Source organism: Chenopodium album, chromosome 21 (assembly GCF_948465745.1).
Source record: "Chenopodium album chromosome 21, dcCheAlbu1.1, whole genome shotgun sequence".
Lineage (NCBI taxonomy): Eukaryota > Viridiplantae > Streptophyta > Magnoliopsida > Caryophyllales > Amaranthaceae > Chenopodium > Chenopodium album.
In genome coordinates, this window is record NC_137854.1 from 3,971,866 (window position 1) to 4,043,954 (window position 72,089).

Genomic DNA, 72,089 nt, shown 5'->3' on the forward strand with positions numbered 1-72,089 from the left:
TTGTGGCTCTCTAAACACCAAATTTTTTTTTTAAAAAAAAAAAAGTAATAACCTAGCTATAGCCCGCTATAAGGGATAAGTGATTTGACAATAATAGGAAAAGGGGAACAAGGCATGACCTACACGTATTATGATGCATGTAAGGATAGATTATGGATATTCCAGTGGTGGTTGGAATATAAACTTTGAATTGAGTATACTGTATGATAGTTTTTTGGAATCATAAATGAATGCATTGTATCGAAACTGTTTTAATCATAATCTATCATGCCAATTGCCAAACCCTAATAGGTACTATTATAAGATATTGGATTTAGTCCTAAAATATTTGGAATACTTCTATATATACAGGGTACATAAATTTTAGACTATATGATCATGACGATCAAAGAGGAATAACTTCATTCCCTCAACTTCCTCCTTCTAGTGAACGAATAGGTGATATTCGAGCTCATAAATCCACAACCTAGCAAACACGACTGAGATAGTAAGTCCTATCAACCGAATTATATATCGAATAGGTTATAATTAAATAAATATCATATGACGACATGATAATTCCACATGAGAAATCAACAAAATGAAATACATCTATTTATACAAAGTATAGTGTAAATGTATAAGATCAATATGTTTAAAGTATTACGTTTGTATGTGTAGTGTACTTCATCAGTTGAACATACGTACATATTGCTGTGTATTGTTGTACACTAGAATGCAAATACATACAGTTAAACATCATAGAGTACATAAAATGTCTAGTGCTTGATTATTGGTCAGACATATTACGATAATGAGCTAAAAATTTGGTTTGTTACTAGGCTAGATATAGATATGTTACTCGTACTATGCTTGAATTTTCTTTACTTGTACAGATGCATTGACAGTGCCTTTTTTTAATTTTCTTTCAAGCTAAGTGATAAACCATTATGTACTACAAGTACAATAATTTAATGTAAAGGATACATGAATGCGTTCTTAAAAAAAAAAAAAAAAAAAAAAAAAAAAAAAAAAAAAAAAAAAAAAAAAAAAGGTATATGATGAATTGAATTTTAGAGTTCCCGCACCTAACGCACATTGAACATAATTGATCGAACCTTTATCCTTTTACATTCTTAGTCTCTTGTTTTATCCCTTCATATATCCTTAATTAGCTAATGAGCAATATAGTGATCTTTGGTTAGTTACTTATGTTCTTATTCTTTCTAGGTTTTCCATGTTAGTTATTGGAGTTGTTAGTTTAGCTTAACTATTTATACTTTAAGTTGTTTATCATATACAAGTACGTAACTTGAATGCCTTAGTTGATGACAAAGTGCATGTTACAAATAACTGCAAAGTAGTCAAGTAAATTGAATCACATTTTAGTAATTCTAATTACTTGTACTTATATTTGAAGAAATAATAGTATCTATGGAATATATGTGTACATAATGTTTGTGATCTTCTTACAACAATGGTGTAATAATTGTAACTATCATGTGATGTCATGATTGTACTCATCCATGACATCATTCGTTTTCCCAACCATCGTTCTTTTCCGAAGCCAAATATGCTTGAAAATTCTTAAACTCGGCATTTTGAAAACACAATTTGTAAAAAAAAAAAAAAAAAAAAAAACTTACATCTATCTCATCATGCAATTAAATACGATAATAATACTTCTTATATAAATGTTAATGAAATAATAATTTGAATCAAATCGAGATTTTTGGTACGGAATACTAATTTACCAGGACTCAATAATTTACCCCACAACATATTGTATAGGTGTAATAAGATAAAATTTACCCAAAGTTAAAGATCCAAAAGCAAATGAACCAATGGGAAACAAAAGAATGATGCCCTTCCTTGCTAAAGATGGTGTGCTAATATGGTACTTGTACAATATAAAGGGTTTTTGCAGATACCACTGTCTTTGGATCGACGACAATTCATTTGCTAATAGAAGACTCTAGCAGAAGTCTATGACTCATTTTTAGATATTCTTCTTTTAACAAACAAAACAAATAAAAATAAAATACCAAGTAAATATTAATTATTTACATATTTCACAAAAATTAAACTATAAGAAAGCAACACGTATTAGTCGCCATCAACCTACCACGTGTGAAGTAAAACAAAATAGGGAAGCTCCCAAGTCCAAAGAATGAGATGGTGGTGCCCATCATGTGCGTTGAGCTAAAGTAAAAGTTTATTGGCTTTTTAAAAATTAAAGTTACTTCCCTAAATTCCACCATTCTTTAGCTTATTTTTGTCAAAACATAAATTGCATGAGAATACATGCATTGTTATATTCCCAAATTCAATATGATTAATTATATACTTCGAGTATGAATGTATGTATCGCATTTTCAAGTATGATCATATAATTTGTACGGTTTAGTTTAGAATTATTGGTAAGAATTTCACCTTTCAACTCTATAAACTATATGGTCCTATAAGATGAGTTGTATCCAATATTATTCCATAATCCAAAGCAAAGAAATTTATACATAAATTCATCATTTTCGATAAGACTTAAGTGCAAAGATATGTCTAAAGGTCATAAGATTATATGCAAACAAATTTTGCTGATAATAGTGTTAATGTATACATAGAAGAAGTTAGTAACTTGAAACCAAAAAAAAAAAAAGTGAATCAATTTTAGCTCAAGTATATATTTAAGTGAAAAAAAGGGCCTAAAGAAACGTTTTTAATTAAAATAAAAACCCTAATATCGTTATTTGGAAAAGAAAGATTCTTATTGTAAATCGGGACAATTTGGAGAAAAGAAACATTGATTACACTGTAGGACACATCTAATCTAGCTTGTTAATTAATCACAATTAGTAAGAATTGCCCACGTCTTAAGGGTATAAAATATTTAATAATCATGATTTGTGGATTTGTCATAGATTTGGCCTACTCATAGAATCTTTGGATTGTAAAGTATGGCAGCTAGAAGATCCTTCTTAGCTGGTAATATTAATTAAAATTGCTAATTTAATTATTAAAGGAATAATTTTAGCTTTTTGGTGGTTGACGTGGATAATTAACTTTATTGAAAACATTATTTTAAGAGGCTTTTATACCAATGGTGAGAGATCAAATTAACTTTCACTTTGTGTGTTGTTTTCAAGCATTTGACAAATTGTTCTAGCTGTTAATTAATGGAGTAAGATATTATTACAACATAACTTAATTAGGAACCCTTATTCCTAAAGGATAGTATGATATATTGGTATGACTATTGATAGATAAGTTCTTAATATATTAGCTAGTTATAAACAATTTAATCAAGGTGAGTTTCATGCATTTTTAGAAAGTATAATGGATATCCATATTGAGAGCTTGGCATATTTGATATATAATATATATGCGTTTGTTGTTTATATTTGACTAGAAGTATCTAGTGGATCCGGTTATTAGTTTAATTGGTAAGGTGTGTGTACGAGAGGCCATTCTAAAAAAAAAGTTTTGGGATTTAAACTCCATCTAATCAATCATCTATATCATTACCGTTATTGTCTTTGAGGTGTAAATCAAAACAAAAAGAATCAAAGTTGTACCTAAGCTACTATATGCATGGTGTAATGTGACTCTTTTCGTTATTAATGAAAATATACCTTATATAGAAATCAAAATTTATTTATGCAATTTTTAATAGGAAAATTGTGTAAAATATATCAAAATTACATACGAAGCACTAAATAAATAAATATTAATTGTAAACCCCTCAAAACTATTTTATACAAAATAAATATTAGCGAAATGATTTTATATTGTCATTAAATTTTATCCTGAACATCAAAACTACAGTTTGGTATGAATATAAGTGTAACGTCTTTTTTTATAAGATGAAGAGAACAATGCTTAATGATGTGAACGTTGAATGAATTATATTAAGGTTTGAATACAAAAATCCTCAATTTGTTGGTAAAGTTTAAAACTAAGGCGACTTTAATTTGTACATATTGGCGGAGCTAAGCATTGTGTTAATTGCTCCTGAGGGAAGATTAGTTCATTATTTAAAGGACACCCTTATGTAGTAGTTAATCTTGAAATCGGAGCAAATTGCCTTAAAGTCATTAGCACACAAAATTAGGACCTAAATTAAGGCATAATTTGGGGGTTAAGTTAAAATATAGTTCAAATCCTAGAATTTATCTTACTTACTCATAGTAGCATATTTTGTTTAGCACTAGAAAAATAACTTTACTTTTCTATAGTAGACGTTTTGTTTTACTCTTATAAAGCATGCATGCGTGATTAATTTTTAATTAATTAATGTAATAATTTAATCTAGGCACGTACTTAAAGGTGGTAGGGATAAGCTTGAAAAGAGATTAGTATGTAATGAGGGAAACAAGGAGGTTAACTGTATGCGGATTATACTACATGATTACTCCGCTAAGATTGGTTTATTAGTAAAGTTTAGTTATATTATGTCATTTTCATCAGTTAATTAGGGCCATAATTATGGAGAAATGCACATTTACCAATTAATTAGATAATGCTAGCATAGCTTAGCTAGGTATCTAGGATTGTTCATTTTTATGGTGTGTATGATTCTATGTTTTTATTTAGAGAAATGTATAGTCCGTACTTGGATATTTTTTTGGGTTAGGCAATGCTCGAATTTCATCAATGGTGGCCTATTCAAGTGCACCTAGCTATGTGTGCTATCTAGCCATATTTCCTAGCCCAGCCATGTTTGAAAATGTCATGCATGTATTAAGAGAATATCTTGTTGAGTGGTCCAACATACTTGTACTGAGTTTTTAGTGGCCGGAATTTAATTTTACTAGCTAATAGGACTATAAGTTACTGGCTAGTAGTATTATTTGAGTCGATGTAGAAGGTCTGTCCCTATGAAATATCACATATGAGCTAAGCTGAGCTAAACTGAACTGAACTGATGGAAGCTGAATCGAACTAAACTAAATTAAATTGAACTGATTGGAACTGAGCTAAAATGAATATTTTATGAGAGAGGGAAATTAAGAGTTAAACTGATTGAAGCTGAACTAAACTAAACTAAACTGAACTGATTGGAGCTGAACAGGACTGAAATTAAGCTGAAGTGAACAGAACGAATGCATTCTAAGTAGTTTTATGGTGCTTTATAAAAATTTTCAATCCTTCTCAAAGGAAAATGAAAATACATCATTAATGTTAAAAAAAAAAATAGAAGTGAGTTGCAATTACTACATATTCACAAAGAATGAAAGAATTGGTTTCATACTAATATTTGAGTTGGGCTTTATGATTTTCTATTTGTATATCATTGTAAAATTAACCCCAGATCATATTCTTTTGTAGGCGCAACTAAATGATTAATGTGACTATTATTGTTAAACCAATAACTATATTATAATTAGTCAAAAAATTCATCACACCAAATAGTTGATAAATTAAACTCTAACACTTCACTAATACATATCACTGATATATATAATCTATATAATCTTCACATACTAATTAATTGTCAAACTTTAATCAAATTCATTCTCACATGCATATTTCACATGATCAAAACCCAAATATTGCATGGTGTTCCTATAAAGCAAGAGCAATCAAATTCTTAACTTGCGAACAACAAACACCTAATTAGATTTAGTTTGATGTATGCAAAATTTTTGGTATTCATGCACATGGCTGGCATTTGTGACCCAACTTCCAACGTTAGCAACTCTAGATGCTTATCCATCCATGTTAATTATATACTTATAGCTAAGCTAAAACAAGTAAAATTTCATTGATTAACCTACATTAACTTAGAATAATTATCACCTAATTAGCTGTTTAAAACCAAAATTAGAAAGTTTGAAGATGGGAAACAACAATGGCCATTGTCGGAATCAACGTGCACATCATTTAATTTAATCATTTAACTTTAATTTAAATATCATTAACATTAAAAATAAAGTTGATTATTAGTACTTCTTTTAATTATTTATCTAATTAAAAGGTTGGATGAAGGGTCTGGAATACAAATTTAAAAAAATAAAACAAAAGCATAATTAGGGAATCTCAGCACAACATGTGCATCTTATTCCAAATCTTTTCTGATTACCCTATAAACAAATATTAATCAAGGTACTACTTAGCTAATTAAGTTTGCCAACTTGGAAAGGTATCTCTTAGGAAATTACCAAGTAATTAATCTCATTAAAAACCTTCAACTTTTATTTTTATTTTTATTTTTATTTAGTTTTAAATGTTAATTTTTTTTTCTATTTTTATAATTTTTTAGTTTGCATTGGTTCGTCCTTATCTTCTTTAAAGTTTACCCTAAGTAAAAGTTTACCCATTTGGAGTACCACTTAATGAAATTATCATCTTGTGTAATAATTAGGGACGAGTAAGTTATAATGGCACTAACTTGACCTAAAATATTTTAACAGTTTTTTTTTTTGTTATTTATTTATTTTTACTATAGGATACATAGGGAATTGATGAAGATTATATTGAGTGAAAAAGGAAATTTTAGAACAATAAAAAGGGAATTAATGGTTGTCATTTAAAGAAAGCTATCACCCATCAATCTCAATCAATACCATTTTAGGCATTTTAAAAAACCTAATGATCATGTTCTTCCACAATTTCACCAACAGCTTTTACAAAGCAATGCATATATGTATGTAATTATGTACTTGTTTGTCAAAGGTCCTATTTCATTGAGGGATTGTAATCAGTTTTGTTATCTCTTATCATCTTGAAATTAATTAGTTTAATAAAAATGTGCAATGTCTAAGGGCATCATAGTTTTCATCTTACACGGACATATATACATATATAGCTAGCTAGTTAACTTTACACGTTTATAAATCATTATCCCCACAAGATTAGCTGTGACTGTCTAGGAAGCTTCCTCCCATAAGATGTATTTATTCTCTAGTAGGGTTGCTTAATACTGTAAGATGCATTGTGCCGTTTAGAGCTTATTACCATCTTCCCCTTTCAACTTCAATCTCTTGACAGATATATGAATCCATTTCCAAACTTCCTAGCTTCACATTCAAACCCAAACACCAACCAAAACTCTGCTGTCTTTGATGATCTATCTGATGATACACATGAAGACACCTCTAATCCTCACAATACAGATTCCTCTGAAGACACTGACACACATTCTGCTACTATCCCATCACCACAAATAACTCACTCTCCCTCAAATGATCCTACCAATACCCAGCCAAACACAAACCTGAATCCAGAACCTCAGCCAAGACAAAGTTCCAGAGTGTCTAAAGCACTTAGCTGGTGGAAAAACTATGTAATGCCAGGCAATTTAGCTGATAAAGAAATTGCAAATCTGGCTGTTCAAGAGATACAACCAGAGTTTCACTGTTTCCTGACCACACTTGCAAGAACTGCAGACCCAGTCCACTTTAAGCATGCTGTAACTGAAGAATGTTGGGTAGAGGCTATGAATCAAGAGTTGGATCAGTGTGAAAAGAACAACACCTGGATTGTTACTTCTCTTCCACCAGGAAAAAAGGTGATAGGCAGTAAATGGGTCTACAAGACAAAATTCAAGACAAATGGAGAAATTGAAAGGCACAAAGCCAGGATTGTGATTTTAGGCTGCAGACAACAGTATGGAATTGATTATGTAGAAACTTTTGCACCAGTTGTAAAAATGACAACTGTTAGAGCCATTCTTGCTGTTGTAGCAATGAATAACTGGATAACAGTGCAAATGGATGTGACAAATGCTTTCTTGCATGGTGATCTTAATGAGGATGTGTATATGTCTTTGCCTCAAGGATATACAACATTTGGTAGCAGAATTTCAGTGAATGATGTGAGTTCTCTACCAAAAGGTTCTACTCTGGTCTTAAAATTGGAGAAATCTCTCTATGGCATCAAACAGGCTCCTAGGCAATGGTTCTCTAAGCTCTCTTCTACTCTCCTGTCCTTTGGTTACAAACAGTAAAAAGCAGATTATAGTCTATTCACCAAGAGCACTGCAAATTCAATTACAGCAATCTTAGTGTATGTTGATGATCTTTTGATCACAGGAAATGACTCTGCAGAAATCACTCATCTCAAGAGTTTGCTGTCAGAGCACTTTCATATGAAGGATTTGGGAAAACTTCGATATTTTCTTGGTCTTGAAATTGACCAGTCAGAAAGAGGAATATTTGTCTCACAAAGGAAGTATGTCACTGATCTTTTGAAAGATCGGGGAATGCTTGATGCCAAGCCTCTCAAATTCCCTATGGATTCTCATCTCAAGCTCTCAGCCACCAAAGGGCCATTTCTTTCTAATCCTGTGCTATATCAGCAACTCATTGGCAAACTAATTTATCTTACTGTGACAAGACCTGACATTGCATTCTCAGTACAGATCTTGAGTCAATTCATGCATTCACCCACTTCAGTTCATATGCAAGCTGCCAAAAGGTTACTTAGATACCTAGCTGGTACTAAGAATCAAGGAGTTTTATTAGCTTCTTCCTCTGCTAGCCATTCTCACAGCTTACTCAGATAGTGATTGGGCTAGTTGTCCCAACACTAGGAGGTCTACTACTGGATACTGTATTCTGCTTGGTGACTCACTTATCTCTTGGAAGGCTAAGAAACAGTCTCTAGTTGCTCGTTCTTCTGCTGAAGCTGAGTATAGAGTTATGGCTCTCACAGCATGTGAAGTGACTTGGCTAAAATCTTTGCTCAAAGATCTTGGACTATCTCAGCTAAGTCCAGTTCTTTTGAAGAGTGACAGTCAAGCTGCTATTGCAATTGCTGCAAATCCAGTCCTACATGAGCGCACTAAGCATGTTGAACTAGACTGTCACTATGTAAGGGACATGGTTCAAAATGGATCTCTCATCACTGAACATGTTAGTTCCAAGGATCAGCTAGCTGATATTCTAACCAAAATTCTGCCTGTTAAGCAACATAATGATCTGCTACTCAAGCTAGGTGTTGTCTCTTCATCCACCACTTAGCTTGAGGGGGGGTAATAAGGGTATGAATCTTCCCTAATCAGCCTCTAATCATGCCTGCTAAGGTGCCAGCTCCTGAGGTGTTTTCTGTCCTGTAATTCTCTGACAGCTGGAGGGAATATTGTGTATTGTTACTGTTATTTTGTTTTCAGTGCCAATGATTAGCTGTGACTGTCTAGGAAGCTTCCTCCCATAAGATGTATTTATTCTCTAGTAGGGTTGCTTAATACTGTAAGATGCATTGTGCCGTTTAGAGCTTAATATCATCTTCCTCTCTTTTCTCTATTCTCTCTGTTTCTCTCTATCCTCTGTTTATATTAATCCCATTGCATCAGGTTCATTTAGTCTTCAAAGAAAAAAAAATACTCGCAGTTAATTTCAAAGATTCTTGATCATGAGTTTAAACATGATATGTAGCAATTATATATTCAATGTAATTTTAATAAGTATTGTGACATCATAATTACAATTCTTTCCAAATTTAATTAATTAGTCATAAATTCATAATCCTTACATTTCAAACATTGTTTCAACGTTAAATCATCAACCAGTAGAAGTAATTATAACATTTAGAGATAAAAGGAATAATTCGTAAACACATAGTGACAAATATACTTAGTTAATAAGTGAGTGAGTTTAGTTTCTATCTAATCCTCGTTAAAAACTTGCCATAATTAATTAGAAAGAGACATGAGTACGGGTTGTTGAAATGCATGCAAAAAAAAAAAAAAAAAAAAAAAAAAAAAAAAAAAGGTGAAAAGAAATTCACACTATTAAGCTAAAAGGCTGGAATTTTGTACCCAATTTTAAGGTACTCAATTTATCCACTCAATTTGACCAAACAAATAGCAACACGGCTGTTATAACTTATAAGCCAACTCTAAACCAATAAAATTCCAGAGCTTTTTACTATTTACCCCACCATTCCGAAGATTAGGCTGCTGCAGTCTTATCTATTATCCTATTTTTTTATATTTTGGACCACATTATATTTTCATGCATGCAAATATAACTTTTTTTATTTTTTATATTACTTGTATTTTATCTCTCTTTTCCTACTCATTGTTTCTACTTTCACAGTTGGTTGTAATATGATGAATGCATAAATGATGATAATAAAAACAAAGGCTTTTGCCTGACAATGTAGAAAAAAAAATTCAAAAATATCCTTCTTGTGTTGCCCAATCAAATTGGCTTGGTAAAAGGTAAGAGTAGGCGGCTAAGTTAGACAGTCTTGTAAGCTTTTAATTCAAATGTGTGATGTCGAACTAACTCTTTAAGTAGAAATAACAGTGAATGCAGATGTTTTGTGAGATGTTTTAATATATATAGTTCGCATTTTTGTATAAAATAAGATAAAAGGATTTTTTTAATATATAGGTGATGTGTTGATATGTTGTGATCAGATTATGTATTCTCTGTAGAAGCTAAGCAATAGCTTAGTAAGAGTAAATATTCTCTAGAGATATTCAGCTATATTTGTCATTTTTATACAAGAGAAAAGATTAATTAAAGTTTTTCAATACAACATGAGTGATGTGTCGATATGATCTGATTCGGTTGTTCTCTGTGAAAATATTATAGTGACCACATATATCTACGGGATGCTAAAATAAAGTTTTCATTCTTTAAACTCAATGTAATTAAAGTTAAAATAATTCTAAACACACTTCACTCAAACAAATTAAGTGGATGATAGAAGAAGATAATGGGAAAACCATCAAATAAATAGAGTTAATTTAGAAGATTCTTGATTATGAGGAGTTTAAACATGATGTGATAATACTTAACTCACGTCCTTTTTTTTTAGGAAATACTTAAACTCACATCTAAGTAGCAGCTAGTCATAATTACAATTAAATTATTAGTAATATTATTCCACAACTTCGTTCCTGTTGATTTTAAGCACTTTCACTTTTTTACTCTTATTAATCACCCATTTGGAGTAGGTTTTATCTAGAACGATAACTAACATACAATTATAATTAACATAGCAGAGAAAGAAGACCTATAGCATAGGTAGTTTGTCGACTCTTTTAATGTAAAACATAGCTCATGTAACTTAAACTAATTTGAGCGTAATTTAATTATTTTGGAAACTCAATCAGAATCCAATAAAAGATCAAATTAAACTTGGATATTATTTCTTGCTCTATTTCACATAAACTTCTTAATAATTCGCAATCTCTAAATAACAATACGAAGTATGCTTTAAACTACATACACACAAAAGGGTCTGTTTATATTTACTAAACTGAACTAAACTGAAGTAAATTGATTGGAGCTGAACTGTATTGAACTGAACTAAACTGAAATTAAATAAATATGAACATACCCTAAGGTATTCGGAGTCCTCAAATTAAGTCACGTTTAATTTGGGGTTCGGTGTTTATACATAAATAAGAATTTTAGATTAAGGAAGCACATCCAATTTACAACAAAATCATGTATGAAAACCCCAGTTGCTTAATTTAAAGTATAGGAAAAACTCAATGTGCATACTGCCATTACATTAACACGTTACGGGGCCGGTAATTGAATATTTGCATACATGTGGCTAGAGTAGCTAGGTGGCTGGGATATGAATTTTCAATTTTCAAGTTAAAACTCACAAGTTTAAGTATTGTAAAGTAAGTTTAAATTATACAGCTTTTTCATACTTAACAAACAAAGCATCATCATTTTCACATTCAACATTAATACTGTAATATATATTCATTTAGCATATTTTTTATTAAAAGCTATATTACACATGTACGCTTAAAAATACTTCTAGATTCTCCATGTTAATAGTTTAACATCAGGTTCAAAGTATTAATGTATACCATGTCTAATACAATATTTAAAGTCGTTAATTTAATTTAAAAGATTAATTTGCACATGATTATAACCTATTTATAATTTCATACTGATCACTCGTATAATTTTAAATTTTCTAACTTTTATATTTAAATTAACTTATGAAAACTAATGAAATTAACACCAATTAAAATGATGCACCCGAGTGTATAATTTGTTAAACGCTTACTTTGACGAATGAGATGGAGGCGGCGTGGAGCACGGCCTAGGCAACACGAATACCTACCGTAGGACTGACGGAGAGTGGTAGTGGTACCACTATTGGCGGCACATATCGTTAAAAGCCTGTAACCAACAAACGTACAATATGACTATCTGTCTATGTGTGAAATTAGTCTACTCGTACAAGAGAATTGGAGACTGGACAAACTTTATTGGTGGGGAACGATCAGGGTTCGAATCCCAATGCAGAAGAAAATTTAACAATTAAAAAAGACAGATTCCATGGTATTGGTAGAAAATACCAAGTACAATTAGTTTACATAGAACACGTATTTTAGTGGTCCAAACTACTGAAAATAAAATATTCAAAGGGGTATTGACGCGTGTCATATGTCTTAGTTGCTACCCATGTGAGTTTTACTTGGCTTTGAGTCCTCTACTTTAATTTTTATTCAGTCAAATCTATCTTTCTTCTTCTTCTCCTTTCCTTCTATTTTATCTTTGTGCCCTAATTTTTAGCTTCTACTCTTCTAGATTTTTACTTCTTGTGTATTTTAATTGAGTTAGATGTTAGATATTCTTTTTATATGTTTGTTTGTCTTTATTGGTATATGTTTGCTATGCCTGCATTCTTTTGATTTAAGATAACTATGCATTCTTTGAAAGTAAGATAGGTATGAGTGGTTTCGTGTTATCTCAATAATTTATGATGATTTTATCAACAAAGTATTAATTGATTGTTGTCATTGGTGTACTTTTTTGGTTTTTAACTTCTCAAGTACGTACAACACATATCACTAACTAGTTTTTTGGTGCAATTATAATAATATTTGAGAGTGGAGCATATTTATATCTTTAATCTATGTCTTTTTTGTCTTCTAGCTTCTCTTAATTTAATAATAATAGTGCCTACAAGAAAACACACCATAAGTGAGGATTTGTGTTGCAACTTGCAAGGGATATATGAGGATTTTGGTAATATTCTACTCAATATGTTTTGGTTTATTTGGAGCTGGCTCTTTTGATAATGGAAAATGAGAAATTTTTATTATTGTTAAAAAATTATGTTGGTATTAAATTCTCAACAGTTTCTAATTATTTAAGTTATTTATGCGCAATCCTTAGGGCTACATATATATGATTAATTAAGATTTTCCTATATTTGATTAATTACGCATAGTTATATAATTACCAGTAGTAATAGTTATTTTGATGAATTAAATATTTTATGACACGTGATACCAAAGTGTACTTATATTATTAATTAATCATCTTATTATTTTGGACAAATCTACATGAATAAAATGATATAATGTTTTTTTTTTTTTTTACAAAATAAATTATTCAAATGTAATATTATGATTTTTTAAAAACTATGAGCAACCTGTATATTTGATCAATAAAGTTCACATATTAATATTGATTAAAAATTGAAATATCAATGACGACTTATATAAATCAAGATTTCAAGTCCACACAAAAGTATCTTAATCATTCTACATGTACCATACTACTCCATCCGTCAATAAAAGTAAATATTGTATTTGACTTTTTTTGTGAATCATCATCATCATCTAAGTACAAGAATGTCAATTGGTTAAATAATGTATGTATATTTTGTTGGAGGTTATTGAAATAGACATAATCCCTTCCTCTGTCTATAGTAATTACTTGTATTAAACTCTTCATACTTATACACACTAAGGGTCTGTTCACATTTACTTAATTTCAGTTCAGTTCCAATCACTTCAGTTCAGTTCAGTTCAGTTCCAATCAGTTCAGTTTAGCTCTTAATTTCCCTATCACATAAAATATTCATTTCAGCTCAATCCAGTTCAGTTCAGTTCCAATCAGTTCAGTTCAGCTCCAATCAGTTCAGTTCAGTTCAGTTCAGCTCAATTCAGTAAATATGAACAGGCCCTAAATTAAGCGGTTATTAAATATATAGTAAGAAGAGGAAGAATATTTTATTCCTTTCCAAAAATGCGCTAGTTGGTCAAATACATACTTAAACTAGCTAGTCAATGACCACAACATCATCATAATTTACTGCCCTTCACATTAACAAACTTGATAATTTTGTTTATTATACTCAAGCTATATTGACGATTCCAAAATTCCACCAGCCTGTTCTACATACAAATGTACCATGCATATGATGGTGCATGAATTTACTCCCTCAAATTCATAGTATTATCATTGGCTCGTATTTGGCAACAACAACATTGACTTGCATTGAATAGGTACTTAGGTTTCTCTACAAAATTCCATAGACAATTCAATTTGACAAGCAAAAGCAACAAATCACAAAATCAATTGTAAAATTCGAGGTTAAATTGATCATTTAACTAAATTAATCAAATTCATCAATTGACCACCTCAAATTCAAACATGTAAATAATAAAATTGACCAACTAATTAAGCTTGATTGGACAAAGAAGGTTGTTCTTGAAGCTAGTTTAATTTATGAAATCTTTTGGTAGGTGAAATTTTACGCCAATTGTTACTCTTAATTCATATTTGTCAAATCCTATTTGCTCCTCTAATTTTGTGAAGAATTAATTAATAAAAATTTACCAATAAATAACGTTTTTCTTAATTAAATTGTAAGAATCTAGGCCCACGTTGTCCAATCACAAGGTTGCCAAGTATAGAAGCACCAAATTTAATGTTAAATTTTGTGGAAATCGATGAAAACAAATGTTAATAGTAGAAAGTTACTTTGCTAATACCCATGCTCATGCTTGGTTGTGCCCCCATTTGAGGAAATTAATCTCTTTAATAATACTCCGTAATATATTAAAATGATCAGATAAACATTAGTTGTATATGATACTCGTATATGATATATTCTCAAATTAGTGCACAAGTTTTTAAGTGAACACATCATCATCCTCTCAACATACGCATAATATAATCAATAACATTAAAATGTACGGATTATGTCATTACATTAGCGTTTTTAATATTTTTTTTTGAATGAATCATCACATTAGTGTTTTTATTACTCCGTAGCTCATTTTTGCAAAAAAAATATGAAGTACATATAATTAGAGTTTTTCCTAAGATAACACTATTATATACTTTGTGTCTTCAAAAAAATAGTACTTATTTATGGTTCTAAACACATGCATGGAGTTTATTTACATCTTTTCCAAAAAAGCTTAGCTAAATTATTATAGTTTATGATGAAATTATGTGTCACGTAGTTTATAACATTACTGGCACTTTCTTTTATCATTCATGTACATACAACGTGGTATTATTTCCACTCTCAAATAAAGTATATTCAAATTTTTAGGATAAGTAAAGTTGGAATGAATTCAGCTAATTTCGATTTTGGATCGTAATTAATCAATTAATTACAGAGTAATATAATACTCCGTCTCCAATTATATAATGTATAATGTGTGTAATTGGGAAACAAGATGGGAAAATGATGCACAACAAATTGAATGCCTAATTTTGTTGATCTTACAAAAACAACAATGATGTGTGAGTGTGACAAAGATGTACTGCACAAAGTGAAGTGTCAAGTATGTTTATAGGGGGGTTCCCTCTAGGTTTTCTCCTTGTGAGGGTTTTTTGGTTCCCTCTAGGGTTTCTCCTTTGGGAGGGTTTTTCTAGCCTCCATTGCTAGATTTTTCTTCTTTTTTTGAAGGTTTTCCTTCAATCTTCTCCTTCTCTCTCTTTCTCTTCATCTCTTTTCTTCTGATCTCAATTGTAAATTTTTGTAGGGGCTTCCATCGGTATTTTTACCGGTGGTAAGCCCCAAAAAACTTTTTAATTGCTTTCAATAAAAGATCACATCTTTATGATGGAGTTTGATCTACTATTAGGTTTAATTTATTTGTTTGTTCGTCTGTCAAAGTTTGAAGATTTAGGGTTTCACAATCTCCAAAAGTGTCCAGAAGGCCATATGAGTTTTTTTCACCCAAACAACTATTCATATGTGGATCTCAAGCCGAATTAGTGCTAACTCACAGATTGTATTGCTTCAGATGAAGATTTTTATAAAGGCGATCGTTGATCAAATCTGCAATGTAACTAGTTCTAAGGTGAATTGTATTTGTATTGGAATTTTAAATTTCCTCGGAATTGTTTGTCAGTGCCATTTGGCTATCTTTTATTAATGAAATCCTTTCTCTTCTTGTAAAAAAAAAAAAAAAAAGAAGACAAAGATGTACTGCGCAGGATTATAAATTTGCATACTGTATAACTAGTTGCCCACATTTTCATTAGAGATCCAACAATAAAATAAAATGAAAAGCAATAATCTTGATTAAAAATATAAACCATATCTTAATATCCTAATCCAATAAAATCTCGAGCCACGCGCCCTAAAATGTCTTTAAAAGGGCCCTTTAGCATAAAAAAAAAAAAGGCTAATGAATTTGGTATTGGAAGCCAAAAAAAGTGGGAAAATACCACCCAATTACACAGCATAAAGCAATGGATTATACCAAACCAAATTTAAACCCTTATTTATTTTGCTAAACCCTATGTGGTCAGGGTTTGGGATCCAAACCCATTTTCAAATTAAAATTGTGTCATTTTTATTTTTATTTTTAATATTTATGCAAAAAACCAAAATGGTCCATATGAACCTTATCTTTGGTTTATAAATACCCAATTAGGCAAGCAAAAATGTACTATACCTTCCCATTGTGGAATGAGTGTCAAACTAGTTAACTATATATTGAATGGTCTTATCCTGTTTGAAAAAGAAGCATTCTTTCACGCACCGTTTTTTTTTTTTTTTGTTTACTAACTTACTCTTCATTGATTGTGTTACAATTCAATGTCTTGAAATTCTTATTATCTATAGGTACTAATCGGTTGGAGTTTCCGTTTTAGTAATGTAAATATGAAAATTAATTACGACTCACTCCAAATCATTTTGTAATGTAGTGCATTATTGAAAACCTGCAAGAAGAAGAGAAAAATATAATAGTTTATGGATTTAAAATTACCTTGTTTTAGTAACTACTATGAAGTTTGTAGTAAATAATACATGCCGTCCAAAATATTACTCCATAGAAAATAAATTTGAGTGAATTAAACTTAAAAGTCAAATTTTACACAGAATGAAACAATATCTTACAGTGGCGGACCTAGGCATTTGACGGTGGGGGGACAATTTAGCTAATTAGATTTATTAAAAAAAAAAAGTTCGGGTATACAATTAAAAAAAGTTGAGTACATATTCAATCCAAAAGACCATATTATAAATACAATTTGGGACTTCGGGTACATATTACTAAATATCCTTCGAGTCTTCATTCTTTGAAATCGATCAATGACATCATCAGGAACTTGTAAAAACACTTTTTCTCAATGAAAGTCACCAAATAATCATTCATTAATTGATCACCCATACTAATTCACCCTAATAATTCAATTCACTAAAAATTCATTTCACAAACTAATTAACCAAATAACTCTCTAATTCACAACTATTGAACAATGATAATTGATAAATTCACAAAAACATTACTTAAAATTTGTAAAATAGGGTTTTAAAAATATGGAAAAAAAAAGAGGGAAAACCTACTTGGCGAGGCGGTGGCGCGGCAGTCCGGGACTCGTAGCCGCGTGGGTGGTGGTTTGTGCCTTTGTGGTTGAGAAATAGGAATAAGTGAATAGTCGAGTGGTTTGGTTGAAATAAAACACCCAAAAAAAAAAGGAGAAATGTTACAAGGGGGATTCAAACCCTTGATGTAGGTGAATCTCATATTAGGCCCCTTTTCATATTATTTATAGCCCACTACCAACTTAGCCAGGACAACCTTCTTATTTATTTCTTACACTCAATTGTATATAACTATTTTCCTAGGTTTTTTTTTTTTTTTTTTTTTTTTTTTTTTTCTTTCCTTTTCCTCTGTTATTTTTTTCCCAAAAGTGGGGGGACATTCGTCCCCCCTTGTTCCTTCATGGGTCCGCCCATGGGTCCGCCCATGATATCTTACAAAGATTTGGTATATTTGTGGACGTTCTTTCTTTAGGATTTCATTGAATGCAAATGATGATTTATTAGAATTGATGTGTAAGATTAAAAGATAAGCTTGCCTTAAACATCATAGTTGCCATTTTTGTAGGAAGATTGATAAACAAAGATTTTTGAACCTTATTACAAATTCCCTTTAAAGGTTAAGTAATGTGTGTTCTCGTGTTTCATTCTATCTTACTATACGTAATCTTACTTTAGAACCTTATTAGAAATCCCTTTTGCTCCTTTTATCCAAAAATATAATAAATTGTATCTTATGAGTCACAAATACACCAATACCTAAGAAGATTTGACAACGAAAGAACAAAGAATAAACTTATGAAACCTAAGTCCGAAGGAATCAATTTTTTTCCCCCCTTTTTACAGCATAAGTAAAAGAAACATTCGCCAAAAATTCGATGATAGGTGAGAGTGAAAATAAAAGATTATTAGCACTATTATAAAATAAACCCGCTCAAAAAATTATACTAGTAGTAAATTAAGTAACAGAATAAAAAAGATATGTAAGCTTTATTACTTAGAAATTCACTCTTATTAAAAAAATTTAACTAGAAACATACATTTCCTTTCTTTTATGATATCCGACTCAAGTAGTCATGTACTAAAATCAGTATGTAAAGAGTACAAATAGCCTAAAAGGACATTTGAGAAATCACTATCAAAGTTTAAGTACAAAAATCTTCAAACAAATTAAAGTCGAAAAATTAGATCATCCAACCAGTATTTTTCAATTCACGTTCAACACTAGAAAGTACCCCGTACACTTATATATTTGACACATTTAAATTATTCCAATGTTAAACTTTCACTAGTTTCACACATTCATGTAACTATACCAAACATTTTGTTGGTTTATACAAGACAATACATGTCCATATTCATAAATTTCATATGTGCTCCCTTAATCAGTAACTTCAACAACTTAGTTCATAGTTCACGTCTCACCAAATGAGGAAATTAGTTAATTGTTACTTATCATGTACCCTTCTTTAGATTCAAAAGAAAAAAAAAAATCATCATACATGTATTGCATTGGTAAAAATGTTAATTTCTCCAACTTTAAGACCAAATACTAACCTTTATATCTAGAATCCATATAGTACAAGAGCACCCAAATATAAAACATTGTAGTAAATTTATAATATTGATTTTTTAATGTTATAGTACTAAATTCCCAAATTACCCTTGGTCCACCCCTTTATAAATGAAGTCACCCCATCCCATCCTTTATCCACATGCACTTCCACCTTCTCTTCGGTTTCCTTTCACTCAAAACTTGTAAGAAAACACCGAAAAAAAACTAAGTGAGAATTTCATCAAAGAATTGATTTTGTCAAGCAAAGCTAAATTAGCAACAAGCTTATAGCATATATACAATTAACAAAAACCATGCAAGGTGAAGATAATCCGGTCGGTTTAATCCCTCAACTCTACTCCGGTATATACAATCAAATGGCTCCGCAACAAGGTACTCCTTCTGTCCTAAATTAGTTGCACCACTTTATTTATTCGTTGTATACGATTATTTTGTATTTTCAAAATCATGTACTTGGTAAATTAGTTCCATGTGTGTACGTACCATTATATTTATTTGATGTACATATGATTAAGTGATTGATTATAATGACTAATGAGATCATACTTTTTACAAACTTGTAGTAGATCCTCCAAAACGACGTAGGAGGAGAAAGAACAAGGGTGATGGGAGCAGTTTAGCTGCCAAGAAGAGGAAGCTTAGTGAAGAACAAGTGAATATGTTGGAGATGAGCTTTGGTTGTGAGCACAAACTCGAGTCCGAACGAAAGGATCGGCTTGCTTCCGAGCTCAATTTGGATCCGAGGCAAGTTGCGGTTTGGTTTCAAAATCGAAGGGCTCGATGGAAGAACAAGAAGCTCGAGCACGAATACTCCAAGTTGAAAAATGAACATGAGAAGACTATTGTAGAGAAGTGTCGTCTTGAAACTGAGGTATAGTCGTATAGATATATCTAAATATTAACTATTAAGCTTATAATACCTTCTATGATTTTCGTAATATCACTTGAGCTGAACGGAGTGGATTATAACATAAATTGAATACGAAATATGTTAAAATGAATAAATTTCATAAGATTTAAAGTTTTCTATATCATACCGTAAACAAGTTTTAAGTATATCTTTTTATTCTTATTTTGGATTGATTTGCAAATTACTTATAAAAAATTCCTTTATCACATATTTATCTATTTATGTCCATTTTTTTTGTGTTTACTCATGTCTCAATCACTTTTTTTTTTATAAAGGAAATAGATAAGAACGATTGACATATAGAAAGACCTATTATTACAAGAAAGTGACCAAAATTGAAAATAATATGTAATATTTGTAGGGCAATAAAATATAATGAAATAGATTTTATTTAATCAAATATTTGGTAATAAGAAAGGGGAATAGGGGATTAGACTGCCATTGCCACCCAAATGTACAACAAAAAACATAGAGTGCATAAAGTCCGTACAAAAACTTGAAATTGTTTTTAAGGTTGGGTACTACAAGACACATTCATCAACTGTTGGAGCATATGAGCTTGCTTTTGGCTATACATGTGACATCCTCCACGTGTATCCCCTTCAATCCATGAAATACCATATAATATGACCATAAAATACCATATAATATATAGTGACGAAACATCTAGGCAAATGAAATACCATATAATATACGTATATAGTACTACCAATCACTAAGCTTATAAAGACATATTTGTACTAGTCTATGTTAACAAACTGCCTCGATGTTTTAGCTTTTTTGTGCTATATCGTTTATCCCTTTTCTAAATTTAGCCTTGAGAAAAATTGTTTAGATAAGGGTGTGGTACATACATGAATATCGACGGGTTAACTTGACATCTTTAAAAGTTTTAACATGATATGATAATATGAAAACGCTTTTATGTTTTGATTGATTTAGTTTGTACGTGTTTATCAGCTGTGTGACTCATGTGCAAAAGTACTTTTTGTGTGTAGGTGTTAAGCCTTAAAGAGCAATTAAGTAATGCGCAGAAGGAAATGCAAAAACTAGTAGATAGGTCATCAACTTCATCATCGGCTATATCAAGCAACAGTCCTAGCTCTTCTTTGACAATGGATCAACATCCTAATGTGATAGACCCTCAACTCCTTGAGGAACAATTTGGAATTGGAGGATGTTTCGACAGCATGTTTTATGTCCCAGATACTAACTATGGAAATAGCATGGATTGGGCTGCTGGTCTCTATATGTGAATTGAGTTTAATTAAGTAGAATCTTAGGGAGGAGTTGGATATATATAAATTAATTATCTATAAATTGTAAATTATATTTATTATTATATTCACTAATCTAATTGTAATATTTTGCTTTTTAGGGAATTTTATGTTCCAGCTATGTAATGGAAGTTTATCTTAATATATTAAGTGTTTCCCTCAATCTATGTTTCATTTTACTTTTCTCAATTGCTAGTAAAATAAAGTATACAATGGTCTTAGATTACAAAGTGATACAATATTACAATCTCCAAGCTTTTACCACTTAAACTAAGTGAGGTCAATACATTAGTATCGGTTGGTCTTTGATAGAGTAAAAAATTGTAAATAATAAATATACAAAATAATAATAAAAGGTGCAAAATGTCAAACTTAGTGATGAAGACAATGTCATGCATGACGTCTTAGTAGGTCAACTTTGTAGAAATTACGAAGTATGTAATTAGTAGTGCAATAAGCTCATCTTTAGATTCACCTAGTAAATACTTCGTACTCGTAAATCTTTATTATGGCCACTTCATGACTTCAATCTATATTTCACATAGCCCACTAAATAAGCCCAATTACAATTAGTCTCACCCAGTGAATTGGGCTTCTGACGCAGTCTAAGAAGATCTTTCTATCCCTCCAACTTATTTTCCCCACTCATATAATTGGTCGGTCGATCCAACTCGATTAGAAATATCATGAGATTAGCTATCAAAAACCGACCCGAACTGGTGAATCCGAACCGTTTCGAACTATTCCAAAAAGGAATCGAACCGCTATGAACATGTTATTTTAAAAGTAAACCGACCCGACCCGATTTTTTAAAACCTGAAACTGAACCGATCCGAATGTTTGAGAACCATTAATGAACCGTACCCGTTATCAAGCCGAACTGATACAACCCGAAACCGAGATCAACCCGAACCGAGTACTTCCAAACCCGATAGCAACCCAACCCATTGTAAACCGCAACCGATTAAACCCGACTGAAACCCGATAAACCCAAATCGTTTACAACCTGTAACTTTAAGCCGAACACTATATTGTATTAAAAAATCTGAATCAAAAGCTAACTCTAGATTTGTTATTATTATTTGATCCTGAAAATCTTTATACAGAAAAGGGACTTAATTAAAGCTAAATAACTAATTAATACTACGTATGATCTATTGGAATAACTAATTATAGAATGTAGAGGATATACTAGGATATATACGTTAACGTAACCCGTTTAAAACTGGCAAAACCAGTTGTCAAACCGACTAAGTTCAACTCGAGCCAATTATGACTAGAACCGATTACAACCCGACCCGATTAGGACCCAATATGTTTTGACCCAAAACCTGCTTTAAACTGACAAACACCGTTTTTAAACCGACCGACTTTAACCCGAACCGACTATCACCCGAACCAATTATAACCTGACACGATTAGAATCCGACCCGAAAAGAAACTGTAATAAAAACAAACCTAACCGACCCGAAATTATTTAAAACCGATCCGAACTGACCCGATAATAATTCCAACCCGTTAAAAATCGATCCGTTGTAAACCGAAAACCGATAAAGTGAACCAAAAACCGAACCGCAAACCCGATTGACACCCCTAAATTATTTTATATATTTAATATTTTCCGTTATTTAAATAGGTGTTTTTATAAGACAATGAAATGGAACAAAACCAGTTCTTCAATTTGACTATATCCTATATGCTCTACTTATAACTTTTTTTGGAATTTAGGGTCACAATCCTTCACGAATATTACATGACCTGGCCCTTTATGCTAAGCGAAGGGTATTGCTCTCTACCAGTCTCTTTCTATTTCTCAAAAAGGTAATTAATAAAGTGATCCCCTAAACTATTTTGGCTTATGGTTATTATGTCCTTGCATTTGTATAATTGATTGAGTCTCTTTGGCCCTTATTTTTATCCGTCAAAGTAACTACTAATTTGACAAATTTCATATTTTACATTACCAAAATAGCAATACCATTATACCAATGCCCCGGGTGTACATGAATACAAATAGCAAAACCTTTTTTTTTTTTTTTTTTTTTTTTTTTTTTTTTTTTTTTTGTACAACATGTAACACGACATAGTTCATTATTGAATTAACTCACCGTGTTGACATTTGAGTTCGTGACCAAGCCTTATACAACAACGGCGGATCTTCGCTAAAATATTACAAGGTTGATATATATATCGCTGACATGTTGCTCAAAATTAATCACAATGACGTTGATAGAGTATATAAACAGATAGTGGATTTCAACCATCAGCTTTTTGGTTGGGTTGATCCTTTAACATGGTATTAAGAGTCAGCGTGATTAAGTATTTAAATTGATCCTAACTGTAATTTTAAAGAAAAAATATTACAAAAAATCAGTATAAATAAGAAGTTCAACAAAAATGCAATGAAGTGAGCCGGGCCTAATAAGATGCGCATGCATATTCTTAACAAGTTCTTTAATAATTTTCTCAAGTTCTTTTGAAGAAAATAATTTTCTCAAGTTTGATTTGCACTCTTTACTAGCTTTCGCATAGGATATACAAACCGTCCTTTTTCTTGAATTATAATTATTATTTTTTTTGTCGTCTAGCTTTTCTCACTTTTAAGTTTTTATAATATAAATTGTTAATACGCAATTTGCTACTCTAATTTTCTATGTGTTTATCAGTTAGACTAGCTAATTAAGATAAACACAGACCAAGCTACTACTTGTAATTTAGTGATAATGAAATAAGCAACACATAAGCTTTGAACAGGCAAAGATAGATGTAGAAAATATCCGATTATATATGCATTAAATAATTCTCAACAAAGCTCTATAAAATTAGCTAAGTGTATGATTTGTTGAATTTTGTAGCTCATTTCTTTTTGTGACCTCATTTACAAAAAAAAAAAAAAAAGAAAAAAAAAACCAAAAAAATTAAAAAAAATTAAAAAATTAAAAAATTTGGTGATCAACAATGGGATTCTTAGAATTGTTCATGGTGGCTCTAATGCCGGTGTTGAAGACGTTGCTGTTAACAGCAGTAGGTGTAGTTCTTGCCGTGGACCGAATAAATCTGCTGGGTTCAACAGCAAGACATAATTTGAACAATGTAAGTAACTAAGTACACATACATATAAGTCATATATACATACAATTATGATCATGCTATTAAATTTTCATTTGGTTTATATTTTGTACGTTTTGCTTTAATTGATTTACCAAGAAAAATATGCATATTGAGATATTCCAGCTTAATATACACATACTGCCATATTTGAACATTTATTTTATTTATTGTTCTGAACATTATGTTGTTGATATAAAGATAAAAGGAAAATACATAGTGGCCTAGTCTTGTGGATGTAATACATGCGTCCTTATTCTATAAGAGTTGGGTTCATAATAGATCACATAGCGTTATGATGTTAACGAGATTCAATCTCACATTTAAACTGCCCTGTGACCCCATCCAATAGTTTCAATCACTAACCGAACTATTAGACGTTTCCTTGGGATGCCATAAACCTTTTGAGGGTTTGCAAGCTACCGGATCATGTATTCTTTGATCTAGCTAGTTGTAGAATATCAACATGTAAAGGGTTGTGATAGCAAACTTGTACGCCTGTCCTAGGACTTGGTCAAAGGAATAAAGTCTAATTCAACATAGAATATGTACTTGTGCATTATGGGCAATCCTCCTTTCAAATTGAAGAAATTAGTTAATATTGTAGTATATACCGAATATTATTGATCAAAATTGTTAACATAAGACAGTGTACTAATTATGTAATTAGATGTTGTTTATTACAGATTAAAATATGTATCATTTACCTTCCTCTATAACTAATGAAAATGAATTTTTCTATGACAACAGATGGTGTTTTATGTATTCAGCCCTTGTCTTATGGGAGCCTATCTAGCAAAAACAGTTACACTTGATGTTATGATTAACATGTGAGTAACCCAAGTTGGTACAGTAATGCACAAAATCTATACATTCCATATAATGTCGCGCTTAATTAATTACATAGTCTAATTTAGTTTTATGTACTTGTAATAATTGTGTTGTAGGTGGTTCATGCCAATTAACATTTTGATCACGTTTATAATCGGATCAGTACTTGGATGGATACTTGTTAAGATCACTAAAGCACCTCATGATTTGAAAGGCCTTGTCATTGGATGTTGTGCTGCAGGTATATTTTACGCGTTATCTATTATACTAAAATAGTAATGCTGTATGTATAGCTTATAATATCGACACAAAATGTTACAACATCTAAAATTATGTTAATAATCTGTAATGCTGTATGTATAATTTTTAATATCGACACAAAATTGAATAAACAGGGAACTTGGGGAACTTGCTTCTTATAGTCATCCCAGCAATATGCAATGAGCCAAATAACCCCTTTGGTGAATACTCAGTTTGCATGACTGATGGAGCAGCTTATGTTTCGGTTTCTATGGCGGTATTACTTCACTATACTTATCTCAGTGACACTTATTAAGGATGTTATATGTAATGTACTACTTCTAACAAACATTGTGCATGTTTTTCTAGGTAGGAGCCATCTATATATGGTCTTATGTGTATGTTATTATGAAAGTATCAGCCGAGAAGAGCACTCGCGGTGAGAGATTAGATACTCATCACTCTGTAGTGAGTGTAAGGCCTTCTGTTGCAACTTCAGATAGCAAAGAACCATTACTAATCTCTAAGGTATTTGATCATTGTAGATAAGGCTAATGTTGCTACTATTTGTTATGTAAATATAGAAATTAATATTTAGCCTTGTGTCGTGTACGATTTTATAGGTTGGAGGAACTGTACCTATGTTGGAAAAGATCAAGACGGGTGCATTTGGTTTAGTCAGAAGAATCAGAGGAATCGACTTACAACATCTATTCGCGCCTACAACTATTGGATCTGTAAGTTTCTTAACTCTGATTAATATTTTTGATCCATATTCCTATATAGTATATACGCTTGCATCTTATGGCCGGACTTGAATTGATATAAGTATATGTCATTCGTGATCCTGACCAATTCTATTTGGTAAATGACAAATTACATGAATGGTTTATTTCCGATGTATCATTGAACAGGGCTGCAGATGATCTAGTAATCCTAGGCCATGTAACAGTTTCACAGTCGATGACTGATGCATATATCTCAAACAATTCAATCTTATTTTGATCTTAACATAAGTAGTATTCTTCCAACTAACAATATTTGCACGTAGGTTATCGGATTTGTCGTTGGAGTAGTCCCTCTACTAAACATGTTGCTGGTTGGTAACAATGCTCCTCTTCGAATCATATTCAGTGCTTCTGAAATATTAGGGTACAAATTCTTGCTAATCAACTTTCTTCACATTTATGCATGAAATATATTCCCTAATTTTCTGTATTTTTCTGTTTGGGGGTCTTTAGAGGAGCAACTGTACCCTGTGTTACACTAATAGTTGGAGCGAACCTTATAAAAGGTAATTATACAATTTACTGTAACGAAGTTACATAATTGCTGGTTTAGCTCTTTAAATTAAGTTGCCTAGGTACAAAATCATGATTCTGTGCTTGTTTCAGGATTAAGAAGATCAGGGATAAGTGCATCAGTAATCATAGGGATAATAGTGGTGCGTTACATTGCGTTGCCTTTAATTGGCATCGTCGTTGTTAGAGGTGCTCACCACTTTGGTTGGGTAGGATCTAACCCGTTGTTTCAATTTGTTCTCATGCTTCAATTTGCTCTGCCACCAGCAATGTCTATAGGTATGTTTTTCGTAACAACTTTATCCATTCTAATAAGTACCTATTCTCTTCAACGTACTTAAAATTTACCAAAAATCAAATGATGTGAAGAGGAGCTTAACAAATAACGTGTTTTATGTGTCACGATGGTAGAAGAACTAACATGAGCGTGCCAAACAGGTACAATAAGCCAACTCTTTGAGTCGGGTGAAGGCGAATGCTCAGTGGTTATGCTATGGACGTATGCTATGTCGGCGTTAGCCCTTACTCTTTGGTCCACACTGTTTATGTGGCTGGTGTTATAGGTTATGTATCTCATGGCATTGTTGAATTGATGGATTATTCACTAGTATCACAACATTGTGATATATTGAGAAATTGTAATCAATGATCAAATTATGGAGCCTAAAAATTTCTGCCTAGATGGCTGAAGAGATTGATTATGTGTGCCATCAAATTACGGTTCCCTACTAAGTTGTAATGGGGCCTAATTAAACATGATGTAAGCTGAAACTGCTAATATAGAATTTGGATGAGTTCAAGTTTGTTATGGTAATATGCTTAGAACATTCTTTTCTACATCTATAATATTTTTTTATTTTTTTTTTTATTTTTTTTCCTGACAAAAGATCTAAGGAAAAAAAAAGCTAGAACAACAATCAAAACAACTTAAAAACAAAGTACTAAAGTTGTGGACGACGAGCACAACCCGCAAGCCAATGTCTTTTTCAGTACATCTATAAATTTGGTTTCAAGTAATATCTTTTAAAGGAATACTGAGATTCAAATCTTCAACATAATAAACCAACGCTGAAATAAAATGATAAAAAAAATAAATAAATAAATAACCCTCAATTACTAAAAGTTATTCATGTTCGAAGGGTGACGTGTAAACAAGATTTTTTCGTGATTCTAAAAAACAAAAGTACAAAAGTTATTCATATTCGGTCTTTCCAAGTAACAACTTAATCTGTACTAGTGTATTGACTTTATCATTTAAATAAATATGGACTATATGCATAAAAAAATAAAAAATTATATTTGCTATCCTATCAAAAATATAAAATAAATGCACCGATTGCTTTTCCTCAAAAAAATAAAAAAAATAAAAACAAAATAAAAAATAAAAAGCAACAAAAATAAAAATTATATTGAGTAAGTTATAGCTGACTTTCTTACTTTGACAATTTTATATATGTAAATAATTTTGAAAGATTGACAAATTTATACAACTAAGCAAAGCAAAGATTGATATATATATATATATATATATATATATATTCATATATATATTAATTATAACTCCTACTAAGGAGATTTTTGTAGGGAAGATATTTTGTTCCTCTACATATAATTTTTGTAATTTTATTAGTTCAAGTACTAATGCAAGACATTCAAATAGAATTTATAAAAATGTTGCACACCTTTATTCAGAAAATTGATGAAATAACTCCAAAAGTCCACCTAGTTGTATGGCAATGCAAGCCCTTTCTAACAATTTACATGGGCCCGGATCTTTTGGATTTCTTTGTGGTCCGTACTATTTGTGTGGCCTTCATTACTATCTTCGGCCCACTAAGCTTATATCAAGTTATATTACTCAAGCTGCTTAATAAATATCAATCACAATTCAATAATAAGGTCCTCTCTTATGTCATTGCCAATTTTTAATTTGTTGTTTCAAAATCAGTCATATTTGTATTCATATTCATATATTATACGTATACGTACATCATTTAATACCCGTTTAAAAATGGAGTCGGTAGGAAAGATTTGCAAATAAGAGAAATAAAGAGATTGAGCGATAATGACATGTATATGTTCGAATTGAATGTTAGATAATGAATTTAATAGTAGTTGTATCCATTTTGACATACATTATCGGTATATTTTTCATCTTTATTTTTTGTTTGCAGGAAATTTTTCATTTTTTAATTGATCATGTTAAGATTGAAAATTATTCTAATTTACATATCTTGCTTTAATTTAAGGCGTTGAAAAGAATTGAAACCAGAAGAGATAACAAATATAAATTCTCAATGTACAATTAGCTATAATAGGCATATTTAATTAAAATTTCATACGAAGTATAAAATTTGTTCTATATAAGAAAAACTTATTCTAATCGATTTATATATCGGTCATTTTGTTACAACTTCATTTTATATTCAACAGACATATTGTTTACAAGAAGATTTGCCTCAAATCAAAATACAATAGCTCTTTGAAATAGTAACTTTAAAAATGAAAAAAAATCGAGGCATAACCATGATTAATAAGATATAAATAGATTTATTGTGGACCTCTATTGTTGGGTTAGTCTTGGACTAGAGAGAGTTGGGTGGAACATAACTCTATGGGTAGGTAAATTAATCAAGGCCACATCTAGCCAAGGCAGCCAATAGGCATCCTTTGTCACTGGATCAATCTTTATTATGGGCATCTCATGTTTGGATGGTAAATGGTAAATTCATGCCCACAATTCCACAATTCTTAATAGCTGCCGTACTTAATTTGGTGGGTCATTTGATTATTATGGGGCTATTCAAGGCGGGTCACTCTTTAGTGGTTTACTTAAAGTAACTATAAAATATACGAAGTACTAATTATTCAAAACCGGCATTTTGATGTACAGTGATCCTAATGTGAAGATGTAATAATTTAACTAAACACCTTAGATTATAGGGCTTGTTCATATTTACTAAACTGAGCTGAACTGAACTGAATTGAATTTAATAGAGGTGAAATGAATATTTTATGAGAGAAAGAAATTAGGAGCTGAACTGAATTGATTAGAGCTGAACTGAACTAAACTGAAATTAAACTGAAGTGAACAGGCCATTAGTCACTTACTCACTTACTTTGTTGCATTGTCTCTTAACTGAATTTTGTCTCATTTTCAAACATATAATTGAGGAAGTCCTACTTCACTCCTTGCAATCTTTCTTAATCAACGAATCTTTCTTAAGTATGTAATAACTATGATTTAGATGTACATGTATGTAACCCTTACATACCCCACTATCAATTTTGCCCTTTTTTTGTCTAATTAATAAGGTCCCACTCTCTTATTAACACTAACTCACGGACAATTGGACAAATTGAGCTTATAATCCTCAATTCAATTTGATATGCTTGTAAGTTGTAACCATTGTCAATTCGTAATCTACTATATCGATTCCTCCAATCCTTTTTGTTTTCATATGAAATATTTTTTAATCTAATAAAATGATTAATTCTAAGTAAGATAAGTATAATTATTTATTTAAGAAATTTAAAATAATCACTAAGTATTGTGTAGAACGGATTCACGTGAGTCCAATCATACAAAAACAAAAAATTTAATTGTTAGAAATTATATAATAATGGTCAGATATTAGATAATAAGTATCAGAAATTAGATAATATTGGTCAGGTATTAGATAATAAATATCAGAAATTAGATAGTATTGGTCAGATATTAGATAATATTGGTCAGGTATTAGATAATACGTATCAGAAATCAGATAATATTGGTCAGATATTAGATAATATTTGGTCAGGTATTTCATAATATTGGTCAGGCATATGTACCATTTTTGGAGCTTTCTGATATTTCCATAGATAAGAAATCACGAACAAATTGAAAAGAAATATTCGTCATTGAACGCTGATAAACTTGAATTGCTCAAGAAGTATACCATATTATCTGAAGAAAGTCAAGAAACAAATATTGTCTTAGCGAAACACTATATTCACCATATTTGAAGGAACGTGTTTACAGCTCAACAAGAAATTAGATAATAAGAAATTAGATATAAGTATCCAACAACAAGCTGATAAACTTGAAAAAACGAAGAATCTGTTGCGATTTACAGCGAATCAAACAACATTAAAGATGCATATAGATGGTAACTCGTTAGATTGAGAACGGTTTTCGTCTCCTCCTCTTCATCGGCGGCGGCAGCAGCGGTCGTTGAGGTTTGCATTCAACAGAGTCCGCCATTGAAGAAGAAGATGAAGAGGAAGCTTCTACGATGAGGTAAGGATACCAATGAGGAGGAGAGAGAAAATGTGAAAAAAATGGTGATGAATGAAAGCTTGTAAGAGAAAATGGAGGTGGTGTGTTTTAAGGTTATAAATTGGACTCACGTGAGTCCGTTCTACACAAAACCTTCTCTAAAATAATGAATGTTATACTTTGTAATCGAAAATTAATATTTACTTGGTTGCAATTTTTACTTATACTTAAATAAAAATTTCAAAATTTTGAACAGGTTAGATTGAGTTTAACTTGACTCGACTCTTGACATATCTTCATCATGTGCAACTTTGTCACACAAGTCATGTACTTCACCAATTACACTAGATTTTTTCAGTCACTATAAGGAGTGTCAAAAATTGACTAAATCGGAAACTGAATTGAGCTGTTTCGCTTCAATATACTTATATGACATCATTATAAATATATGACATCATTACAATAAAGTCACATAACTTCAATATACTTATATGACATCATTATAAATATATGACATCATTATAAATATATGACATCATTATAGTCAAGCCACATCAAATTATTACACTTATATGACATCACTATATTTCATGAATTTCAAAATAGAGTCAAAACTCATTCTTGGTACTTAATGGACATCTTTATCGGTGTCTTATGGTTTAAAACCTCCTTGTTTGACCCCAAGAGTCATCCAACACATTCAGTTCATTTTATGAAAAAAATGTCAAAACTGACCTGAAACCGTGTATTATAACCTTTAATTTTGGACAATTTACAACTTATTTTGACCCGGAAATAAAAATTTCCGAGATCCTTACCATTGACCCTAATACACCCCGGGAGTCTATTTGGGTGGGTGCAACCATCCAATATGCCTTTACACGGTCAATTTACCAGTTCGCAACTTGCACCGATTTCGTAAACTCAAGCATACCACGGACATTTATGAAACATATAATGGTCATATATGGTTCCAAACGACATTATATGACCCTGAGATGTATCCCTTAGGGCCTTAAGACTTTTCGCCACTGGGCCCCAAAACATCCAAAATTCCTCAAAAAGCGTGGATAATAGCCTTCAATTTTGGAATTTTTTGACCTTTTTTCGTCCGGAAATAAAAATTACCGAGATATTTACCATGGTCCCTAATACCCTTCGGGAGTCCAATTAGGTGGGTGGAACCATCCAATTTTCCTTAAAAACGGTCAATTTACTCGTTCGCAACTTGCACCGATTTCGTGAACTCAAGCCCACCACGGACATTTATGACAACATATAATGGTCATATATGGTTCCAAACGGCATTATATGACCCTAAGATGTATCCCCTATGGCCTAAAGACTTTTCGCCACCGGGTCCCGTAACTTTCGAAATTCCTCAAAAGCGTGGATAATAGCCTTCAATTTTAGAACTTTTTGACCTTTATTCGTCCGGAAATAAAAATTGCTGAGATATTTACCATAGTCCCTAATACCCACCGGGAGTCCAATTGGGTGGGTGGAACCATGAATTTTCCTTAAAACGGTTAATTTACCCGTTCGCAACTTGCACCGATTTCGTGAACTCAAGCCTACCACGGACATTTATGACAACATATAATGGTCATATAAGGCTCCAAACGACATTATATGACCCTGAGATGTATCCCTAGGGCCTTAAGACTTTTCGCCACCAGGCCCTGTAACCTCCGAAATTCCTCAAAAAGTGTGGATAATAGCCTTCAATTTTGGAATTTTTTTACCTTTTTTCGTCCGGAAATAAAAATTGACGAAATGTTTACCATGGTCCCTAATATCCTTCGGCAGTCCAATTGGGTGGGTGGAACCATCCAATTTTCCTTAAAACAGTCAATTTACCCGTTCACAACTTGCATCGATTTCGTGAAGTCAAGCTTATCACGGACATTTATGACAACATGTAATGGTCATATATGGTTTCAATTGACATTATATGACCATGAGATGTATCCCCTAGGGCCTTAAGACTTTTCGCCACCGGGCCCGTAACCTCCGAAATTCTTCAAAAAGTGTGGATAATAGCCTTCAATTTTGGAATTTTTTGACCTTTTTCCGCCCGGAAATAAAAATTACCGAGATGTTTACCATGGCCCCTAATACCATCAGGGAGTCCAATTGGGTGGGTGGAACCATCCAATTTTCCTTAAAACGGTCAATTTACCCGTTCGCAACTTGCACCGATTTCATAAACTCAAGTCTACCACGGACATTTATGACAATATATAATGGTCATATATGGTTCCAAACGGCATTATATGACCCTGAGATGTATCCCCAGGGCCTTAAGGCTTTTCGCCACCGGGCCCTGTAACCTCTTGAATTTCTCAAAAAGCGTGGATTATAGCCTTCAATTTTGGAATTCAGTCACGTGCATGAATGGATTAACGAGATTTTTTTAGTCACTATAGGAAATTAGGAAATGTCAAAAATTGACTCAAGTCTGTTCTGATTGTCTAAACTGAACTAAACTGAAATGAATTTATTGGAGGTGAACTGAACTAAACTGAACTTAATATTTTATGAGAAATAGAAATTAATAATTGAATTGAACTGAATTGAACTGAAAATAATCTGAAGAGAACAGACCCTTAACTTAATGAACTATACATGCATAGACACAAGAACTTCACGTCACTTAATTAAATTCCCAGCAACTAGATCAAATCCGAGGCTAACCAATGACTCAAATTGATCATATACCTCCCAGTTTTACTTATTACTTTGTAATAGCTAAGAATATGAAGTCTTTTTCTAAGTCACAGGTGTTGTTAGTTGGGGACTTGGGCGTGATAATAAAAATGCAACAACCAAAAGGTAGGATATACACATAGATTCCAACTTCTGAAGTGACCCACTAATTAATAGTGCTAAAGTTGGTAAACATACATACTAACATACCACTATTTGTATGAAAAGTTCCTTCAAAGATTCACCTTTAATTCCATATCATGTTTTGGCTAACAACAACGCATAATTTCATACTAGCACATGAATCCCTCAATGCTAAGACAGTACGTGTATATATAAGAATAAATATTTAATAATCAAGTTGAGTATATATTACATGATCAATCATATGATTATTATGATTTTACGATTATAATATAAGAATTTACCATAATCTGAAGCATCCTTTTCATTGTTAAATAAATAATTGAGGTGACACCCGTGAATGTATTTAATGCATGCTAGCTTAATTAGGGTATCATATAGTATAAGCATATTTTTGGGGGTCAGTCCATTTTTATGATAGTGATCTACTATATAGTTGTAGGATAATGGTCGCAATAAAGACAATTATAGATAGATAGATAACTTTTAGCTAGCTTCTTACTTTTGTTTTTGTTCCTTGTGTTGTGGTCCATTCTTGTGTATATTCTACTTGGTTGACTAGTTGTTTTTTTAGATTACCCTCTTATAAATAATTAAGTATTTTTAATTAAATAATTTTAGAGATGTACATCTTGAAACTGATCCTAAAACGGTTTTTAGTGGATTAGTGATTATCTGCAATTGTAAGTATGCCACTAAGGCACTAATACCAGCAAGGTTTCCTGCTATTCGTCTGACAAACCATTATAATCTTAATTAACCATAATCGTCTTTATTAGCTTGATGATTATGTGTATTATCTATTACTCCGTATATAATATAGCTAATGACGGAAAATTAAGATCTCATTTATTATGTGTATCTATCTTCTTAATTAGCTTGATGTTTATTTTCATTGAATAATTTTGCATAGCCAGTCAACCCATATACAATGTGTAACGTGTACATAAAAACTCATTTTCTTAAGAAAAGACTACAACTGGACACTTTACAATTAATATAAATCATTACAATAATATTCTTAGGTATCATGAGTAATTCCATTAATAATCATATGATATGCATTGTCATGTGTATAAATTTATTAACTTTATATCAATAACTAATTTAAAACAGAGTACGAAATAGCTAGTATGAGTAGGAGTGGCTAATATTTAGTCCGAGTTGCACCAAACTTCAAACCAAACCGTATACGAGAATCGAGATTATGACTTAGTGTTAGAAGTTAGCAGGGCCGTTGCAATGGTTTTGGGGGCCCTGTTCTAAAAGAACAAAGGGGCCCTTCAAAATTTGTAAATTATACAAATTTTTACTTTTTTTTAATCTATGATTGAGTTATTCTAATTTTTGCCTCTTTAATTTGCTTTTAGAATATTTCAAATTTTACAAAAAAATAAAATAAAATAATGTTTTAGTGATAAAAATAATACAATTACGTAATAATTTCAAACTAATACAACTCGATCTACCTTTATTTCAATAATAATAAAAAAAAATAACTAATACATTCAGAAATAATAATTAAAGAAACTAATTGAATGTCAAAAAAAAACCTTGACTCAAACGAAGGATGGGCAAAGCAGAAAGCACTCAAATAAATAATTCACAGAGCAATATGACTAATTGACCACAAATTTTTTTCCAATTCATTTTTGTTTAATATATAGGGTATCATACGGGAATTAAATGATTGAAGACATATTGAAGATAACCCATATATATTGCCTCAAAAAAACGAACATAAGTACATAACCCATATATATGTGGGAAAATAAATTAGCCGTTTAGTAAGAATAATTATGGAAAACTAAATTTAATTGCTCTTTGTCATCGTCAAGAAAAATAATCGGTTGAATTTGGCTAAAATAATCTGTTAAAGATTCTTGAATGGAGAATTAGGCAATACGGAGTATTATTTTTCGTAGAATTAACTTGATGTATTTATGAAAATAATAACTTGAATTAATGGAAGAATATGGAACATCGTAGAAATTATATGGAAACTAGGATTAGAGGAAAATGAGCATAGTAATTGTTGGAGAGTAATGCTTCATTGAAATGGTGGGCGAGAAATTATATGGAAACTAGGATTAGAGGAAAATTAGAAGTCAGTTAGCAACTTTTATCAAAAAAAAATAAATTAAATAAAAATAAGAAAAAAAAAATTGGGCCCTCTTAAATTGGGGCCCTGTGCAAGAGGTCATCTTGCACACCCTCTTCTACGGCTATGGAAGTTAGACTAGTACACTATGGCAAAGTCGGCAATAGGCAAAATTGGTGATTGTCGTGATACTAGCACTGCATGTTCACATTGTCTCAAACGTACCACTGAAAAAATAAGGTTAAGGTCGCCCCACCAATCAACTGTTTATCAGTTTATCCAAAACTCAACGTTCATATGCCACGCATTATTCTCCATTTCATAATTCTAATGGTGTTGCAATCAAGTTGAGTCCACTACAAATATAATTGGAAGACTGTAAAAATTGTTACTACTTTTATCTTACAACGAACTCAAACCAATTCTCTTGATAAAAGTTAGTCTATGGCCCAATAAACTTCAATGACAGCGTTGAAAATTGATGGTGAACCTTATTAGAACACCTCATTATAACTTCCTATAATTCCTTTTTTGCCGGAGTTTCAAGCATGTTAAGCAATTATTTGATGGTAAAATAAAGTCTCTTTTTCTCGTCAACAATCATAATCGATTTTTTTTAGTTGACTGGGCTTAATCGATGCTGTCATGTACTAATACTACTAATTACTAGTAATGTTTTTGCTAATATAAATAAAATACTTATAACTTTAATGGAGAAAATTTTGAAAATTAGAAAATCTCAGGAAAAATATAAGAATTGTTGGATAAGTATTTCACAGTTTGGGAGCTCTTGCGAGTCATAATAAGACTCTAGGGTGCTTCATTTTCGAAGTTTGGGTGCTCATTTTTGTTATGTATACAAAACCAGTTATGAGGTTGTGCAAAAAAAGTGAGCCATGAGACAAATACATAGATTGAATTCATTATTCCGAATCAGGCTAATTCAGTTTCAAATACCCAGATGCTCATGTTAATTCATCAATACGTTACCATGAACAATCAATCTATGTACTATATAGTCTATATATATAGAATCATCTTATCTAGTTTTGTGTATAGTTTGATTTTGACTCGAGTAATCCCATAATAGAATTAGAATACCTTTTTATTTAAATAAGAAATACGAGGGTCAATGTTGTAATAAAAACGAAGAGTGAAGGGCATAAGAGTAAACACCACTCACTAGCTTGACAACCCTGTAATAAACTCCACTAAAATCCTTAGTAACTTGTCTGGGCATGGTGTGTGTATTCACAGCATAACACCATAATCAACAGTATAGCTCCAAATCAAAACCACTGCAAATTCTGCAGAAAAAAATCAGCAAAAAAGAAGAAGAATCAGTCAACCAAATGTGAATTTCATGCACACCCTTCATTACAACCAGTAACTTCTTCTTCTCTCCTCTTTCTCTCTCTCTGAAATCCCCAGATTTCTCTAAATTCTATGTTCTTACTTTTTCACGTCTTTCAATTCACGGACTTCAATGTCTTTTCTCTCTTTTTCCAGAAATTATTTTTTGTTTAGTTCTATAATACTGTTATTAGTACAAATACTTTTTTTTTTTAGACAATTATGAAAATAAATAAAGTATTTTACTTTAATTAATCCGAATGTTTTTTGACAGCAAAGCAGCAGCAGAACCACACTCCTGAAAATTTATTTTTTCTGGGGTTTAATTTAATTTATATGTGACAGTTTTTTTCGGTGCAAATTAAATTCCTGTGAATCAGTTTGTTGGAATTCATAGTTTCTGTTTTTTGATAATGTAAGATGTATTAATGGCGGATTTTTATTTCTACTTTTATTTTCTCTATAATTAATTTATGCATGTAAATTTTCTCTTTTTTAATAATCTCTTCTGACTTCTGGTTGAAGATGTACATTCAAACAGACAATGGAGTCTTTTGCTTTTCTTCTTTGACTTACTTTTTTTTTATTTTTACTAAATTTCCCAAATTTTCTATTTCAGGTAATTAATTTTACTGATGAGCTCAGTTCAAGTGAGAGAATGTGGGAATTTTCAGCTTAAGATCTATCCTCAATTGCTGCATGTTAAATCTTAAGATTAATTTGGGAGACCCCATAATTTAGTTGGGCTTTCTGTTTTAAGAAGATTTGATAATGTTTACGAAAAGGGGTTTTTGATTTTTGATTGAGATTGTTGTAATTGAGTTGGGGTTTTGTGTTCTTGGTAATTGGAGGTGAGAGAATTAGAGTTAAGATTTGGAGATGGATAACACAGGATTAGGGGATGTAGCAACAATAGCTCAGTTAACTGGGCTTGATGCAGTGAAATTAATCGGGTTAATAGTGAAGGCGGCGAATACCGCCCGAATGCACCGGAAGAACTGCCGGCAATTTGCTAATCATTTGAAGTTGATTGGCAATTTGTTGGAGCAGCTTAAGATCTCTGAGCTCAAGAGGTACCCGGAAACCCGGGAGCCTCTTGAGCAGCTTGAGGATGCACTTAGGAGGTCTTATATTTTGGTCCATAGTTGTCAAGATAGAAGTTATTTGTACTTGCTTGCTATGGGTTGGAATATTGTCTATCAGTTTAGGAAGGCTCAGAACGAGATTGATCGTTACTTAAAGCTCGTTCCCCTCATTACTCTCGTCGATAATGCCAGAGTTAGGGTAATAATTCTCACTTATGCTTGTGTCATTATTAACTTTTTGGTTATGAAGTTTTGTTGATCATTTGTTATGATGTTGGCATGTTAGCAGCAATATTAGATTGTTGGGTGAAGTGAAATAATTGTAATGATGCTGATGTATTGATTATATTATGTCAATTTCGGCATAAAGCAGTTTTGATTTGATAGTTTGTTCTTTTAGGGGAATAATATGGATTTCTTATGTGGTTAGAGTGTCATTTTAGAGCATTTAGGGGTTGCTTACTTCATAATATGATGTATTATGTCTTCCTAATTGTCCCATCCTGTGTTGTTGACTTGTCACTTGGATGAAATGCTTTGGTATGAAGTTGAATGTCTATTCTGGCGGGTTCTACTGATAACTTAATCTATTGCTTAGTTTGAATTTTGAGTCCTACTAGTAGTCTTATACGCCAAGTATCAATATGGCTTTTATCCCCTTGGAACGTTGTGTGGGCTTTGAGAAGGTTGCCTTTGCCTTGGCAAGCTCAGTCCCAGAGGTCTTGCTTAACCCCTGATAGGACTGAGCATAAATTCATGATATCTTAAGCACGCATAAATCTAGCTGTATTAATTGACTTCTTTAACATCTCTGAATGTATCATGGCCTTACCTATCCTTTTCCTGTTAATCTATCATAGTTCGTGTGTTTGCTATTTTGTACGTGCAACATACAGAAAAAAAGATGGTGCTTGAGAGCTTAAGTACCAACCTCTCATGCTGTATGAGAGTTAAGATATAAACCTGGACTCTTGTTTCATTACCATGATATCATTCACTCATTTTGTTGGTTGTTTTTAGAATACATCTAATTCAGATATAGATTAAACTACTGGAAATGCTTGATGCTGCTGCTACAAATGTTAATGCCAAGCTATTTTATTGACTGAATATATGACAGGAAAAACTAGAGTATATTGAAATGGATCAACATGAGTATACTTTAGATGAAGAGGATCAAAGGGTGCAGCAAGTGATTCTGAAACCTGAACCCTGTGAAACTGATACTGTGGTGCTAAAGAAGACTCTTTCTTGTTCATACCCAAAGTGCTCTTTTGATGAAGCACTTAGAAAAGAGAACGAAAAGCTTCGAATGGAACTCCAACGCTCACAAGCTAATTTAGATATGACTCAGTGTGAAGTCATCCAGCGCCTGCTTGATGTTACTCAAACTGCAACTGTGGTCTGTGAAACAGAAAAGAATGCATCAGCGAAAAGCTCAAAGAAAGCCCAGCCATCTTACGCTGATGAAAACTACTCATTTGACGACACCTCCCCCAAGAAAAATGGAACTTCCAGGTACATAACAGTCATATGAGATATATATCAGGCAAATTCATGATATGACTTGTAACACTAATAGGTTTTAATTTACTTGTTTCTAGTATAAGCTAAAGAATTTGGATATCTACTATTGAATTTTCCTGATTATGATCTTTGTCTCACTTTATGACCATATCCTTGAGAAATATCTACACCTATAACTTTGTCATGTTATGCTTATGAATCCCCTGTTGTTAATTGAGGCTAGAGAGAGGAATTGAGTTACTAAATGTTACAGACTATTGATGTTGTAGTAGCCTTCTCATGTCTTGTGTTTGTTTGTTTGATTTCACTCTCAACTTGACATTGGTTTCTTGATGCAAAGCTATTAAAATTAAGATATCTTGCCAAGGTATTGCTTCATTGGTAGGTTAATAATATCCTGGCATTTTTCAGAAATGCAGTGAAGTTTTGCTTTGGTGATTTAACATAGGGAATGACAGAACGATTTAATTGTCAGGATGGATTTCTATAATCTAATCAGCACATGTGTTATGCTATGGTTACAAATCTGCTTACATTTCGGACTATGAATTTGAAGTGTCTAATGTTTTCCTCCCTGTGCAGATCTGGCTCTACACTTTCTTCACGGCGTGATCTTCTGTCAAACCGAGGTTCATTTCACTATGAAGAGTGGCATAATGATTTACTGGACTGTTGTGCAGAACCTTGTCTCTGTATGTATCACGTATATCCCTGTTTCTTTTAGTATGGGTGATCATGAGCTAGGACTGCCATTGGCGTATTGAACTTTTTGGGTACTCAAGTCTGTTATAGTTGCATTATCCCTTTACCAGTTCAGCTGACAACCTTTTCTTCTGCAGGTCTAAAGACTCTCTTCTATCCCTGTGGCACATTTGCAAAAATCTCCACCGTGGCAAATGATAAATATATGTGTAAGTATCATTGCAAATATGACTCACTCCTGTTAAGAACTTCTGATGGAGAGGTTGCAAAGTTCTCGTCTTACTTTAAGAATATTGGTCTTGCAGTCTTTTGTTGCTATTCTATGGAAGTTTAATTGCTCTTAATATACTTTTATCAAAAAGAAACATCACCGTAGTAGCATCTTACATTCACCAAAGTCATGGCTACTGTTTTGGGATCTAATTAGCCAGTTGGCACTTGGCAGTCTCAAGAGATAGTTATCATTGCTAGTCCAAATTTATGTCATAAGTTCAATCTTTTGGACTTTAAAAATGAGAGCAGCCTCACTGTTGTTAAATAGCATGATTATCAGTAGAGATACATCTTTATTCTGCACATATGTAAGAACTTTATCTGAATGCAAAGGACGAAACATTAAGGGAACTGCTGTATAGTTTTTTTAAAATTTTTTTTTATCAACTGCAAAGCTTACCAAGTATTCATTCTTATGAACAGCTTCAGGTGAAGCCTGCAATGACCTGGTGGCTTATTCTTTGATACTCTCCTGCTGTTGCTACACTTGTTGTGTCAGGGGAAAGCTGCGCAAAACACTGAACATTAACGTATGTTCTTGCTTAATAGTAATTATTATATCTGAAATGATTAGCTTCCCATGATTCACAGTAGTAGTTGATGGAGGATTAACTGCTCTTTGCCAAGCACCATCTATTGTTTAGTGTCCTGTTTTATATTTTGAGAAAGCAGCTGCTGAATCTTAATATGCACTTTGACTTGCAGGGAGGTGCCTTTGATGACTTCCTCTCACATTGCATGTGTTGCTGCTGTGCCCTTGTTCAGGAATGGCGTGAAGTTGAGAGGCGTGGATATGGTAGGTAGACTTATAAATTTTATTTATTAGGCAGACTTAATTTCCTGATTTGGTTTATAGGATTGTTTTCTATTGTTCAAAAAAAATTTCCCTTAATTTTTCTAAGGATTGCCACATCCCCTTTTTGTCTCTGGCCTTCCTTTCCTCCCTCCCTTTCATTTAAAGATCAGAGCATATAAAATTTGAAATCTGATATCCATTAAATTATGATTTCCATACAATATTGTTTGAATTTGTAACAAAGATACCAAATTACCCTGTTCGTTCTTCTGGAAGTTCTGTATTTGGCTTTTGATAATACAAAAAATGTTCCTCCCTTAGAATGTGAGAGAATAAATTTATTTGATTGAATGCCAGTGCTGGTTGTTCCAGGATGTATCGTTAGGAAACATTGAGACATTAGGGTATCATATTTGCTTCGTTTTGAACCTAAACTATTGAGTTTTGACAAAAGGGATGATGCTGATAATTTAATTCTCTAATCCTCATTTCTGTACATGTTTACTCACTCATAAGCACTAACTCAAATCACAGGTCATGGAAAGACAAAAACAAGCCCCCCAACTTCCCAGTTCATGGAAGCGTAAGATGCGGATTATAGATATAGTGGTAGCCGGAAGTACATGCATGTTTAGTCTGACAGAGGTAATATGGTTGATTTGCTTCTCCTATAAGTAGTTATATGTACTTAAAAGCGTTATATGACCCTGACTTTATGTAAAGTTTCATTTACTGAATGGTCATGATGTAAACAGAGGTTTTTCAGTTGTTACAGTGTGATAATGAGAGCTAAATAAAAACCCATTTTTTATTTATCTGCCTAGGTTTTGAGTTTGGATCTGTTTTATGTAGACTGAATAATTTACCTATTGCCCAAATTATTCCTGTTTCATAATGAATCTTAGATCTTGTGGGAGTTGATTTCGGCATCTTTAAATGATAGATAAGGGCAACCTATTGCACAGAATCTCTGGCACCCAGTGTTTCTTGGTAGTGTGTATTGTAAAACTTGACTACGCAGGCCTTCACACTACCATGAAAATCACCCAAGTGTATAATAGACCTTTCACTTACATTCCTCAAATAAACGTTAAAAAAAATGAAATGAACTTAGTAACGGAAGATTGTCGTGTTTACCATTCTGATCAATGCCCAACAGTTCAAAGCTAGCTGCATCAAGGTGCCAGAGCTTGACGAGAGTTCTTTCTCACATGCCGTGATGAGGAAGAAGTGCTGAGCCTGTTGATTGTAACAATAAGTAGAATGTTGTTAGCAAGGAATGATCAGTGACTTAAGCACAGCGAAGTAACTTTTCAAAAAGCTCCAAAGGTCTCAGATCATATAATTCAGATTTCTAAAGTACTCACTTTGTTGAAGAATTCTTATTGTGTTTCCGTAAAATTCTGAACCACATCCTCATAACACCATCTCTCAGCTCACGTGCAACAGTCTCTGAGACGAAGCAGCAGCAATCACAGCGTAAGGACAGTTTACAGTAGTAAGACCGCCCTCCTTCATTAAGAGGATACTCTTTCGAGCCCATCGGTCCAAAAATTATACAACGTTTCTTCTCCACCTTCACTTCACACATTCTTCCAGCACTGAAATCCGGCATGTCAAACCTAAAGTACATCCCCCACCCATCCCCATCCTTTTCCTGGAGGAATTTTGTTTCAAATACACCTCTAACACCTTGCAGTGTTGCTGGGTTTATGAAAGACATTTCTTTGGTACATGTCCCTGCATTCATGCAATCTTATTTCGTTAGAAGTAAAACGTAATTAAGCTAAATTCTACTCTTTTAGTACAAGGAACGAAAGAGGTTTATAACTACTTGGATTGTACTCACTTTCTTCGATGTCTGCTCGTTCTCCTTTACAGCAGTGGCACTGAGGCTTATGTCGTTTTATACTAACCAATCCGCCTTTGAGTTAACAAAAGAAACCGGATTAAAATCCTAATATTCAACGACGTGCAAGTCTTGCAGCCAAGTACAGAGTAAATACCTATAATGATATCAGGTTGATGGACTTGCTCATCAACAGGATTCTGACAAGGCACAGATTCTTCTGAATTTCATTTTGGATTGAAAAAAAAAAATGCATAGTCAATCAGAAGAGCTGACAGTGTGAGTAACAGGAAGAACCATAAATAGAGTAAAACGACGAAACCTTGATTAGTAAGGAAGCTAAGGTGTCCATCTGCACCAGGTAAAAACAGCCGTAAACAGCCATTCTTGAATGTCTTTTCAAGAGGAATCGAGTCAGGGTCACGATCCAGAGAGATCGACCCTGCATACACTCTCTGAGAGTCATCAAGGGGCCAACCCTCATGCTTTGGGGCTTTGCCATAGAAAGTAATACAACATTTTTCAGACTTCTTGTTAACTTTCACATCATCTGCTGATGGTACTCCAGGCATATCCACCCTAATGTACAAACCATTGTTCACTCGCTTAACTTCATAAGCTCCTTTCGGCCCTGGTTTCGAGTTGTTCTGCAGAGGATGATGTGGTGCCTCGTTCTCTTCATAGTTCAAGAGACACAATTAACTTCTCATTTTTTTGTATTGGATCAACATGAAACACAGCAATGTAGTGTGACATTACTAAATAATCTAAAATTAATAATAATGCAGCAACAATTTATAGTGTCATGCATTACTACTTATGATTGTCTGAACTACTACACAATTTTACACAGATCAAAATTGAACTAGAGAATAATATTGATTCAACAACATATGAATTGGTGAAGCACTAAAATCTCGAACACAATTTAATTCAAAAGGAGTCGTCAATATATTCCGTTCAAGGAGATGTATTATTCATGATCAATTTGAAGCAAAATGATTCAAATTAATCAAGAATTATACGATTAAAACTACAATAAAAGACAAAATCTTAAAGTGGACAGACAAAAATTGACCTTGTGGGTGACTAGCAGCGTTGTTCTCCACGGTCGCCTTCCCTGCCATCACTTCAGAATTGGGAAGAAAAGAAAAGGAAGGAAAGTAAAAATAGGGATTTCTTTGTTTGGTTTTAAATATTAAATGGAATTAAAAGGAAAGGAAAGAAAAACTTTTTCCACAAAATCTTCCCCATTCAAAATTGGAGGAATTTGCGAGGAAAGAAATTAAGGGCCTGTTCATATTTACTTAATTTCAGTTCAGTTCAGTTCAGTTCAGCTCCAATCAGTTCAGCTCAGTTCCAATCAGTTCAGTTCAGTTCAGCTCTTAATTTCCCTCTCACATAAAATATTCATTTCAGCTCAATTCAGTTCAGTTCAGTTCAGTTCCAATCAGTTCAGTTCAGTTCAGTTCAGTTCCAATCAGTTCAGTTCAGTTCAGTTCAGCTCAGTTTAGTAAATATGAACAGACCCTAAATATATAAAGCTTAAAATTAATTTTTTTTTTACCAAGTAACCCCTATTAAACTAATGAAGTAACCCTGTCACACGGTGTTTTTTTTTTTTTTTTCATTTCTTTTCCCTTTTTACAAGTATCACCCAAGTTTTTTTTTTTAGCTACATTATGAGTTTAAGGTTTTGTATTGGTAGTTAGAACAATTTTGCAATGGCTACAATAATATTATAGCCATTGTAATTATTAAATCTACACCGTACATTTGTCATTATAAATTTCATGTATTTGATTTAAGTTGACTTAGTTTTTTTTTTTAATTGCAAATTTCCAATATCGATCCCCTTCTGCTCTAGACTCTCTAATCTTCATATTAATACTCCAAAATTAAAGCTGTTGCCAAAATTCCATCAATCATCTTCTCCTCTGCACTTTTCTTCCTTTTTTTTTGTGATCTAATGCTACCATGAATATATTTGATGCTATTTGATTATACTGTATAATTAATTTGATCGATTGAACTCCTAACGTTATATTTGTAGAAATTCATTCTCAATTACCCATCAAAACCACCTGTGAAAGTGTTAAGGCTGTTAATATTGGCAAGTCTATTCATCAATGGAGAAGCGGTTACGGAGTATACATCAATGGAGAATGCTAAAGGCGGTTATTATTTGGTTAATTTTGCTTTAAAAAAAAAAATCATGGTCAAACAGATGAATGGATAAGATCTCCTCTTTAAAAATGAAGGGTTTAGATCAAAAGTAATATAGTGGCCACAATTTTTATGTAGCCATTGAATAGTCTTCCTTGGTAGTTAATGCTTGGAATTTTGAATTTGACAAATTTTTATCTTTCAGCAAAATTTGGCCCATCTGATTTATTTTGCTTAGGACCAAGCTATTGAACAATTTAGGTTTGGCCCATCACTAATTTTGGTCATGCATTTCATACATAAATCTTAATGTATAATACGGAGTACGATCAGTTGCACCAAAAAAAAAAAAAAATATCGAAATAAGTTGTATAAGCTAAGAAGCTTAAAAATTACTCATACATATATTGGTCCATAATAAGCATTAATCATTTAATCTACATCGATTGAATGACAGGGGTTTCATAAAAAATAACAAGCTTATAATAATAATTTTTTTTTTTTTTTTTTTTTTTTTTTTTTTTTTTTTTTTTTTTTTTAAAGGGAGCTTATAGCTAGTAATTTGACCAACACATAATTGGGTAATTAATTGATTTTACTACAATAAGATGTAAGTGGCCAGGGTAATTGAGATACTTCATAGTAGAGTTCATAATTGCGCTATTTAATTAATCTAAAGAAAGACATTGGCATGGTAGAGTGTGAGCGTTAATTAGAACCTAACATATATTGTTTATAACACAAGGGCTAAAAATTATTACCGTGCCTGTCTCATATTGCATAATAAGTAGTTTATTGTTTTTAATAAGTTTGTCGGGAAACTAATAATGCTTGATTTTTATATTAATCGGTGGTAAATGAAATACATACGAAACAAAGCATATCAATTATCAATATGATAAAATTATAGGGCGGCTAACAAAAATCGATTAACAATGAATAATCATTCATGTGCAAAATCTAATTAATGTAATAATAGCTCATCAATTGTAAAACCTTAGCATTCATCACGAATTCATGAGTTGAACAACTAATTATATATGCACGCATTACCCTTCTTATTATACTAGCACAACTCCTAGAAAAAGAAAGTATCATTGTCAAATATATTACGTAGACTGGTGTTAGCTTTGCATGCATCTTCTCCTTAACATGCATGTTAACTACTCACGAAATATATACAAGTACAACTATGATACTAAAATAATACAACTACAATACTCAATTTATTTACTTTGAAGAAAAAGTACAATACTTCTTATTGAATAGCACCCAATAACAAGAGTTCCTCATTCACTAAAAAGAAGACATACCACTACTATTACCAATTAACTAATCGTCATATAAAGCTAGTAAGCTAATTAAGATATACCAAACTAATAGTCTAATACAATAATTCCCTTATAGGTCCACTAATATAGCTAAGCTAGAAGAATAGAGTTTTCTTACTAAAGATTACCATCTAATTAAAAAAACAGCTGAAAAAAAAAGAACACGTACTACACTTAGCAGAATACCATCCAAACATGTGAGTATGTAACGTAGCAGATTGCTTGCAGTCCTTGGTTGCGCTTAACACACATACAATTCAAGTCACTTCTTCTTCTTGGCGCGGCGCTTGGAGCTCGTAGAAGTGGAGCACGGGCCGGAGTCATCAGAGGGCTTAGAACTAGGACGTTCCGTGTGAAGAAGCCTAGGGTCAACAGCAGGACGTCTCTTTTTAATCTTACAATAAACCCTGAACACCCCATCAGTAAGAGCAGCTTTACTGCCTAGATCACCATAGTCAAATGCACAGCAATCTCCACATGGCAATGTTACCTCAGCGATGTAAAACCTTCGCCCACCATTCGAGTCCAACTTAAACTTCTCATCGAATTCCGATAAGTCGGTATGCCACTCTACCAACACACGCCCCTCGTGTATATAGTGTATGCATTTTTCAGTTTTATAGTCAGGTGAGCAATCCGGCATGTCCATACGGAAGCACATGTGATAGCCACCTAATTTGTCCCCCGCCGCCACGAATTTCGTGTCGAATGCGCCCATCTCTGGTGGAGAAATGTATCCGTATATACGACCGTCCTCTAAGCTCAATGGCCCTGCATATATGTGCACCCCCATATTAATATATATACCATTTAAACACGTACTATGTAATTATATTACTCGATTTCTTTAAAGAATTTAATTAGAATAAAATAAAAATGAAATTATTAATTTACCAGTCGGGAGTTGTGTCCCCTTCTCGCCGTGGCAGCATGGACAATCATCGTTGTGTCGATCTCTAACAGTGATTCCATCTACGTACAATATTTGGTTCAAAGAAAAAAAAATATATGGTTAATTATTATACATATTTATCATCATACGAAATTAAAATTGAATAAATAAATTCGAATATATATAGATTATGTGGTTTTCAAAAAAAAAAAAAAAAGATTATGTTACCAATTCGAGCTATGTACGGATGAGGCCACGTGGTCGAAGGGTTTTCATTAACAGGAGCTTTAGAATCTTTAGAAGATGAACTACTTGATGATCCTTCATCTAAAAAGTTGGAATTAAACAAAATCATATTTCTTGATTTTCAAGAAATTTTAAAAAAATGGAAAATAACAAAAATTAAAATATACCAGAAGACTTCTTAGGAGGAGGAGTACGAAAATAGAGGGAGGCGTGATCAAGTCCAGTAATGAGAGCTCTACAGGTACCATTCTTAATCTGATGTTCGACTTTGACTCGATTGAAGTCTTGACCCTCTTCGACTTTTACAGCAACAACATAAAACCGATTTGAATCTTTGATTGACAAGACCTCATGAATATTCTTGGAAAAACCTTGAAAACGAACCTCCTTGTTTTTAACATCCCTAATAACCCTGAGATTAGGCGCACTTACTCCCGGCATGTCTACACGAAGGTAATACCCGTTTTCGATCTTCTTCATCTCGTACGCTCCTTTCGGTCCTGGATATTCGTTTACTTGCAGCGGGTGTAGCTTTGCGGGTTCTTCAAATCAAACACAAAAATATGTCACATTCATACACATTATTTTTGAAGAAATGAAAAAATGCATGAGAAAAATTAAAGAAATGAAGCATTAAACAGAAAAAGATGATTAGAAGTAAGTCAATAATGTAATATGTCACATACACGTTATTATTTGAAGAAATGATAAAATGGGTTATGCATGAGAAAATAAAATTAAAGAAATGAAGCATTAAATTGAAGAAAGTGAATGAAATATTGTTAATAATGAGAAAATTAAATTGAAGAAATGTATAATTAAAGAGAAGATAAATAATGAGAATAATTGAAGAAATGAAATATACCATCAATATTAACGCAAACAGATTGAACCATTATTGCAGTGATTTTGTTTACGCTAGCTTGGTTGTTTTCGAAATCTTGGCTAATTGATCGAAATGAGTAGCTCTTTTCTGGTGATAATTTGTTTTGATTTTGTGGGTTTTCTGACTTTACTGGATTTTAGGTATATATAGACACATTATTATAGCCGACTTTAGCTAGGAATTTACCACCTTTTCTTTTTTAAAAAATAATAAAATAATAACTACTTTGTAACAGAAATGAAATCAGTTACTCATATTTTATTTAAAGAAGAAGAAAAAGGAAAAAAAAAATAACTGCCTCCAATTCTGTTATTTCTGTTGCAAATCTCTTGGTAATTTCTTTAAACCTCGTGTTCTATGTTACACACTCTACCCTTAATTGTTTGTTAGTTAAAAGTTGGTTAAACCCGTGATTTAGTAGTTTAATTAGTTTAAGTTAAGGATAAAAGTTCTCTCAAAAAAAAAGTTAAGGATAAAAGTACGTAATATTTGTACTTATTAAGTCAGTAGTGTTTAATTTTTTTGGGGTCGATGTGGATCTCCACAAGAATGCTAGGCGCATGACAAGAAATTCTAAAGCAACTATGCTGGTAAGTGGTAAATATATTCTTTCAAAAAAAAAAAAAAAAAAAAAAACAAAAAAAAAAAACAACTAAATGAGATGTAACGATTATATATATATATATATATGTCAATTATTAAGGAACAGAAAGTATAATACGAGATATTCTAAGCCTATAATATTTAGCTAGTCATATACAACTTTATTAAAATAAACTCCATTGATACTAAGTAATGTTTAGATAGTACACAGTGAAGGACCCAGAAATTTGACGGTGGGGGACAATTTAGATAATTAAAATTATATTTTAAAAAAAAAGTTCAGGTACACAATTTAAAAAAAAGTAAAGTACATATTCAATCCAAAAGACCATATTATAAATATAATTCGGGTCTTCATTCTTTGAAATCGATCAATAACGACATCTCCATCGGGAACTTGTAAAAACACTTCTTTTTCAATGAAAGTCACCAAACAATTCACCCTAACAATTCAATCCACTAAAAATTCATTTCCCAAACTAATTAACCAAATAACGCTCTAATTCACAATCATTGAACATTGATAATTGATGAATTCACAAAACATTACTTAAATTCACAAAAAGTGTTGAGACCCTAGGGGATACATCTAAGGGTAAAATAATGTCGTTTGGAACCATATATGACCATTATATATTGTCATAATTAAATGTCCGTGGTAGGTTTGAGCTCAAGAAATCGGTGCAAGTCGCGAATAGGTAAATTGACCGTTTTAATGCAAATTGGATGATTTCACCCATCCAATTGTACTCCCGGAGAGTATTAGGGACCATGGTAAACATCTCAACAATTTTTATTTATGGGCAAAATAAGGTCAAAAAATTCCAGAATTGAAGGTTATTGTCCACGCTTTTTGAGGAATTTCGGATGTTACAGGGCCTAATGGCGAAAACTGTTGAGACCCTAGGGGATACATCTCAGGGTCATATAATGCCATTTGGAACCATATATGACCATTAATATGTTGTCATAAATGTCCGTGGTAGGTTTGAGTTCACAAAATCACTGCAGATTGCGAACTGCTAAATTGACCGTTTTAAGGCAAATTGGATGGTTCCATCCACCCAATTGGACTCCAAGAGGATATTAGAGACCATGGTAAATATTTTAGCAATTTTTATTTCCGGGCGAATAAAGGTAAAAAATTTCCAAAACTGAAGGCTATTATCCACGCTTTTTGAGGAATTTTGAATGTTATGGGGCCTGAAGGCGAAAAGTGTTGAGACTATAGGAATACATCTCAGGGTCATATAATGTCGTTTGGAACCGTATATGACCATCATATGTTGTCATAAATATCCGTGGTAGGTTTGAGTTCACGAAATCAGTGCAAGTTGTGAACTGGTAAATAATTGACCGTATTAAGGCGAATTAGATGGTTCCACTAACCTAATTGGACTCCCGGCGGGTGTTAGTGACCATGGTAAACATCTCAGTAATTTTTATTTTTGGGCGAAAAAAGGTTTAAAAAATTCCAAAATTAAAGGCTATTATCCACGCTTTTTGAGGAATTTAGGAGGTTACGGGGCCTGGAGGCGAAAAGTGTTAAGACCCTAGGGGAAACATCTTAGGGTCATATAATGTTGTTTGGAACCACATATGGACATTATATGTTGTCATAAATGTCCTTGGTGTAGGTTTGATTTCACGAAATCGATGTAAGTTGTGAACAAGTCAGTTCACCGTTTTGAGGCAAATTGGATGGTTTCACCCACCCAATTGGACTCCAGGAGGATATTAGGTACCATGGTAAACATATCAACAAATTTTTATTTTTGGGTGAAAAAAGGTCAAAAAATTCCAAAATTGAAGGCTATTATCCACGCTTTTTGAGGAATTTTGAAGGTTACGAGGCTTGGAGGCGAAAAGTGTTGAGACCCTCGGGGATACATCTCAGGGTCATATAATGCCATTTGGAACCATATATGACCATTGTATGTTGTCATAAATGTCCGTGGTAGGTTTGAGTTCACAAAATCATTGCAAATTACGAACTAGTAAATTGACAGTTTTAACGCAAATTGGATAGTCCCACCCACCCAATTGGATTTGCGGAGAGTATCAGGGACCATGGTAAACATCTGAGCAATTTTTATTTTCGAGCATAAAAAGATCAAAAAAATCTAAAATTGAATGCTATTATCCACGTTTTTTTGAGGAATTTTGGAGGTTATGGGGCCCAGAGGCGAAAATTGTTGAGATCTTAGGGAATACATCTTAAGGTCATATAATTCTGTTTGGAACCATATATGACCATTATATGTTGTCATAAATGTCCGTGTTAGGTTTGGCTTCACGAAATCATTGCAACGTTGCAAGTTGCGAATTGGTAAATTGACAGTTTTAAGGCAAATTGGATGGTTCTATCCACCCAATTGGACTCTTGGAGGGTATTACGGACCATGGTAAACATCTCAGCAATTTTTATTTCTAGGCGAAAAAAGATCAAAATATTCCAAAATTGAAAGCTATTATCCATGCTTTTTGTGGAATTTAGGAGGTTATAGGGCCAGGAGGCGAAAAGTGTTGAGACCCTAGGGGAAACATCTCAGGGTCATATAATGCCGTTTGGAACCACGTATGGACATTATATGTTGTCATAAATGTCCGTGGTAGGTTTGAGTTCACGAAATCGGTGCAAGTTGCGAATTGGTAAATTGATTGTTTTAAGGCAAATTGGATGGTTTCACCCACCCTATTGGACTCCAGGACAATATTAGGTACCATGGTAAACATGTCAGCAATTTTTATTTTCGGGCGAAAAAAAGTCAAAAAATTCCAAAATTGAAGGCCATTATCCACGCTTTTTGAGAAATTTTGAAGGTTACGGGGCCTAGAGGCGAAAAGTGTTGAGACCCTCGGGGATACATCTTAGGGTCATATAATGTCATTTGGAACCGTATATGACCATTATATGTTGTTATAAATGTCCGTGGTAGGTTTGAGTTCACAAAATCATTGCAAGTTACGGATTAGTAAATTGACTGTTTTAAGGCAAATTGGATTGTCCCACTGACCCACTAGACTTGCGAAAAAGTATCAGGGACCATCGTAAACATCTTAGCAATTTTATTTTCGAGTTTAAAAAGATCAAAAAGTTCCAAAATTGAAGATTGTTATATATATGCTTTTTGAGGAATTTTGGAGGTTACGGGGCCCGGAGGCGAAAATTATTGAGACCTTAGGGGATACATATCAGGGTCATATAGTTCCGTTTTGGAACCATATATGACCATTATATGTTGTCATAAATGTCCGTGGTAGGTTTGAGTTACCGAAATCATTGCATGTTGCGAATTGGATGGTTCCACATACCCAATTGGACTCCCGGAGGGTATTAAGGACCATGGTTAACATCTCAGCAATTTTTATTTCTGGACGAAAAAATGTCAAAAAGTTTCAAAATTTTAAGGCTATTATTAACGTTTTTTGATCAATTTTGGAGGTTACGGGGCTTAGTGGCGAGAAGTGTTGAGACCCTAGGGGATACATCTCAAGGTCATATAATGCCGTTTGGAACCATATATGTCCATTTTATGTTGTCATAAATGTCCGTGATAGGTTTGAGTTCACGAAATCAGTCCAATTGGATGGTTCCACCCACCCAATTGGACTCCCGAAGGGTATTAGGGACTATAATAAACATCTCATCAATTTTTTATTTTTGGGCAAAAAAAGGTCAAAAAATTCCAAAATTGAAGGCTATTATCCACGCTTTTTGATTAATTTTGGAGGTTACGGGAAGTGTTACAAGGTTCGCGGCACCTAGCCACGATTCGCGAACTGATTCGTGCGTATTGGAACGCCGAACAAACGCAACTTGAGTTGTTGTGGTTCGTGATCTGGATCGCTGAAAGAGTGGCTCTGGTAGCAACTAGGCGACTGAAGGGGTTCAATGGATTTTTTCTGATATTTCACTCTGGTAGCAACCAATGTATAAAAAAGCTCAAGGCGCTCAGAGGTGAGAGGGGTTCTGCTGCGCCTAGATGCGGCTCAGTGCGCCTCTTTGAAGTGAGGCGCTGTATATGGGTAGTTAAAATTTTGGCTCAAATGTGCCTCAGGTGCGCCTCAAGTGCGCCTCTGGTGGGCCTCATGCGCCTAACCCAAAACGCCTCGCCCAGACCTAATTAAGCGCTCACCCCGCTCGCCTTGCGCCTTAGCGCCTAGGCGCGCTTTTTCAAACACTGGTAGCCACTAGGCGACTGAAGGGGTTCAATGGATTTTTTCTGATATTTTCAATGCATCTCGTTTGATTTTATACTTATCTTAGGAGTAGTTTTTTCTCTCTCATCTCTCCTCATTTACACGGTAGTACTATTAAGCTAGTAAGCCTAGTGGCGAAAAGTGTTGCCTAGTGGCGAAAAGTGTTGAGATCCTAGGGGATACATATGAGGGTCATATAATGTTGTTTGGAACCATATATGACCATTATATTGTTGTTATAAATGTCCGTGGTAGGTTTGAGTTCACAAAATCGGTGCAAGTTGCGAACTGGTAAATTGACCGTTTTAAGGCAAATTGGATGATTCCACCCACCCAATTGGACTCCAGGAGGATATTAGGGACCACGATAAACATCTTAGCAATTTTTATTTTCGGGCGAAAAAATGTCAAATAAATCTAAATTTGAAGGCTATCCACGCTTTTTGAGGAATTTTGGAGATTACGAGGTCCGGAGGAGAAAAGTGTTGAGACCCTAGGAAATGCTTTTCAGGGTTATTTAACGTCGTTTGAAACCATATATGACTATTATATGTTGTCATAAATGTTCGTGGTAGATTTGAGTTCACGAAATCATTGTAATTTGCGAACTGATAAATTGACCATTTTAAGGCAAATTGGATAGTCTCACCCATCCAATTGGACTGCCGGAGGGTATTAGGGACCATGGCAAACATCTCAGCAATTTTTATTTCCGAAAGAAAAAAAAAAGTAAAAAATTTCCAAAATTGAAAGTGAATCTTGTTGTCATATTGTTTATAGCTCACTACCAACTTTGCTAATGCAAAGTTCTTATTTATTTCTTACACTCAATTATATATTAATATTTTCTTAGTTTTTTTTTTTCAGAAATTTTTTTCTTCTGTCTATTTTTTTTCGTAAGTGGGGGGACAGTCGTCCCCCCTTGTTCCTTAGTGGGTCCGCCCATGATAGTACGGAGTACTCGTACTAATTTATATCAACATATTTCTTCATTACTAGGTAATACGGTATATATACATATATACTAACGTGTCGGTCTCATATTACACTAATAGGGTTGTTCTTTCTTTAAATAAGTTAGCAATTTTTTTTTTACTTAATACAGATTAGATATATCTATTTTCAACATAAAAAAAGTCATAGGGCTAACCGCCAACTGGTAACGGTAAAAAAAAAAAAAAAAAAAAAAAAAAAAAAGGGCTAAAATCACACAAAAAAATAATACACATTATTATTCGCTACCTTTTCATTAATGTTGAGGTAAAAAAGACACAAAATGATCACTGAGTTAACTAAGCTAATTGTTGCATTATTGCATAGTATATACTTCACTAGTACAAGTACAATACTCTTTATTATTGAATTGCACGCAGTAACATAGAAGAATTGAGTTTTGCTTCCTAATCATCTCTTAAAAAAAAAAAAAAAAAAGGAACGCTTAAAAAGAATGGAATACTAGCTACAAGTATTTGAGTAGCAAATTGCTGCAAGCCTTGCTTGCGCTTATCATCATACATGATGCAAGTCATCACCTCCTGGCACCGCGGGTTCTGCTGCTGCCGCGGCCACCACCAAGGGGAGTCTGAGGCACTGAAGCTGAAGTCGAACACTCGGCAGAGTCATCACAAGGGTCAGCAAAACGACGTTCTAACTCCAACAACTGAACTTCTTCACTGGGAAGTGATGGATCTTCCTTCAATTCCAACGACTCAAGTCTTTCACTCGGAACTGATGGATCTTCTTCATTGAGTTCCAACGACTGAAGCCTCTCACTAGGAAGAGATGGATCTTCCTTGTAAATATTACATTTGTTAATCCTGATATACGCCCTAAACACCCCATCTACTATCCCAGAACTGCTACCAGTGTTACCGCGATAGAATGTACAGCAGTTTAAACCACAGGGCAAAACAATCTGACAGCAGAATTTCCTTCGTCCACCATTTGAATCCAGCTTAAACTTGTTGTGAAATTCGAATGTGTCGGTATGCCATTCGATTGCTACACGGTGTTCGATTATCGTGTACTTGCAATCTCTAGTTTTTAGGTCTACACAGCAATCCGGCATGTCCAAACGGAAGAACATGTAATAGTCCCCCGTCCCATCCCCAGCTTCCGCGAATTTTGTTTCGAATGCGCCTATCCCTTCCGGAGCTATGTATCCGTATATTAGACCATCCTCTTCTTTCAATGGCCCTGCAATAACACGTATTTTATGTTATGTTCCACAAAAAAAAAAAAATTAAAAAAAAATAATTATGTACGTAATTATTATAGTGATTTTACCAGTCAAATATTTTGTTCCTTTCTCCCCGTGGCAGCATGTACAATCATCGTTGTGTCGATTCAACAAATTGATTCCATCTACGTACAAAATTTGATTCAAGGGGGAAAAATACTTAATTATTATGGAATACAAAATTAAAATGACGTAGATAAATTTGAATAGAGTACATGAAAATAGTTGGTTTATTACCAATTCGAACTTTATAAGGATGACTATGTGTGCCCGAAGATTTAGTTGATGAACTTGATGGTCCTTCATCTAAAAAACGTTCATTGGAATAAAACAAGATTATATTTCATGATAATTAAAAATTCATGCAACAAAAGAATCTCAAGAAAAAAAAAAAAGAATCTGACCAGATTTCTTATTAGAAGAAGTACGAAAAATGAGGGAGGCATGATGAACTCGAGTAATGAGAATTCTGCAGGTTCCATTTATGATCTCATGTTCGACTACGACTTGATCAAAGTCCTGACATTCAACTTTCACAATTACAACATAAAACCTACTTGAATCTTTGAATGTGAGAAAATCTTCGAGTCTTTTGGCGTAACCTTGAAAACGAATCTCCTTTTCTTCTTTGATTCTTATAACCTTCAAATCAAACGGAATCACTCCCGGCATGTCCACACGAAGATAATACCCGTTTTCGATCTTCTTCATCTCGTACGCTCCTTTCGGTCCTGGAATTTCGTTTATTTGCAGTGGGTGTTGCCTAGGAAGTTCTTGAAATCAAACAAAAATTATAATTATAAAACATTAAACAGAAATAGCTAGGTAATGAGATAAAATTGAAGACATGAAACATTAAACAGAAAGTAAAAATGGAAGAAATGAAATGTCAAAATTAAAGAAATTGAATAATGAGAAAATTTGAAGAAATGAAATATTACAAAGAAATTAAATAAGTGAAAGAAAGAATTATACCATTGAGGTTAACAATTTCAAACGCCATTTTAGAGAGCTCTTAGAGGTTTTTCAATTCAGATTGATTTTCTTTACTAGTTTACTGGGTTTTTCTGCTAATTTTTGAGGGAAATGTTTGTTTTGATTTTGTGGGTTTCAGGTATTTATAGACACAATTATAGCCGACATTAGCTTGGGTTTACCACCCTTTTCTTTTTTTTAATAATAATAACTACTTTGTAACAGAAATGGAATCAGTTGCACGCTACCGTTTTTTAGAAGTAAATAAAAATATTTAATTGCCTCCAATTTTGTTATTTCTGTTGCAAATCTGTTTTTATTCTGTTATTAATTGTTGGTAATTTATTTTTAACCACGTGTTTAGTGGCTCATTATGTTACACCCTCTAATCTTAGGTACTGTATGTAAATTGTTGTTAGTTTATAAAGACTTTAAGTTTAAACCCATGTTCTACGTACACGATGAGATTTAGTAAGATAACAAATTGAAGTAATAATTTTTTACTTTTAAATTATTAGTCGTGATTGAAATTTTTAGTGGGTGGACCTTCAAATGAAGGAGAAGTGTAATTACTTCCAATTAGCCTAGCTAGCATATAAAATGAGTACTAAACAGTACTTATTCAAATATTTACTCCAAATTGTTATAAGTGATTAGTTAAAATATTTTTTTCTTTTTTTTTTTTTTTTTTTTGAATAGTAGTGATTAGTTAAAATCTAATGTATATAGGAATATGATATTCTAAGTTTAGCTTAGCTAGATTGTTAAGTGTTAGTAGAGTTATAAGAGTATTATTTATAGTGCGTGCATTAATATTGGGCATAATTTAATGATCATATGAGATCATGTTCTTTATTTTTAATTAGGTTAGTTTTGCACTATATATGTTGATGATGAGTGGATTAAATACAAGTTTATATTATATCCTTTCCACTCTCTCGTCTTTTGATCTCGATCTCTTTATTTATTATAATTTCAATACTATTACATACCCTTATTAATTAGCAACACAACGAACTCCTAGCTAACAATAAAAAGTAAATGAAGTATCATCAATTCAAGTATTATTGTTATTTATACGGAATAATACGTAGGCAGGTTTTAGCTAGATTTGCTTGCATGTATAGAGATGAGATATGAAGACATACCATTAATTGTTTCTAGTCATTACTTGTCATATCAATACATACATGTATAGATAGCAAACTAATACAATAATAGCACGCAGTAACAACTAACATTGTTTGTCATAGGTCTAGCTACTGTCTACATACTAAGATAGAAGATTAGAGTTTTGCTTCCTAAAAAAGAATTAAACACAAACAAACACACACACTTAGCAAAATGGAATATTTGAGTAGAGGTTGTTTAGTAGGCCTTGCGCTTAACATATATGTCATCAGATCACGACTTAATCAGGAGGATAATAAGTCAACGGGGCGGCCTGTTTTGGATCGGGATCAGAATGAGGATTGTCCGCCAGCATTCTCTCGCCGCCTTCTGATGGATCTTCCTTGTACAGATTGCTCTTTCTAATCCTGAAGGCTATCCTGAATTCCCCATTGCCACAGGTACAATAGTTATCACCGACGAACTCATCAACACAAAATGAACAGCATTTTTCATCGCACTCCAATCTAATCCGACATCCATATGCCCGTCCTAAACGGCTACCACCTGAATACTGTTTATATTTATCATCAACATCAAATAGGTCACAATTGCATGCTACAAACAACATCTGTTCATTTGTCGCGTAACAGTGGTTCTTATCCATACGACGTTTATCACCACCCTCCACCAGTTCACAGCAATCCGGCACATCCATACGGAAGTACATCATATAGTCAGCTGTCCCGTTCCCAACTGCCTTAAATTTTGTTTCGAATACGCCCATTTCTTCCGGTTGTACGTATCCATAGATTCGACCATCCTTTTCGCTCCATGGCCCTAATGCACGCACCCCATACAATTAATTATTACTTTCTCCGTTTCACTAAAAGATTGATTCTAATTGCTAATACATATGTATGGACGAAATGTATTATATATGAGACTGATATTTAATTTATGAAATTATTATTATTTTACCTTGACTTTTATTTAGTTCGTACCCATAGCCTTTGCAGCCGCATTCACAATAACGACCGTGCGGGATGACTCCTTCTACATATAATTTTTGTAAAAAAAGCTTAATTATTATACATTAATTCATCGCATATAATTAAAAAATACATAAATAAATATCAATGAATACATGCATGAAAGTATTTAGTACCAATTAGAACACTATACGGATGATGATACGGTTTTTTATTCTCAGCAGCCTCTGGTTGAGGTTGAGATGATGATCCTTCACCTATTTAAAAACAAATGTCGGATTAAAACAAAATAAAATTATATTTCATGATAACTAATTAATTGATTTGAATGAAAGAATCTTAATTAGCTCAAGAAATTATAGTGTTTGAATCAAATGCTTAACTATTTTTTTTTTTTTTTTATGAGGGAATTCTTGTATCAAATTTAAATATTATTACACATAAACAATTAAAGAGACCTAAATAAGTAAAAAAAAAAAATGCTTAATTTAATTTTGAATATTAGTAGTTAATTAATTACCAGTTCGAACACTACACGGATGAGAAGACATGGCCGAAGGTTTTTCATTCACAGCAGCTTTACTTGATCCTTGACCTAAAAAAGTTAGAATCAAACAAAATTATATTTCTTGATAATTAATTTCAACCAAAGAACCTGAACAAGATTAAAAATAAAACAGACCAGAAGTCTTATTAGTTGGAGTACGAAAATAGAGGGAGGCATTATCAACTCCAGTAATGAGAGCTCTGCAGGTTCCATTAATCATCTCATGTTGGACCACGACTTTATCAAAGTCTTGACATTCAACTTTTACAACAACAACATAAAACCTATTTGAACGTTCGATATCTTGGTCTTTTTTGGCGTAACCTTGAAAACGAATCTCTTTTTGTTCTTTGTACCTTATAACCTTCAAATCACTCGGAATCACCCCCGGCATGTCTACACGAAGGTAATACCCGTTTTCGATCTTCTTCATCTCATACGCTCCTTTCATCGATTCTGGAAGTTCTTTTATCTGCAGCGGGTGTTGCCTTGGAGGTTCTTTAGATCAAACAAAAAAAAATAGCGTCAAATTCAAGAAATGAATCATTATCTAACAGAAAATATTCAAGAAATGAAATATTAAACAAAAAAATGTACATAAAAAAGGAAATTGAAGGAATGAAATAAGAAAAAGAAAGTAAATTATAATACAAGTAGAAGAAATGAAATATACCATTGATGTTTACAATTTGATACGCCATTTCAGAGAACTCGTGAGTTTTTCAGATGAAAATTGGTGTACTTAGTTGGGTATTTTCTGCTGATAATTTCTTGTATTTTGCTGGGTTTCTCACTTTACTAGGTATAAGTGTTATCAGCCTATCAGGTATATATATATATATAGACACGTAACAGCCGACATTTTGGATTTTCTTTTTCTTTTTTTTTAATGTAATTATACGACTACTCCATAACAGAAAGTTGTCCTTATCTAAAATCAGTTACTACCGTTTGTTAGAAAATAAAATAAATAAATAAATACAGCTTTTAAATAAATCGGATGTACATCTGTTATGAAGTAATTATTCTAAAATGAGCAAAAGTTATCCTGATATAAATAAAGGAAAAATGGAATCCAATAGTCTTACCTTTAGTCGGTCTTTTATAAATAATCACACCTTTTGAAATTCCACAACAATCCCACCTTTGACTACCATCCTCCATTAACAATCCCTTTTGCCTACAGCCTGTTAAACGACTTAACTAAACATGTACTCAGTACAGTCGTTTTCTCTTGAAAATTAGTTGCATTTATAAGTAAAAATAAAAAAACATATAAAGGATAATGATAAAAGGGTTGCATACTTGCATATAAGAATAGCAAGTTATAAAAAGGTACTTATTAAGAAAATTGTAGTATTAACTAGTACATAAATTGACAACTATGTGTTTTTTGCTGTAAATATTTAGTATTTAATATTTCTTCGGTTTTTTTGATAATTGCAACACTTCTCTTTTCACGCTTGCTGATGCATGTTTTTAATCATTTATATCTTTAATTATCAATATGTAAAAACTAAAAACATTTTATTTTAAAATTGTATAAATCAATATGCATCTAACAAGATCACACATGACTATATATATTTTTATTTAAGTATAAATCGTTAAACCTAGTCAAAGTGAAACATATGATTAGTGTAAAGGTCAAACTGTTGTATAAAAAACGGAGGAAATATTTTTAAAAATACATTTATAAATCGGGGCATTTGGTGCATAAATGAAACATTATTGATTATCAACTGATCCAAAAAACGAACTTATAGATTTAACTGGATATTCAATTCACATGCATGCAAATCAAATCTTCCATGTGCAAAAATGAATTAATTTAATCTGTAATAGTTCAGTTGATTGTAAAACTTTAGCAGACATCACGAGCTAAGTTAAACAAATCGATCAATTGATTGTTAATTATACAGTAATACGTACGTAGGTAGATTTTAGCTTCGTAACATAACTCATTTGTTTTACTTTATTTGTAACATATATACTCTTTTAATTTTCACACAAACCAAAGAAGAAGATAGCTAAAGTAAAAGGGGAACGAACAATTAATTAATTTTATTACTTGCCCCTTCCGCCACTAGGCCGCGGCACCACCTCAATCTGTCACCACACCTACCACTCTTGACAATTTCACGGTGAAAAAAGCCATTCAATATAGTTGAAACTTTGTTCATTGACAAACTATATCAAAAGGAGAGACACAATATATACATAAAAATACATCTACACTACTAGTCACCATGAACCACCGTACCACAACAAATATAGGCTACCTTAGCTTATAATTTGGTCAAATCTCTTCATCAAAACCTTTCTCTATTCGTTCTTATGTGATATTTCCATTTTAAAAAAGTGTTACGCATAATAATAGAGAAAGTATAATAATAAATATATATAATATCATAATACGAAGCATGCATGCATTCAAGTACATACTTTATAAGAATTACTTATACGAAGTATTTGAAATAACTATAATAGATAGAAACTTGTTTTAAATTTTAATTTATTAGTTTCCAAAAGAATACCTACATATCATACGGAGTATTATTTTATGATGAGTATTATTTATATTCACTTTTTTAGTCTCTAAAATCATGAATGACATCTAAACATAAAATTAGCACGTAAAATCACACAAAAATAAATCAAACCAACGTTAAGGCTAACCTTTACAATATTCCTCACTATAGAGATGAAGAAAAGACACATCATATGATTACAAGCTAACTAATCGCAACGACCAACGTAGTACATACAATGTTGTTGATTGTTATAGGTCTACTAGAGTACTAGCAATCTAGCATATATAGTAGAAGCTAAGATTAGAGCTTCGTCCCTTCCTAATTAAAGATGATCTAAATAAAAACACTTGTTAGATCATCACGGTCACTTGTTAGAACATTCTGGTGTAATTGAAGTGGTGGAACACTGGGCGGAGTAGTCGTGAGGGGGATCAGAATAAGGATTTTCCGCAAGAAACCTCTCGCCAACTGAGTAATCCTTGTACGGGTTTTCCCCCAAAATCTTGACTTGTATCCTTAAAACCCCGTCTTTAAGGTTAGACACGAACCAATTTTCCAGAAATGAACAGCCGCGTGCGCAGTTGCTGCTGTTGTTGTTGCCGTAGTAGTTGTTGCTGCAGTTCAATGTGATCATACACATATATTTCCGTTGTCCATCATTCTCATCCAACTGAAACTTATCTGTAGATAAGCCGGTATCACTGACAACAATTACGCTGTATTTTTTTACCCACAACTTGTACTCAGTGCAGCCCGGCATATCCAAACGGATGTACAGGAAATAGTTACCGGTCGCGTCGCCCTCTGCCTTGAATTTGGTTTCAAATATGCCCTTCCCGTCCTTCTCATACGCACGAAGAAATGGGTTAATGTCACAATCCTCTCCTGTCCATGGCCCTGCACCGTACCCCATTACATACACGTCGTACTTTATTTATTACCAACAAATGAGTTGATATCTAATTAGTATAAAATTTAAGAGGAATATGAAATATGATTACCGCTTAAGAGTACAGCTCCATCATCGTCGCCGTTGCAGCATGTACAATCAGCGTTGTGCCCTTCCTCGAAAACGATTCCCTCTACATAACATGCATTTAATTTATAGTTTAAGGAACATTATATTACTACTACATTATATCATACAAATTAACAATTACAGTTGGAACATATAAATTTCAATAAATTCATTACCAAGTCGAAAATTATTTGGATTATGATGCGGTTGATGCGAGATCGAGATCAAAGCTTGTTTTTTATTCGCAGCTTCTTCATGGAATTAAACAAAGTTACAACGCATATTTCAACAAAATAAAATTACAGAAAAAAAAAAAAAAAAAAAAAAAAAAAAAAAAAAAAAGAGGATTAAAAAACGAACCAGAATTCTTGTGTTGAGGAGTACGATAAGTGAGGTAGGCACTATGAGCACCGGTAATTAAAATTCTGCAGATTCCATTGATGTGTTCAAAGTCATAGTTTACTTGATTAAATTCTTGACAATCAAGTTTAATAGTACCATCATAAAACCTCTTTGATTCAACGAGGTGCCATTCATCATCGTCAAATTTATTGGCGAAACCTAAAAAACTTATCTCCTTGAGTTTATCCACTGCTCTCAAACGAACGTCTCTTACTCCCGGCATGTCTACACGAATGTAAATGCCGTTTTCAGTCTTCTTCAACTCGTACGCTCCTTTTGGTCCTCCAAGGTCTAGCTGCAGTGGGTGTCACACATTATTGTGACAATTTAACATACAAGAAAACGATTAATATGAAGAAAAAAAAAATTTGTATTATCAAAATAGAAAATGTATAAGTGAATTAAAGAAACGAAATATCAAAAAGAGAAAGAATTTGTTAGAATTGTTTAGTGGAAGTGGTAGTGGGTTATTGGTTTTAGTTAATAAATATTGAAGATGTTAGTATGAAAAATAAAGAGGAGAGTTAATGACTTTTTTGTGGAAGAGGCTTTTTGTATTATATGGCTTCATTACAAATGAGAGCATGCAACACACATATATATACTACCTCTATGTCGGTGCTTCCACCGTCACTACGTTTCTACACTTTTCTTAATTCCTTCAAGAAAGATCTAGGCTATTATTTTTGCTAGCTTTCTAGATATTTCTAGGATATTTTATCATAGATTTCTCTTAACTTATTTCTAGATACATTTAGAGATGTTTATATTTCTCCTAGATTTTTCTAGATTAGTCTTTTCAACACTCCCCCTTAATCTGAAAAATCTTGAACACCGAGTTGTCTTCGAAAACGGAGGAATTTATCTGTTGGTAGTGCCTTAGTAAATATATCTGCAAGCTGCTCTCCCGTCTTGCAGAATTGTACCTCGATCTCCTGTTTCTCAACTAGTTCTCGAATAAAGTGATGTCGTATCTCGATGTGCTTCGTGCGACTGTGAAATACTGGATTCCTTGTCATGGCAATAGCTGACATATTGTCACAGTAGATGGTTGTTGGTTTTTCAGTGTCTTGCCGTAGATCTTGAAGAATTCTCCTTAGCCAGACCGCTTCACATGCTGCACTTGTAGCCGATATGTATTCTGCTTCTGATGATGATAGTGCCACCGTTGCCTGTTTCTTTGATGACCAGGAGATGGACTTTGATCCTATCTGGAACACGTATCCACTCGTACTTTTTCGATCATCGATGCTTCCAGCCCAGTCGCTGTCTGTGTAGCCTGTGAGCTTGTAGTCGTTCTTGGTCTCGTACATTATTCCATGGCTCTTCGTCCCTTTGATGTATCTGAGAATCCTCTTTACTGCTGCAAGATGTGTCTTTCTGGGTTCACTCATGAACCTAGAGACAATGCTGACTGCATGTACTATGTCGGGCCTTGTGTTTGTGAGATAGATGAGTGATCCGACCATGCTACGATAGAGCGATGTATCTACTTTCTCCTTTCCGTCATACTTGGAGAGTTTCTCATTCGTAGCCATTGGTGTCGCCATTGGCTTGCAATCGCTCATGTTGAAATTTTTGAGCATGTCTTCAACATATTTCTCTTGTGAGAGAAAAATTCTTCCTGGACTTTGCTTGACTTGCATGCCAAGGAAGTATTTCATAGCTCCAAGGTCGGTCATCTCATATTCCGACATCATAGCCTTCTTGAAATCTTCGATCATTTTTGAGTTAGTGCCCATGTAAATAAGATCATCTACATAAAGGCACAAGATGAGAAAATCATGTGACCCTTGGGTCTTGATGTAGAGTGATGGCTCACTTGGGCTTTTTGTAAACCCATTTTGAATAAGATAGCCATCAATATTGCTATTCCATGCACGAGGAGCTTGCTTGAGCCCATAGAGGGCCTTTCGAAGGCGATACACCTTTTTTTCCTTGCCTTCGATTACATATCCTTGCGGTTGCTCAACATATACTTCTTCTTTTAGCTCGCCATTAAGGAAAGCAGACTTGACATCTAATTGAAAAACTTGTAATTTAAGTTGAGCTGCGAGTGCAAGGACTGACCTGATCGTCTCCATTCGAACAACTGGTGCATATGTCTCGTTGAAATCAACTCCGGGTTGTTGTGAATAGCCTTTTGCAACTAGGCGAGCCTTGTATTTTTGAATGGAGCCATCTTCATTGTACTTGATTTTGTAGACCCATTTGAGGCCTATTATTTCTTTGTCTTGTGGCTTGTCAACAAGCTCCCATGTGCGATTCTTCTCAATCATCTTGATTTCTTCATTCATGGCGTCAATCCATTTTTCTTCTTGCGCCGCCTCTTGGAAGCCTTGTGGTTCACTGGCAATGAGGGCCATGATAGCATGATTACACTGATATTTATCCAAGTAAGCTGGACGACGCCTTGGTCGTTGTGATCGTCGAACTTCTTGTGTTGGACTTGATTCTGGTGTTGAACCTGAGCTTGATGGTGACCTTGGGCTGCTCTGTGGTGATCTTGGGCTGCTTGGTGTTGATCTTGGGCTGCTTGGTCCTTCGTCTTGATCTGGACTTGAAAGTGGAATGACTGCTGCTGGAACTTCTAGATCGTGAACATCTAAATTGCTCTCGTTCCACTGCCATTGTCCTCCTTCGTTGAATATAACATCTCTGGAGATGATCAACTCCTTGGATTCGGGCTGATAGAGACGATATCCTTTTGACTCGTCACTGTATCCAATGAAGATACATTTTTCTCCTTTTCCATCTAACTTATCCCGATTCTCCTTCGGGGTGTGGGCATATGCAATGCACCCGAAAACTTTGAGGTGCTCAACTCTTGGCTTTCGTTTGTGCCAAGCTTCATACGGCGTCATGCTTCTTATTGCTTTCGTGGGAGACCTGTTCAGGATGTAAAGAGCTGTGCGGACAGCTTCTGCCCAAAAATGTTTAGGCAGATTTTTTCCTTGCATCATACTCCGAGCCATTTCAGCAATTGTCCTGTTCCTCCTTTCTGCAACACCATTTTGCTGTGGTGTGCGTCTGACTGTAAGCTCCTTTTTTATGCCGTGCTCTTTACAGAATTTGTTGAATTCATTACTTGTGAATTCTCCCCCACGATCGGTTCTTAGAACCTTTATTGAATGCCCACTTTGTTTTTCTGTGAGGGCTTTAAATTGCATGAAGTGGGATAATGCTTCTGATTTTTTCTCCAAGAAATATACCCACATCATGCGTGAAAAATCATCAACAATCAACAGAAAGTACCTTTTTCCGCCAAGAGACGGATTCTTGGTAGGACCCCATATATCAGCATGGACAAGCTCTAATGGAGCTCTAGCCCTCCAAGATGAAGTTGGGAATGGTGATCTATGTATTTTGCCATAGATACAACCCTCACAAATTTTCTTTTCATTAGTGATTGGTGGTAGCCCAATCACCATTTCTCTGTTTTTTAACAGTTTTAAACTGTCAAAATTTAAATGCCCGAATCTCAAATGCCACAAGGTGGACTCATCCACTGTTGTGCTTAGGGCAATGTTTGACTCCAATTGCATCTTAAGTGGAAATATTTTATTTGGAGCCATTTTAGTGGTGGTGATTAATTGCCCCTTTTTCTTGTCATATATGTGGCATTGATTATTATCAAATTTCACCATATAGCCCTTTTGGACTAATTGGCCCACACTTAGTAAATTTTGTGCCAGCCCAGGAACATAAAAGACGTCGGGGATGTATTTAGAGGAGCCATTTTTTGTTTTAACAACAATTGTTCCCTTTCCGGAAACTTCTTGATTACTCCCATCACCAAGAGTAATTTGTGATTTTATATTTTCATCAAGAGTTACAAAGAAATTTTTATTTCCGGTCATGTGGTTGGAACAACCACTATCTATATACCATATGTCGTTTTGCTCTTCTTGAGCATTTAGACAGGTATAAAATAGTTGATCATTATTTTCAGTGAAGTTGGCCTCTTCTTTTTGCCGGAAATAACAATCTTTTTCAAAATGAGAGTGTCGTGTACATCTTTTGCATTTGTACCGACAATCTCTTGTGTTATGGCCATTTTTCTTGCATAATATGCAAAAAGAGTTATTATCTCGGCTCCCTTGATTTTTATAATTTCCTCTTCCCCGACCTCGATTAAAAATTTTCTTTTTTGGTTGAAAATTATTTTCATGGCCATTTTTATTTTCACCATTAGAAAATTTTAATTTAGCCTGAAAGGCTTGTTCTACTGGTTGCTCATCAAATCTACGCATTCTTTCTTCATGAGCCAGTAGAGAGCCCATTAGCTCAGTTATGCTGAGCAATTTTAAATCTTTATTAGACTCTTCTATAGCAGCCACTATGTGATCAAATTTTTTGGTGAGAGTGCGTAGTATTTTCCGGATTATTTTAACATCTTCAATTGTGTCTCCGTTAGATCGAATTTGGTTAACAATATTTGAGACTCGATCAACATAAGATTGAATTGATTCATTATCGGCCATTTGTAGACTATCAAATTGACCCCACAAAGATTGGAGTTTAAAGAGTATTACCTTTTCTGAGCCTCTGTATTTTGTCTCCAGGATACTCCACGCCTCCTTTGCCGTTGTAGCGGCCATGATCGTAGGTAGTATTGTTTCATCTACCCCACGATAAATTATGGAAAGGGCATAATGATCCCTTCTTATGTTTTGTTTTTATTGGCCTTTCTTGGAGGCATCCCAAGAAGCCTCTTCATTGGCATCTTTGGGTTTCTCATAACCAACTTCAATAATTTCCCAAATGTCTTGGGTGATGAAGATTGATTTCATTTGCATACTCCATTGATTAAATTTCTCCCCCTTAAATGTAGGTACCCAATTAACTTGGGGATTAAAATTGTTTGTGTTTGTGTTTAAGTTTGTGTTTGGATTTGGAATAGGGGAGGCCATTTGAATTTATGTGGAGTTGTTATATTTTAATTTGGATGATGAATGTAAAATGGAGGCTTTGGATTAAGTGGCTCTGATACCAATTGTTAGAATTGTTTAGTGGAAGTGGTAGTGGGTTATTGGTTTTAGTTAATAAATATTGAAGATGTTAGTATGAAAAATAAAGAGGAGAGTTAATGACTTTTTTGTGGAAGAGGCTTTTTGTATTATATGGCTTCATTACAAATGAGAGCATGCAACACACATATATATACTACCTCTATGTCGGTGCTTCCACCGTCACTACGTTTCTACACTTTTCTTAATTCCTTCAAGAAAGATCTAGGCTATTATTTTTGCTAGCTTTCTAGATATTTCTAGGATATTTTATCATAGATTTCTCTTAACTTATTTCTAGATACATTTAGAGATGTTTATATTTCTCCTAGATTTTTCTAGATTAGTCTTTTCAACAGAATTTATGTGAAGAAAAAAAATTATACCATTTGTGTCAATTGTTATTGAATCCTTGTTCCCCAAAATCTTGACTTGTATCCTTAAAACCCCGTGTTTAAGTTTACACACGCACCAATTTTCCAAAAATGAACAGCCGAACGTGCAGTTGCTATTGTTGCTATTGATATCGTAGTAGTTGCTGCACTTCAATGTGATCATACACTTGTATTTCCGACGTCCATTATTCTCATCCAACTGAAACTTATCTTCTGATAAGTCGCTAATCCCGTTAACAAAGATACAGTATTTCCTTACCCACACCTTGTAATCGGTGCACCCCGGCATATCCATTCGGATGTACAGGAAATAGTTTCCTGTCGCGCCAGCCTCTGCCTTGGAATTGGTTTCAAATATGCTCTTCCCGGCCGTCTCATACGGACGAACAAATGGGTTATCATGACAATCCTCCTCCGTACATGCCCCTGCACCCCATACACACGCGTACTTTATTACTCTCTCCGTTTCATAAAAAATAAGAGAAATATGACATCGATTAATTAGAAAAAAACATGAAAATATTATTTTACCGGTCACGTAAATATCTCTTATATTGCCGTTGCAGCATCTACAATTATCATGGTGCACACGCCCGAAAACGACTCCCTCTGCGTAATATGCATTAATCATAATTCAAAGAACATTAAATATATGCTTAATTAGTACTACTGTATCATACCAAATAACAATTACATTAGTATTGAATAAATTTGAATAAGGTACATGAAACTAATTCATTATCAAGTTTAAAATTATTGGGATTATGATGCGGTTGATGCGAGACAGAGACCAAAGGTTGTTCTTTATTCGCGGCAGTTTCAGATTCTTGATATAATTAAACAAAAACACAACATTTAATATTTCATGATAATTTCAACAAAATTAAAAAAATGAGGACAAAAATAAAAAGACAGACCAGAATTCTTTTTTTGAGGATTATTATAAGTGAGGTAGACATTATCAGCACCAGTAATTAAAAATCTGCAGGTTCCTCTGCTGAATTGAGCATCGTGCTTTACTTGATTAAGTTCTTGACAATCAAGTTTAATATAACCATCATAAAACCTTTTTGATTTAACATGGAGCCAATCATCTTTGTCAAATTTGTTAGCGAAACCGATAAAATGAATCGCCTTGAGTTTATCCTCATAACTGATTTGAATTTCTCCTGCTCCCGGCATGTCTACACGAATGTAAATGCCATTTTTGGTCTTCTTCACCTCGTACGCTCCTTTCGGTCCTCGAACATAGTCTAGTTGCAGTGGGTGTGGCTTTACTGCTTCTTTAACCAAACATAAATTATTATGAGAACTTTACATTCAAGAAAATTATGAGCATCAAAAAGAAAATGAATCAAAAGGAGAAAGAATAGTGAAGAAAAGAATTATACCATTGTTGTCAATTGTTATTAAATTCACCATTATTACAGAGAGTTCTTGAGTTTGTAAGATCAATTTTGTTTACTGGGTTTTTTCTGGTAATGATTTCTTTTAATTCTGGATTTTCACTCACTTTACTGCTTATCTGGTGTATATATATACACATTTTAGAGCCGACATCTTAGGTTTAAAAATTAATTAATTAATTTTTTATGAGGATAAAGTTAGTTAACCGCCTCCGATTCTGTTAATTCTGTTGCAAACCTCTGTTTGTTCTGTTTTTATTTCTTGGTAATTTTTTAAACCTCGTGTAGTCTATTATGTTACACACTTACACACTCTAACCTTAGGTACGATATAAATGTCGTTAAATCGGTGTAAATTTGCTTAAACCCAGATTTAACTTTTGATTTTTAGTAGTTTAATTTGATTCTTGTACTTTTGGAAAGCCAGTTAGATTATAAATTCTCTCGATTACAAAAATGAACCCTAAATTACATGACTGGTGCTTATTTTAAGTTTTTAACTTTGTCATCAATTCCAAACTTATTTTAAGTAGCTTCAGTACGGACCCTATCTCATAATGTATCGCCTATATGGGTCGAGTGAATTTTGATGCAAAAGATTAGTGCAATAGTATAATACACAAAACCTGAGCGATTTAGGAGGTGTCGAGAGGTGGTGTTGGAATTTCACGGAATACTACGGGATGAATCCTAGGATCATATAATATTGTGTGGACCCATATATGACCATTAACCGGCAACGTATAAAGGCCCCATGAGAGCTTATAGCCAATACAAGAGGCATGTACGAAAACGGGGAAAATAACCATTTAAAGGCAAATTGGATGGTTCCACCCACCCACACTACTAGAAAACACCTCATTTCCAACGGAAAAATTCCGTTGGAAACACCTCAAAATCCGTCGGAAAACACCTTTCCGACGGATTTCCGTCGGAAAAGGTTGTCGGAAAAGGGTTCGTAGGAAATAGGGTCTTTTCCGACGAAAATTCCGTCGGAAACACTATTCCGACGGAATTCTTTCGTCGGAAGGGATTTTCCGGCACCGGCAAATCCGTCGGAAATCTCCGACGGACGCAATTCCGTCGGAGATTTTCGAGGGAAATTCCGTCGGAAAATTCATTTATGAAATTAAAAAAAAATACGCCGCGCCACCACCGGCACGGCGTATCACCACCTCCAATCGCGTTTCACCACCCTCTCCAACCCTAAACCCACCTAAGCCTAGATCTTAACTATCCTTGCATGGCCTAACCCTAAACGGCTAAACCCACCTAAGCCCAAACCACCCCCCCCCCCCCCCACAAACACAGACCTAACCCAGCGGCCAGCACCACCCACCACACACCACCAACACACCAAACCCAGATCTAAACCCGAACAACGCCCCACCTAAACCTAGATCTAACCCCACCAACCATGGTCTACCTAAACCCGACCCACCCACCACAGTCCACCTAAACCACCCACCACCGCCCACCTAAACCACCCACCGCGGCACCAAAACAGCCCCAACCACCATAAATATTCAAAAAAAATCGAAAAAAACATCCAACAATTTTTAAAAAAAGAGATACATACCTTGTTCCACCTCCTAAACCTCGATATTG

General features: G+C 33.4%; 3 protein-coding genes across 4 annotated transcripts; all 3 read left to right on the top strand.

Annotated features, from left to right (window-relative positions):
• Positions 1 to 19,337: 19,337 nt before the first annotated feature.
• Positions 19,338 to 21,407, top strand: LOC145602977 (homeobox-leucine zipper protein ATHB-40-like). Its single transcript, XM_081659114.1, has 3 exons — positions 19,338 to 19,435; positions 19,627 to 19,934; positions 20,972 to 21,407. The coding sequence occupies exons 1-3, from the start codon at positions 19,357 to 19,359 to the stop codon at positions 21,227 to 21,229; spliced, it is 645 nt and encodes a 214-aa protein (XP_081515240.1). The 5' UTR covers positions 19,338 to 19,356; the 3' UTR covers positions 21,230 to 21,407.
• Positions 21,408 to 24,208: 2,801 nt separating this feature from the next.
• On the top strand, positions 24,209 to 27,293 carry LOC145602699 (protein PIN-LIKES 3-like). The gene is made up of 10 exons (XM_081658867.1): positions 24,209 to 24,343; positions 25,109 to 25,188; positions 25,306 to 25,430; positions 25,585 to 25,731; positions 25,806 to 25,957; positions 26,053 to 26,166; positions 26,481 to 26,581; positions 26,671 to 26,723; positions 26,824 to 27,009; positions 27,169 to 27,293. The coding sequence occupies exons 1-10, from the start codon at positions 24,209 to 24,211 to the stop codon at positions 27,291 to 27,293; spliced, it is 1,218 nt and encodes a 405-aa protein (XP_081514993.1).
• Positions 27,294 to 37,154: 9,861 nt separating this feature from the next.
• LOC145600996 (protein MID1-COMPLEMENTING ACTIVITY 1-like) lies at positions 37,155 to 42,501 on the top strand. 2 transcript variants are annotated; one of them, XM_081656894.1, is made up of 8 exons: positions 37,155 to 37,328; positions 37,915 to 38,579; positions 39,501 to 39,898; positions 40,490 to 40,599; positions 40,747 to 40,818; positions 41,306 to 41,412; positions 41,588 to 41,678; positions 42,213 to 42,501. In XM_081656894.1, the coding sequence occupies exons 2-8, from the start codon at positions 38,175 to 38,177 to the stop codon at positions 42,263 to 42,265; spliced, it is 1,236 nt and encodes a 411-aa protein (XP_081513020.1). In that variant the 5' UTR covers positions 37,155 to 37,328; positions 37,915 to 38,174; the 3' UTR covers positions 42,266 to 42,501. The 2 variants fall into 2 exon arrangements, with proteins under 2 accessions (XP_081513020.1, XP_081513021.1); XM_081656895.1 differs by lacking the exon at positions 37,155 to 37,328 and adding an exon at positions 37,387 to 37,710.
• Positions 42,502 to 72,089: the final 29,588 nt, after the last annotated feature.

Bases quoted from the DNA above. Each gene is read 5' to 3' on its own strand.
- LOC145602977 (XM_081659114.1), top strand. From the start codon at position 19,357: ATGCAAGGTGAAGATAATCCGGTCGGTTTAATCCCTCAACTCTACTCC. The intron at 19,436-19,626 runs GTACTCCTTCTG...ACAAACTTGTAG, and splicing joins TCAAATGGCTCCGCAACAAG to TAGATCCTCCAAAACGACGT. The intron at 19,935-20,971 runs GTATAGTCGTAT...TTTTGTGTGTAG, and splicing joins AGTGTCGTCTTGAAACTGAG to GTGTTAAGCCTTAAAGAGCA.
- LOC145602699 (XM_081658867.1), top strand. From the start codon at position 24,209: ATGGGATTCTTAGAATTGTTCATGGTGGCTCTAATGCCGGTGTTGAAG. The intron at 25,189-25,305 runs GTGAGTAACCCA...ATTGTGTTGTAG, and splicing joins CTTGATGTTATGATTAACAT to GTGGTTCATGCCAATTAACA. The intron at 25,958-26,052 runs GTATTTGATCAT...ACGATTTTATAG, and splicing joins AACCATTACTAATCTCTAAG to GTTGGAGGAACTGTACCTAT.
- LOC145600996 (XM_081656894.1), top strand. From the start codon at position 38,175: ATGGATAACACAGGATTAGGGGATGTAGCAACAATAGCTCAGTTAACT. The intron at 38,580-39,500 runs GTAATAATTCTC...AATATATGACAG, and splicing joins TCGATAATGCCAGAGTTAGG to GAAAAACTAGAGTATATTGA. The intron at 41,413-41,587 runs GTATGTTCTTGC...TTTGACTTGCAG, and splicing joins GCAAAACACTGAACATTAAC to GGAGGTGCCTTTGATGACTT.